Below are 71,145 nucleotides of genomic sequence, written 5' to 3'. Positions count from 1 at the left end.
GTTGGTCAGGGCCCAGGCCGCCTCGAACTGTATGGGAGGACACTCGGCCAGGCTCAGGAAGCTGACAAAGTTTGAGATCAGCCCAGCGCCGATGATACGATCAATGGGAGGGTGCCTCTCTCTGGACAGCAGCTTCCTGTGGTGGAAGAAAGCCAAGTCAAATGTTATGGTTAGGGACAGACAAAGCCAACAGTCAGAACAGAAAGTGATTACCCAAAACGGGTTTCCAATGAAACGCTTAGTGACTTACCTGGCTGCCTGGGTAGCCTGCACCTGATGATCTAGGCTTTGGCTATTTACACCAGCCACAATCTCCTCAACCGTCCAGTGCTGTGCAGGCTATGGAAACAAGGCAGGATTACACATTAATTACATGACCTGGCATGGTATCTGTGGAGCGTCTGCATGTGTGTCAATGGAACAAAGTGACAGATTATAGACGCTAGCTAACAGCCTTCTGATAGACCAGAGTACAGGACAGCAAGGCACCAAATCAATCTATTGGGATGAGGGACATCTTTATCTTGCTCACCCTTTGATGGCCTGTACACTGTCATAATCAAAAGCTTGCCATTGCCTGTTTGTGTTTCAAATAAGGGTAGTTACAGTATGGATACAAAATACCTGTGCATTTTGGTCCTTCTCTTGGAGTGGAGATGTAGGCTCATCTGGGCAGATACTGACGTTCCTTCTTTTGAGAAGCTGGTCATCTTTCTTTGCCTTTCGAAGTTCTACGTTGACCTCGACTCTCCTGCGCCTCAATTCCTGCAGATGAACAACGTCAAGTTGCACGGTGCTAGACAAATAGCAACACTGTAAACTAGGTGTTCATGGCTGGCTAATCAATCAAGATAAGGCAGCAAAAGCGATTTCAACTTACGTTGGTATCTTTTCCCTTGTTTTTGAATTGGGTGATGCGATCGGCGTCGTTCGCAGTTGTCGACATAGTTTTCGTTGCTTATTGAACAAGGCGATGACTTTACTGTAGTGTTGATCACTAACGTTATGGGGAGAAGTTAGATGTTAGCTATGTGCGTGCTTTATATTGAATACTAAAATAGCCAACGTTTTCCTAGCTAGCAAGACAGTTTTGCGTTCCTGCTGCCGGGCGAGCTATATTCTAACATGTGGCCGGTTGAAAACGCGCAAAATAACCATTTAGTAATAACCAATACACCCCAAAACCAGTAATAAGTGAACAATATATCAACGCATATCATTTATATCGAATGCACCCAGTAACTGCTCTATTATAACCATTAAAATCAACATTAAGTAACAAAAGCATGAGGACCGCACTCACCTTGTCCTTGTTCTTACTAGCAATGACGTCAAACATGAGTCCGCCTTTAAATTTCCGGCTTCATCGATCTGTGATTGGCCCATTCGAGTCAAAGCACCTTTTCATTGGCCCCTTTTTGAAAAAGTCGGAAAGAGTCGCTAGTGGTGATGCGCTGTTATCGCGAGACGATACTACAGCTTTTCGCTTTTCACTACATTTGATTAAATTTGCCTGCGACATGTCGCAGAGCACAGTAGTTTAGCTAAATCTGGTAGTAAGTGTGTTGGTCATGAACCCAAATATGCACACTTCTATGGAATTTTTCACGCCTTTAGCGTCATGTTTAAAATTTTATAAACTGTGGCTGCGCTCATTGGAAACGTGATGACCCAGTGGCCTAATGGATAAGGCATCAGCCTCCGGAGCTGGGGATTGTGGGTTCGAGTCCCATCTGGGTCGTATTTAGCTTCCGTTTTATGTGAAATGATATAAAAATGATAAATGATTGATAATAGCTACATGGATTATAAAACCGGGGGAATGCACTCCGACTCCAATTTGTCTCTTATCAATGTGATTGCATTTGTAAACGTCACAATTAAGCTATGGAGCCTCGACCCACGAAAGACCCACGAAAATGTACCCTACAAATCAATCACATAAATAGCAATAAGGTTTAATCATGACTTTAATACAAATGTTTGAAATCTGCAGTACCACAAGCATCCAAGCGTCCCCTCAAAGTTTGTGACATTGCGTCCAGAAGGGGGCAGTGGTTCTACGCGTATGACTTTTACCGGTATAGGCTACACATTCACAGTGGCAAACAGAATAAATAAGAAACAATCTGGTGATGCATTTCCATACAGTATATATTAGTTTTTCACACAAAAGGCACAGACTTTTCTGTTTCCATCTATGCGGGCTGGCACCCGTGTCTGACTGGGCCATGGATCTGGCGGACCTGCTCTCATTTCGGGCAGAGAGGAAGAGGCGAAGCGAGAGGGATAATTGGGCCCAAAATCTGTCTTCTCCAGCAGGTGGCGTTTTTCTTTTTTTTCGCTCACCAAGCGAGGAGTTTTTGTATGGAGGTCAATGAGCGTGTCGAATTTTGTTAACAAAAAAATGTAATGTCTTATTTGCTACGTCTGGATTATTTGATCGAATATAAGTTTCGTAATGATTAAGTTGTTACGATTGTACTGATATAAGTAGGACACGTAACATCTCGGCATCTTTGAGAAAAACTATTTATATCGGAGTTGTGCCTGGTTGTCTCTAGTTACTACAGCCACAAAGTCATAAACACGCCTATTTCTACAATTTATATTTTTAAAATGTTATTTTAAACCTAACCATAACCATAACCACACTGATAACCTTATACCTAACCCTAACCTTAAAGTAAGACCAAAAAGCACATTTTTGTTTTCATTAATATTTACTATATAGACATATATATTTTTGGCTGTATTAACTAGTGGAAACCGTTGTGCCTGTTTTTCACACGCGAATCTGTCCCACCTGATCTTGCCTCCTCTCGACTGCCTCCCATTTTTGAAGACATTTATCTTCACTGGAGCGGGGTAGAGCGGGCACTAGAGTATCTGGTCAATATAATTGATAATCAGATGTAATTTACATAACAATGGCTAACTGTACACTTTAACATCTTCTCACAAAGCAACTGCAGAGGTTGTTGATTCTACTCTTAACAAGTCCTCACCGTCAGCCCTAGTTATGGAAACAATTTACCTAGTATAACATAAGGGTGTAGACACTAGTGTGGCTTTACAGTCGAAAAGCAGCATGTGTGTATCATGGGAGAGGAAGAGAGAGAAATGAGGATAGCCCCCTAGACAAGTGCATCCAAAAGTGTTTTCTTTCACTTTTTTTTTTTACTGGTCAAATGCAACATTGTGAAATCCTACATGGGGCAGGCTATTGCCATTTGTATGCAATGCAATAGCCTACAAATACAAATAACACATATGATTTTAAATAGCCTATCACAATACGTAATCACTAATAATCACTATCATCAGTAATTAGTAGAATTAAAGGCTAAAGGCTGGCCCACGTTTTTTAAAAGGCCCCACACACAGTAGCCTACTAAAGACCGAAGGGTGTTTCATGTATAGAATTAGGAATTTAATAGGACCTCTATGGCTTCATGAATGAAGGTAGTCTCTGGTGTCACTCTGTTTACCTCTGCGTCGGAGTGACACGCCTTCCATTCCAAACTCGAGGCATATAAACCTCAGGAATTCAGATACACTCCAGCAGAATTCGAAGTTGGTCCAATAGCACTTTTCAGGATGACAGGGATTATTCTACTCCTGCTGGTACTTGCGTTTACTTTTTCTGAAGCGGAGGACAATGGTAAGTCGGGCAACAATTCTTGCTGCTTTCCAACAATGTCTAATTACTTTTACATTTTAAGGAGAAGAATGGTGACAGTATTATTGTAGATCAGAAGATCCATTAGGAAATAGCAATTGCTTGTAAAACCAATATAATTTGAAACGTTTTTATTTATTTATCGTAAATGTGATGACATGTCGATTTATAAAGCAGTCGAAACATTTTCTCAGAGGTGCAATAAATAAAATTGACAAATAATAATAAAAAATAGTAACTAACACAAGAGGAATAAAATAAAATACACAAGAATGGAGCTGTATACAGTGAGTACCAGTAGCCTACCAGATCAATATGCAGAGAGAGGGACGAGGTATTTGAGGTAGATACAGTATGCACATGAAGGCAGGGTAAAGTGACTAGGCATTCGGATAGATAATAAAAAATAGTGAAATAAAGAACAGAGTAGCAGCAGCAAATTATGAGTGTAAAAGTGTGTGTGCGTGTGCGTGTGTTTGTGTTGTGTTGGTATGCGTGTGTGCGTATTAAGTGTATGTGAACGTGTGAGGGTTTTCTGTGGGAGTGACAGTGTAGTGTGTGTGAGTGAGTATGTATATGGTGTGTATGTAACATCTAGTGAGTGTGCGTAGGGTCAGTCAGTGCAAGATAGAGTCAGTGCAGATAGTTTGGGTAACAGTAATTGACTATTTAGCTATCTGGCTATTTAGCAGTCTTATGGCTTTGGGGCAGAAGCTGTCTCAGAGCCTGTTGGTCGGAGAGCTGATGCTCCGGTACAGTTTGCCGGAGGGTAGCAGAATGAACAGTCTATGGCTTGGGTGGCTGGAGTCTTTGGCAATTTTTCGGCCCTTCCTCTGACACTGCCTGATATATAGTTCCTGGATGGCAGGACTTTATATATGTTTATGTATGTTTATGTAATTCAAGTTATTTTTATGATTGATATCATATTTTTTCTCATTCACAAATATAAGCCTATAATTCAATCTCAGACATATCTAATTCAATCTTTGTATAGGCTACTTTGCGAAAATCATAAAGCTGAAATTCTCATAATCTGACAACTATGGTTGTCAGTAAATTACACCTAGTTCGAATTACAAAGCATATTTCCACTAGACGCTCTAATCCAGAGTGATTTCCAGGAGCAAGGGCACATTGACAGATTCTTCACCTAGTAGGCTCGGGTATTCGAAGCAGTGACCTTTCAGTTACTAGACCAACGCGCTTAACCGTTAGGCTACCTGCCACCCCATAATTTAGATTTTCATTTTTGAGGATACAATGATTATCCTGTGAATTCTTTACTTTACTTTTAAGTGTTTGGCTTGTGTACTGACAGTAAGACTATATAGGCCTACTCATAAGATCTGGATGAAAATGTCTTTAGAAATGATTATGTAATATCAGTAGATTAGAATATATGGTGAATACATAAAAAACAAAATCACCATTGAATAGAATATGTGCACTGCATTTTGTATGCTTTAGTTCAGTGCCCACACTCATTTAATTTATTTTATTTCACCAGGTTAGTCTTATTGAGATGAAATATCTATTTTACAAGAGACCTGGTCAAATATCAGCACACAAAGTTTCAGACACATTTACAACATAATAAAACACAGAGCATCACAGTTTAAAAACATCAATTTAAAGATTGAGCAGGCAAAATACTTTGGGGAGGTGTGGTGCATCCTGGGGTCAAAACATTGACAGCCCCCAACTTCATTATCCACCATAAGTTTCACCCTAGCTTTAAACACACTCAAGGAGACAAGCTCCTGTAATTTCATGCCCTTTTGTAGTTCGTTCCAAGTGGAAGGGGCAGAGAACTGGCAATGCTTTTTTACCCAGCTCTGACAGTTAAAAAACTATTGATAGTCTCAAGCTATTGCTTATATTAAGAAGCAATCAACTGTACTCATAACCTTATATGATGGAGGTATGATATAGGGGCCATTGATATTATAAAGTTATAATATACTGCTGGGTGTAACTGGATTGTCCTTGCCTGCTTTATCCAGAGCTGTTCTCCGTGATCAGCACCCCCTCTGAGAAGGGCCAGAGTGTTTTACCCGACCCTGCCCAGAACCAGAGCACAAGGCTAGGGACCAAAGACCCCTCTCTCCCCATCAATGAGCTCCTGGAAAAGAGCAGCAAAGCCGGGGACCCCAAGTACGCCCTCCACCCCCTTCCCTCGGGGGTCTGGCCCAAGCACAGTGACCCTCGCCCCGGCCCCCACAACAAGAGCAAGAAGGGCCCTAAAAATGACCGCCTGATCGAGCACAACAGCGAGAAGAACCGCGGCGAGGCGGGTCTAGCACTTCCCAAAACGCCACTAATCGCTGCCACCAACCGCACACAGAAAGTCAACGTGGACCCTCACCGGGACCCCCACACTAACTTCAACAACCCCCCGCAGAGTGACCCGGACAGTCACCCCAACTCCAGACCCAGGGGCCACCCCCACCCTCACCCGGCCCCCTCCCCTCGCAGGGACCCCCCAACCAGAAAGCTGGACCCGGAGGAGAATCGCCCTGGGGGGAAGTCCAGTCTGTACCAGTCCGGCGGCGCCAACCGGAATAACAGCCGCTCATCTGTGCTCATCAACCGTCGCTCCTCCAGCCTGCTCTACCACTTCGACATCCTGAAACGAGGTACGGAAAGTGACACTATACCCCCACACTATGTATGGTGACAGTGAGAGACTGCTGAGATTTTGGGGATAGTTAGCTAATTACCTCTCCAGCCACAAATTGCTACCTAAATCTGGATTGAATGTGTCCCTTTGTGTGAAGTCTTAGGGAGTGAGAGGTTATGATAGCAATGCTAAATATGCCTAAGTGAGATCAGTTATGATGCAGTAATTAAGGGGTGAGACCCGGAACGGGGAGGACGGGGAACGTGGAGCCCCCTCCTGCGGAATGCGACGCCTGGGTTTTGTAATGACAACCCTGGTCCTTCTAATGACACTGGAATGAAGTCTGGCTCCACACAAGCAGGCACGGCCCGGTCGGTCACTCGCTCCTTCTTCTCATCTCTCTCGCTCTCTTCCTTTCTCTTTGACTCCCTCTCTCACAGAGTCTGACTTCACTCACGAGGCCGTCTGCATGAGTGAGTGCAGGAAGGAGAAGGAGGAGAGAGAGTACTACTGCTACAGTGAATTTGGTGAGTGTGTGTGTGTGTGTGTGTGAACAGGGTTAGACTATTGTATGAGAGTGAGATGGGTGGCCTGGCCACCATCTTCCAGTGATCTCTCCATAAAGACTGGAAGTGAAGGGATGGGAGAAGGGGACAAAATAAGGCCATGACACAATGTCTGGTGCAGTCTATTTGCAACCCGCCAATCATGCTGTAGTTTAGACTAGAGTGACAGAAAGAGGCTGCTCATCATGGTGCAGGGTGAAGTTGCACCTAAACGCTGATCTTGGGTCAGTTTTGCTGATCCTAGATCTGTACCTACGAGTGCTCTGCGCTACTATCCACTTTATAGTTACAAACAATGACCTTTACTTTCATTTGACCATTTACCGTTACATTTCAGCCATCAATGGGATCGTTCACGACATAGACATGGTGCGTAAGGGGATTAGACTCATCACACTGATGGTGAGCAGCGATGGTTTCTACAAGATGAGCCGTCTCTACGTCACTCCAGACAGCTTCTTTCTCAAAGTGCGTCTCCTAGTCCTGGACACCTACAAATGCAGCAAGCCTTGTCCTGACATCAAACTAGGTAAGTGTCAACTTAAGGAACCAATGAATGCGTCCCAAATGGCACCCTATCCCCTAAATCAGGGCTCTCTAACCCTGTTCCTGGAGAGCTACCCTCCTGTCGGTTTTCAATCCAACCCCAGTTGTAACTAACCTGATTCAGTTTATCAACCAGATAATTATTAGAATCAGGTGCGCTAGATTAGGGTTGGAGTGAAAACCTAGAGGACGGTAGCTCTCCAGGACAGGGTTGGAGAGCCCTGCCCTATACAGTGGGGGAAAAAAGTATTTAGTCAGCCACCAATTGTGCAAGTTCTCCCACTTAAAAAGATGAGAGAGGCCTGTAATTTTCATCATAGGTACACGTCAACTATGACAGACAAAATGAGAATTTTCTTTCCAGAAAATCACATTGTAGGATTTTTAATGCATTTATTTGCAAATTATGGTGGAAAATAAGTATTTGATCAATAACAAAAGTTTCTCAATACTTTGTTATATACCCTTTGTTGGCAATGACACAGGTCAAACGTTTTCTGTAAGTCTTCACAAGGTTTTCACACACTGTTGCTGGTATTTTGGCCCATTCCTCCATGCAGATCTCCTCTAGAGCAGTGATGTTTTGGGGCTGTCGCTGGGCAACACGGACTTTCAACTCCCTCCAAAGATTTTCTATGGGGTTGAGATCTGGAGACTGGCTAGGCCACTCCAGGACCTTGAAATGCTTCTTACGAAGCCACTCCTTCGTTGCCCGGGCGGTGTGGTTGGGATCATTGTCATGCTGAAAGACCCAGCCACGTTTCATCTTCAATGCCCTTGCTGATGGAAGGAGGTTTTCACTCAAAATCTCACGATACATAGCCCCATTCATTCTTTCCTTTACACGGATCAGTCGTCCTGGTCCCTTTGCAGAAAAACAGCCCCAAAGCATGATGTTTCCACACCCATGCTTCACAGTAGGTATGGTATTCTTTGGATGCAACTCAGCATTCTTTGTCCTCCAAACACGACGAGTTGAGTTTTTACCAAAAAGTTATATTTTGGTTTCATCTGACCATATGACATTCTCCCAATCCTCTTCTGGATCATCCAAATGCACTCTAGCAAACTTCAGACGGGCCTGGACATGTACTGGCTTAAGCAGGGGGACACGTCTGGCACTGCAGGATTTGAGTCCCTGGCGGCGTAGTGTGTTACTGATGGTAGGCTTTGTTACTTTGGTCCCAGCTCTCTGCAGGTCATTCACTAGGTCCCCCCGTGTGGTTCTGGGATTTATGCTCACCGTTTTTGTGATAATTTTGACCCCACTGGGTGAGATCTTGCGTGGAGCCCCAGATCGAGGGAGATTATCAGTGGTCTTGTATGTCTTCCATTTCCTAATAATTGCTCCCACAGTTGATTTCTTCAAACCAAGCTGCTTACCTATTGCAGATTCAGTCTTCCCAGCCTGGTGCAGGTCTACAATTATGTTTCTGGTGTCCTTTGACAGCTCTTTGGTCTTGGCCATAGTGGAGTTTGGAGTGTGACTGTTTGAGGTTGTGGACAGGTGTCTTTTATACTGATAACAAGTTCAAACAGGTGCCATTAATACAGGTAACGAGTGGAGGACAGAGGAGCCTCTTAAAGAAGAAGTTACAGGTCTGTGAGAGCCAGAAATCTTGCTTGTTTGTAGGTGACCAAATACTTATTTTCCACCATAATTTGCAAATAAATTCATAAAAAAATCCTACAATGTGATTTTAATTTTGTCTGTCATAGTTGACGTGTACCTATGATGAAAATTACAGGCCTCTCTCATCTTTTTAAGTGGGAGAACTTGCACAATTGGTGGCTGACTAATTAAAAAATTTCCCCCACTGTATGGTGCACTCTGGACAAAAGTAGTGCACTATATAGGGCAGGGGTATTCAAATCCTATGCTGGAGGTCTGAAGTACGGCTGGTTTTCTGTTCTACCTGATAATTGATTGCACCCACCTGGTGTCCCAGGTCTAAATCAGTCCCTGATTAGAGGGGAAGAATGAAAAAAGCAGTGGAACTGGCTTCGAGGTCCAGATTTGAATTTGAGGGATATAGGGAATAGGGTGTCACCATGGCTACATTCCGATAGCAACACTAGCATATTACTTATAACGGATTCCCAATACATTTCTCCATGCTATGTGGTATGCTAGTATAGTCAATGGGACTGAACTCATGTCTACCAGTTGAGCAGAGAGACCAAATACTGCTAATGAATTCACTGACACCCTCTCTTCCCCCCATGCTATTCTATAGGTAGCCGATACATTGTAATGGGCCAGATCTACCACCGGAGGCGCCACCTCCCCAACGACCTCCTGGCCCTGCTGGGGGGCAAACTGAAGCCAGGGGACGGCCTCCTGCGCAGCAACAACTACGTCAAGCGCTTCAACAAGAGGAGACACCAGAAAGCCCTGGAGGCCACCCGCTCCAAGTGTAGGTGAACCCAAAACAGACTATCGCCCCCTGCAGCGGCGGAAAAGACATTGCAGCTGTCAACATGAAGTGACTGTGACCTATAACCCCTTCAGCATTTCAGCAGAGACGTAGAAGGACGAGGCCAAGATGTTGTTGTTTTTTCTGGCATGGACCTCCTGCACTTGTTTGTATCATAATCAAGGTTGAGTGGTAATGTTTTTGCTTGTCTGTCTGTACAGTCTTTACCTTGTAGCTTTGCGTCCTCTTTGATAGAAGACACAAGTGGCGTCTATATCAAAGGTTCTCGTCTTTAAACCTCTGCTTGAAGTGTCCCATCAGATTTCCTCATACTGTTGCTCTCTATTATTGTGCATGAGCATAGAGTTGGATAGAGGGCACACTTTACAAAGATAAAAGATGAGCTCTCTAGTATATCTCTATGTTCATAAGTCTTCTTTACTCATTTATTAAGATGTCGTAGGACTTAAAATGATAATTTCTTCATGTCTGGTACATGAATCGGTCAGATCAGTGCCTCCCTCAAATTGGTTTAATTTACGATTGAAATATTCTGCCAGTGAACCCAGAGTTATGGTTGAATGGAATAATTCAGGTAGAGGACATTTTCATTGGCTCATCCGATGTAACACAACTTTTCATCAGAATGTTTTGGTTGTCCCGTGGCCACGTTTGAAGATGGTGTCCGAGCATGTGAATGAAGCTCATATTTGCCCTGAGGGAGGAAGACTGCCAACTCCAGCCCCACTATTCATGCGAACACACACACACACATCTCCAATTGGCTTGTCCCAAGTTATCCCAATCATCCATGGGAAAGACTATCTGTTCAGATCTAGTTGCACACTGGTGCTTCTCCAATGGCAAGAGTCCAATCACATTACCCATTTTGAACGTGGTCAGAAACTCTAAAGGATTTCCTATTGACAGACTATACAATATCAGCAAACTCCTATTTATGCCTGTAAGAACAGCTGTTGCATCTTTATACTGTTGTTTTGTGCCTGTCATTAGATTACAGGAAATGCACTATTACTGTATGTGAAAGAGAAGAGGGGGGTGGGATGAAAGACTGGAAAAGCATCAACAAGAACAAACCCCAGAGGAGGAGGGAAAAGGTGAGAAAAGACACAAAAGAGGCTAAAATAAACGTATTTTTCTAATGTTAATGATGTGCACAAGTGGAAATATCAGACGGAGAAAACAGACTTCATAAGGGAACCTGGTGGTATTAGTGAGTGTTTTTGTAAATCTAATCGTGGAAATCTGATCCCCAGCGCACCTGGACACACGGCTTCAGAAAAGTGCGGCTCCCCTCTCCGGCTCTCTTTGGAGATGGTGGGGTGAAAGCTAATGCCACCTCTGGCCCTTATTTGCTCATGCACACACACAAATGCAAACACACAAACGCAAACACACACACAAAATCACGCACACACATCCGGTGGGGCCAAAGCTCAAAGGAGGCATTTGAGAGTGGCAAAGGGAAGGAGAGAGGGAGGAGGAGGGAAGGTGAAAAAGAAAGAAGAGAAAGAAGGTTACAGTGCCTTCAGAAAGTATTCACACCCGTTGGGATTAAAATGGATTTAATTGTAATTTCTGGTCAACGATATACACAAAATACTCTGTAATGTGAAAGAGGAAGAAAAATTAGAACATTTATAAAAAAATCAATGAAAAATCTAATACTAATATTTCTTGATTAGATAAGTATTCATCCCCCCAGAGACAATACGTGTTAGAAACACCTTTCACAGCGATTACAGCTGTGACTGTTTCTAGGTAAGTCTCTAAGAGCTTTGCACACCTGGATTGTACAATATTTGCCCATTATTCTTTGTAAAATTCTTCAAACTCTGTCAAGTTGGTTGTTGATCATTGCTAGAAAGACATTTTAAAGCCGATTTAAGTCAAAACTGTAACTAGGCCACTCAGGAACATTCAATGTCGTCTTGATAAGCAACTCCAGTGTAGATTTGGCCTTGTGTTTTAGGTTATTGTCCTGCTGAAACATGAATTTGTCTCCCAGTGTCTGTTGGAAAGAAGACTGAATCAGGTTTTCCTCTAGTATTTTGCCTGTGCTTAGCTGTACTCAGTTTCTTTTTATCCTTAAAAACTCCTGAGTCCTTGCCGATGACAAACATACCCATAATATGATGCAGCCACCACCATGCTTGAAAATATGAAGAGTGGTACTCAGCGATGTATTGTGTTGGATTTGCCCCAAACATAACGCTTTGTATTCAGGACAAAAAGTTGTTGATCCATCCTCAGTTTCCTCATATCACAACCATTAAACTCTGTAACCACTGGCCTCATGGTGAAATCCCTGAGCAGTTATCTTCCTCTCTTGCAACTGAGTTAGGAAGGACGCCTGTATCTTTGTAGTGACTGGGTGTATTGATACACCATCCAAAGCCTAATGAATAACTTCACCATGCTCAAAGGGATAATCAGCATCTGCTTTATTTTATTTTAATCTACCAATTGGTGCCCTACTTTGAGAGACATTGAAAAACCTCCCTGGTCTTTGTGGTTGAATCTGTGCTTGAAATTCACTACTTGATTGAGGGAACTTACAGATAATTTTATGCGTGGGGTACAGAGATTGGGTAGTCATTCAAAAAGCATGTTAACCATTATTATTGAACACTGAATGAGTCCATGCAACTTATGTGATTTGTTAAGCACATTTTTACTCCTGAACTTATTTAGGCTTGCCATAACAAAGGGGTTGAATACTTATTGACTCAAGACATTTCAGCTTTTCATTTCTTATTAATTAAAAAAAAAATTCTACAAACAAAATTCCACTTTTACATTATGGGGTATTGTGTGTAGATCAGTGACACAAAATCTCAAATTAATCCATTTTTAAATTCAGGCTGTAACACAACAAAATGTTAAAAAGTCAAGGGATGTGAATATATTCTGATGGCACTGTATGTACATACATCAAGACAGAGAGAGACCCTGGGAGAGAGAGAGAGACCCTGGGAGAGAAAGAGAGACCCTGGGCTCTCTCCATTCCTGAGGGAAAACGTTGAATGGAAGATAAGATAGACATCCATGCCACATACCTTTGGTCTGGCCTGTCATCTTTGACAATCCTCATACTTAAAATGAGAGAAAAGGTTTGCACTGTGTGCGCATATCTCATCTCATACTACATGGAACTAATAAAGATGTATTCGTTTTTTACTCATTGGGTGTTGGTGTGGTCTGTGGGTCTATTCATGTTTTATCGGTTGGGGCTATCACTCAGCCGAAGCCTTGCAAACACACATTCTTGAATGGCACCACAGAATTACATATATAATCACTTTTGGATTCATTCCTGACCAAGATGGCTGCCATAATGAACACATTCTGGAATTATGAGGGTCTATGACATCAGCCTCTCTAGTGAATTATAGGAGCTCTATGTATGGTGCACACAGATTTTAACTGGAGTGTATAGTGAAAAATACTGTTTAAATCCTGGTGATAACCCCTGGCGATTAAGTGCCCAAAAACAGGGTCATAATTGGGGTGTAATAGCTTCTCCGTCTGGCCTCAGGAATGATTTTTGATCCGAGCCGTTCCCATGCTCTGAAGTCCATCTGGGAACAGTGCTGGAAGGAACAGATGCAGGCGGGCAGGAAACGGGAGCTCGTCGCATCTCGGCTACCATCACAGCGGGACAACATTCCTTATGGAGAGGAATAGGGATAAGGGGTTGGGATGGGGGAAGAGGTGGGAATGTGTCCTAGTTCCTTCCTGTGTGACAGCGAGAGAGACAGTTCCAGCCCCCCAAGCCACAGTGAGAGGGGAGAGAGGAATTGCTGGGACTTGTGGTCATCTGTAGTCCATTTGGTGTCCATGCAAAGCTCTGGATTTAATTAGGGGTTTGGAGTGGAGGGGGAGCGTGAAGAAGGGAGAGAGGGAGGGGTGAGTGTCTTTGGTGAGAGGGGAAGGTTAAAGGAAAACTCCACCCAAAAACGATATTTTGGTATTTGTTCCATTAGTCCACTGTTGATACAGTCCCAAAATGTTTTGCATGTCAGCAATCAAGATTTCAAGATAAGTAACTTTGAAAATACAGAAATATGGCCTGTATGAAGCATTTTGCGTCATATGATGAAAAACGCAGATTCATATGATGCAAAATGCATAATTCGGGACTATATCAACAATGAACTAATGAAACAAATACACCCCCAAAAAAAATTGGGGGTGGAGTTTTCCTTTGATGACAGAGGTGAATTGTGTTCAACACTCCTTTGTACAGGGGAAATACAATGTGTGTGTGTGGGTGGGAGATACCCAAAGCATAAGTGCTGCCCTCAGACATCATCCCCTGCTCTGGTCTGGGTAGAAGTTGTCTCTAGGCACAGATCTAGGATCAGCTAACCCTCCCCGAATGTCGTACCTTTTGTGGACCCCAGGAAGAGTAGATGCTGCTTTCGCGGCGGCTAATGGGGATCCTAATAAATACCAAAATACCTTAAACATTACAGGGGGAAATGCAGGGAAGCTGACTCTAGATCAGTGTCTGAGGCAACTTAATCCAACTCCACTGTGGAAATAGATGAAAAAGGTACAAACAACTTAGTATTCATTACATTATACATTCCAGACCATGTGACTTGACAGGATAAACATGTCCGGACAAAACTCCTGGCCCTTAAACATAAATTAAATACAACATAAGTACACAAAAACAAAGATGACAGCACATTGGACAATTGATGTCAAAAACATGACTTTATTATCTAGGATGAAATGTCCTATCAAGTACAAAAAAGGATCTCTTAAGAGTTGCCACAATCTGTTAAAAACATATAGTATTTTTCCCCAATTATGTTTCCTCTTACATTTACAAAAAAAACGAAATATTTTCAGCGATATGAATAAATAAAATCAGATAGTGATGAAGTTATTAAGAGATGTATAGAACTGGTTGGTTCTTCTTTTTTTTTACTCTTCAAAAAGAGTCAACATTCCTCACCCCGTTTTAAATCAATATGCACACAATATGCAGCACTTTTAATATAAAGGGCAATTTTACCTAAATGTAGAGTTCACTTTGACAAAAGATAGAGAATATCTATTGAATGTACAGGTAGGCTTAGTTGCTGGTTAAAATGGTCAAAAATAAAAGTACTAATGCTAAAAAAATCTCTAACATCTCTTTGTATATTGACAGCCATATTATACAATATGAAATAGAAATGGTGGACGATGCATGTAAGAATAGAAACTGGAGTGCATCGTTTGAAATGCAAACAGGTCAGTGAATAGGACTGACAAACAGGCTTCGGTCACCTCATCTCTCAACTCAGTCCACCTCCGAAAAAGTTGTTGCCACTTCAAACCAGGTTTTCGGTTATTGCCATTTAAATTCAGGAAGTAAACTAAAATTCCAATGAAAATGGGAATTTAAGTTCACTTCCAAAATTGAAACGAAATTGACCCCAACCCCTCTTCAAACCGAAGGCTTTCCCCCCCTACTCTTAAGTCGATCTTTAAGAGATATTAACTAAGAGCACCAGTGACAACTCCAAAAATGTTCTCCCCTCAACAAACAGTACTGCCACGACACAATTATTACAGATTAGAAAAGAGTTCCAAATATGATAAAAATGCCCAAGAGTTCCTAAAAAAATCTTCATACAAACCCCAACTTAGTATAAAGATTCCTCAACGAAGGTTGACTTTCTGATTTACTGTTCTAGACCACAACATGGTTTACTTGATGCAGTGGAAAACTCAAAATGATTTGACTTAATCCTTCATAGGGGGCCTATGAATTGAGAGATGCATGTGATCAAACCTTCTTCACAAAACATTGGGGGAGAGAGGGGCGATTGCGGTGTGGATGGTCAGTACACTTAGGTTAAATATGCCCTTTAACGGTTTTCACATTCTCCAAGTCCATCCTCAGCTATTATCCTGTGGAAGGACTTGGAGAGCATTTCTTGTTTTCATCGGATTAATGTCTTCAATTAAAAATGTTAGAGAAGCCTCTACATGGTGAGAAACAGAGCTTGTTTTCTCAATGTCGGTTGTTGTTTCATATACACCAATATTCCCGTCTTAGGTGGTAACATAAAGAGAAAGGTAAACGGAGGTTCAACGTCTGAAAAAACAAGGTTTTACAAACAGGATAGCATTTCCACAGTGAGACATTACATAGAAATGGTAACTTGGACTCTCTATGGCCTGTTTGGAGGTCTGGGCACATTCATCTTCAAGGTGACACCAAGTGGGTTCACGATGCTCTAGGATCAGCTCCTTCCGAACACAAGCAGCCAGACAGGTGTGTGTGTGCTATTTAGACCCATTTCGAATGAGGAATCATGAGATGAGGAAGCAGAGACAGCTAGAAAGTGTCAGTGGTTGTCATCCCAAATGGCACCCTATTCCCTTTATAGTGCACTACTTTTGAACCAGGGCCCATCTGGCTCTGGTCAAAGGTAGTGCACTACATAGGGAATAGGTTAACATTTGGGACATACACAGTACGAAATGGGAGTTGACCCCAGGGAAGGAAGAATAGCTTATACAAAAGAGATGTGAGATTAGTTACAGAATAAACAACTTGAAAATAGTCTACTGCTGCCTTGTTTCGTACTGCCCTCGAACGGCCAATTAGCTTATTGACTTCAGGGAGGTTCTCGCCCTCCATCCCTCCATTTCATCCACCAGATCGGAAGTGCTTTGAAAGGTAAGGAACCAGGATGTGACCTGAAAGTCTGAGCCTCCCTCCCCCCGTTTGTTGGGGATGTGGTATCTCCCATCATGAACACTAAGGGTTTGGATAATGGAACCTTCCACTGCCAGGCTCTTCTCTTTCCACAGCCATAGAGGTGGTTGAGGAGCGGTGAGGGCTCATCCGGTTTGGCACGAATGCCATTCGGCCTGAAGCACGCGTCGGCTACGATCTTCGAGGAGTGTGTGCTGCTTTTAAAAAGGGGGTGTGACTCCCACTCCCAAGTCCGACAGGTGTGGTGTGTGTGTGGACAGGTAAGAAGCAGCCTGGCTTCCCCATTGGAGTATGAGTGTTCAGGGGGAACCACATTGGCAGCCATTTTGACAGTTAGCTTTAGAAGGGGTGCTGACTGTGTATTCTAAGAGGCTGTAGACTGCAGTTTGTTGTTATGAGACCTACAGAATGTAGAGAGAAGGGGAAACAGTTGATGTGATCGATTGATATGTTTTTGTTTTTTTTATTAAAAGCTTGACAAATGACAAAATATGCACAAGGGAATACAACAACACTTATTGGATGCCAGTGGGGTCAGACGTCTGAGCAGAGAGAGCAGCCATGTTGGTGTAATGTTAGTTTAATGTTCTATATGGCTTGTATATACAGTGAGAACATACCATGTAAACCGTGGGACAGTCGAGTTCACCAGAAATGAACTGAAAAGCTACACAAAAAACTCTGACCTATATCTTACCATTATATTTATTTTGAACATATAATACTCCTTCACAAAAGGATATAATATGCACATAAAACAATAACATTATAGATTTATAAACCAGATAAAAGACTAATTGATAAATGTTGTTAATCTTTTTAAAATGGCAAGCTAAGAGGTACAATCGTTGCACGTCATCAATACAATAAACTTACTCTGTAAATTAAATGATAGGTTATCTGCACATGTGGAACTGAGTTGAATACAACATTACATGAGTGAGAAAAGTTTCAACATTTTAGAAAAATCGAATCACAACGATGAGGTTGCCGACTAACCTTTCCGATACTTGATATTGTGCCACACATGTCACCAGAATGAGATAAACAGAAATGAACTCGACTCCCATCGAATATCTGTCGTCTGTGAAATGAATGTAAAAAAAAAACTAACAAATGCTTTCCCTTGATTGCTGTTTGTGACCAACATGGCTGCCATTATCAAATGGAGAAATGTTTTTAAAGTGTCTTTCCTTCTAAAAATACCAAAAAAACACACCTACGGTGTGGTTTATACTGTAAATGTACTTTCTTACAAATAGTTTGATGCTGTTTTAAATAAATAAAAACAGCAAGGTCCAGGATAGGCTAATGTATTTTTTTAGAGTGACCCCGGCACCCAGCTCAGAATCCAGCTATAAAGGCCAGACTTATGACATCACAATCTGTAAGAGAGGGAGAGAGAATGGATGGCATAAACACATGCAGGTGGAAGCACATGACCATAAGCACACAAACACGCAATGCAGGGGAGGGGGAGGAGGTATAGATGCAAAACGACGTGCAAAAGACAGGAGCATGGATTGGGACATTGCTACTACACAGCTCTAAAGTGAATGCCAATAGAAAGTTGGCGCCACACGCATACACAGACTCCACACAACAGACCACAGACAGATCTGTGTGGAAGGTCTGGTGTCTGATGGTTCGGTGGCATCTAAGGCCCTTCAAGTTTGCCCCCAATGGCAGCTGCGACAGAGACTAAAGCACTGCAAACGCAGCACAAACTCAAAACATCAAACTTCACAGAATCATCCTAAAGTTGGGGAATGTCTAGAAGGGGTGGAGAGAGTGACAAAAAAAAGCGGGAGGGATAAGAGAACAGCACAAAGATGAGGCGAGGACGGAGGAGGAGTGCAGGCGGATATGATGAAGACGAAGATGGGGAAAGAAGAGAGAAAAGGTGGGATGAGCGCAGAGTCCAAAGGTCGGAAGTTGACTGACAAGGCCAAGGGAGAGAGGTCGGCGGTCTTACCTGCTGGCTTTGAACCCTTTGAGCTTCTGGACGAAGAAGTTCTCGAGGACCTCGGCGCACTGGTAGAACGGCGAGTCGCTGGGGTTGTAGTAGCGGCAGTTGTCGAAGACTTTGGTCATGTCCGCCACAAACTCCGTCAGCTTGATGTAGTAGCGCTTCTGCAACCGGTCCTCCATCGTAGAAAGGTCTAGAAAGAAGGGAGGAAGACAAGAACAACAGAACATGAATCACTCGGAATCAGCAAGTTGATTCTTCTCCAACATCTCGCATAGTTGCTTCAAAAGTAATTGCAGTTTATGTGGTGTAAATGTTTTGATAGATATTCAAGTATGCGTCTAAAAGCGCAATACATCACTTGTACATCTACTTGACAGTCAAAGATCCTAGCTCAATGCCAGATTCAAACCTCAATCTCTGGCTTGGCCCATTCAAATTGAATCACGCGGGATGTGACCGAGAGGCCGACCCATCGATTCTGGCAACATGCGGTCAACTGTTATGAAAGTTGCCTTTGAAAGAAGTTGAAAGTTGTCTCTCAATTATCACGATACTTAGCGAGGTAAGCTAGCAACAAACCTGTTCCTTCATACTTCCCTCACAGGATAGCGGTGGTTTTCTCCCGTGTCGCTCCCCGGGGCTCCAATTTAAACAAACATATCCGATTCTTAACCTTCCCTCACCCCCACCCAGTAGGCAGGCCGACCACGTGCACATATCAAAGAGGCCCTTCTTCTCCGTCATCAGACTTCATCTACAAACCCCAAACTTACGCCGTCTGGACCGCCGTGGCCAGACGTGGCTTTTTTTTCTGCAGGGCGAAAAGGCTTCTTTTTTGCGGCCGGTGGACTACAGTTTCCAGGCCCAGGTCGAATGCACCGTCGTTTAGAAGGGGGCTACTGTAATGTCCAAGTGTAGAAGTCTCTGGGGTTTTTCCGCCAGCTCATTAACGGTTTGTTTGTGTGGAAGTTCAAAAAGGCAATGTTGACGCAAGTTCGCCTTTTACATGGGCAGTTTGATCTGAGTTGGAGGCCTTTCCTCTCGAGCAGGGCGATGGGGATGGGCTGTGTGTTTGGGTGTGTAACAACTTAGAGGAGTCCCTTGTGATGACTATTCCATTAATGACAACAGCACCTCTTTTTACAGTGTTGAATCAGTGCACACAGGAATGAAGGTGAATACGGAACGAATGCAAACAGACAGAACTCTCTCCCAACTCACCCATTGGTTCCTTAATGACGCCGTAGTAGTCTGGGGCGTCGTTCGGGTCCACCGGCTCCAGGAACGGCCACGCCATTTTGTGAGCCTGAGAGAGGCAGGGAGAGAGAGGGAGAAAGAGAGAGGAGACACTTGAGAGATGTGGAGAAATAAAACAAAGGATAACAAAGAGAGGTTGAAAATGGCATTGGGAGCAGCTGGCTCAACACAGATGTGCTCCGGCTACGTCCATGCCATGCGGACACAGAGGAGGAGGGGAAGAAGAGAGAAAAAAACGGAGAAGAGAAGGAAGAGGAGGGTGGAAAAACCCCTGTAGCCAGGGCAGTTGTCCAAGTGCTGCCCAGGGGACCAGCGTACAGATCAGATAAGAGATGAGAACAGAGGAGGGCTTTGTTTCGTACCGTCCCGACGTTCCGCTAGGTAGAGAGGGAACGAGGGTGAAGGGAGGGGTGAAGGGAGGGGTGACATACCTGTAAGGAGCGCAGGATTCTCCTTAACCCCTCGTTATCCTTGTCGGTGAGCGGCGTGAGCACGGTCATGGCGTCCTCCGTGGACTGGCACTGCGGACACACGTACTGGTCGATGTGGTTGGCCTCGCTCTGCAGGATGCCCACGCAGCGGCCGTGGTACCAGTTCTGGCAGCGGTCGCAGCCGATGTAGAACCTGAGTGGGGCCGAGGAGGAGGGTGGCAGAGGTGAGAAGGGTTAAGGTGGTATGGTTAACTGGGTCATGTTCATTGTGCCTGATGAACACGACCCTGGTTTCTGTTCTAAGTCTGATTGGAGAAATAGATTCTGGCGTGTCCGAATACCCATAGTTGCGTTTCTAAATAGTAGTCATTTTGGCTATGCGAAAATAATATGTTTTATAGTAAGGAACATTTCAGAAAATGTGTATGCTTTAAAAGCCAGGATGTCATACTAATTTCTGGTTTTCATCTAGTTAAAATCGCTCCACACTATAGAGGGAGAGAATAGTCTTTCGAGACCCACGTGTTTGACAAGAGCTGCTAATCAGAATAGGGGATGTGCGCTACCAAAATGAACGAATGACGAGAATCAACGCAATTGTGCATTAGATGATGCATTCTCAGTATGGATGAGCCTAGTATGCTGATATTTGTTGCTTACTGAACATGTTTTTAGTAAACAGTACATTCTAAATAGCATGTAGTACGATTAGTACCCAGTATGTCGTTTTAGTAAGTAGTAGGCAAGACAGATTTCGGACACGGCCAATGTCTTTACATAAGGAATTCAAGCTCTGTTACATAGAACAACCTTCAACCCTAGACATCAAAGGAAATAGAAAACAACACAAAGTATAACTGAAACGAAATATCAAAAGCTCAACAGATATCACCATCTTATAGATAATATTGTACGTTTTCGCCACTGAGAACCCAAACACAAAACAAATTTTTCCATTTCCATTTTAGTCATTTAGCAGACGCTCTTATCCAGAGCGACTTACAGGAGCAATTAGGGTTAAGTGCCTTGCTCAAGGGCACAGACAGATTTTTCACCTAGTCGGCTCGGGGATTAGAACCAGCGACCTTTCGGTTACTGGCACAACGCTCTTAACCACTAAGCTACCTGCCGCCCCACACTCAAACACACACACTCATTCTCCTATGCACTTACTGTGCTTCGTCGTAGGGTGTTCGGCAGATGCAGTAGAGTTCCTCGGTCTTGCCCTCCTGGGCCCGCTTGCACTCGCTGCAGATGTAGTCGTCCATCTTCTTGGCCTCCTTCTCTGTGATGCCCACACACTCGCCGTGGTACCAGTTGCTGCACAGGTCACAGCCAATGTAGAACCTGGGAGAACACAGGATGTGAAAGAATGCCAAATCACTATGGGGTCTAATGAGGTCATTGTAACCACCATGGTTTCAGGTAGGTTTGTAAGGAAAGACATTGATTGCTAAATTTGTCATAGTGTTTCAACTTCCTGGATGACAGCATGATAGTCAGGAAGCTAAACAATGCAGAGTCCTCTACGGAGTCAAAACAAAAACAGGCCACCATACGACCATGGTTTCAGGTGCGTTTGTTAGGAATGTACCGATTGCCATTTGTGTGTTGCCATAGTGTTTCAACTTCCTGGTTGATGGCATTTCAGGAAGTAAAAAAATGGAGAGTCACACCGCAATAGTTTCAGGTGAAAGTGTGTGAAATTTCAATTTCAGGTGAAATTGATCTTCAATTCTGTTAATGTTTTAGCTTCCTCGTAAATGGTTAACAGTATACATTTTGACTCTCTCTTCAGAGAGGCATTGGAGGTAGCTTAGTACACTGCTCAAAAAAATAAAGGGAACACTTAAACAACACAATGTAACTCCAAGTCAATCACACTTCTGTGAAATCAAACTGTCCACGTAGGAAGCAACACTGATTGACAATAAATGTCACATGCTGTTGTGCAAATGGAATAGACAACAGGTGGAAATTATAGGCAATTAGCAAGACACCCCCAATAAAGAAGTGGTTCTGCAGGTGGTGACCACAGACCACTTCTCAGTTCCTATGCTTCCTGGCTGATGTTTTGGTCACTTTTGAATGCTGGCAGTGCTTTCACTCTAGTGGTAGCATGAGACGGAGTCTACAACCCACACAAGTGGCTCAGGTAGTGCAGCTCATCCAGGATGGCACATCAATGCGAGCTGTGGCAAGAAGGTTTGCTGTGTCTGTCAGCGTAGTGTCCAGAGCATGGAGGCGCTACCAGGAGACAGGCCAGTACATCAGGAGACGTGGAGGAGGCCGTAGGAGGGCAAAAAACCAGCAGCAGGACCGCTACCTCTGCCTTTGTGCAAGGAGGAGCAGGAGGAGCACTGCCAGAGCCCTGCAAAATGACCTCCAGCAGGCCACAAATGTGCATGTGTCTGCTCAAACGGTCAGAAACAGACTCCATGAGGGTGGTATGAGGGCCCGACGTCCACAGGTGGGGGTTGTGCTTACAGCCCAACACCGTGCAGGACGTTTGGCATTTGCCAGAGAACACCAAGATTGGCAAATTCGCCACTGGGGCCCTGTGCTCTTTACAGATGAAAGCAGGTTCACACTGAGCACATGTGACAGACATGACAGAGTCTGGAGACGCCGTGGAGAACGTTCTGCTGCCTGCAACATCCTCCAGCATGACCGGTTTGGCGGTGGGTCAGTCATGGTGTGGGGTGGCATTTCTTTGGGGGGCTGCACAGCCCTCCATGTGCTCGCCAGAGGTAGCCTGACTGCCATTAGGTACCGAGATGAGATCCTCAGAACCCTTGTGAGACCATATGCTGGTGTGGTTGGCCCTGGGTTCCTCCTAATGCAAGACAATGCTAGACCTCATGTGGCTGGAGTGTGTCAGCAGTTCCTGCAAGAGGAAGGCATTGATGCTATGGACTGGCCCGCCCGTTCCCCAGACCTGAATCCAATTGAGTACATCTGGGACATCATGTCTCGCTCCATCCACCAACGCCACGTTGCACCACAGACTGTCCAGGAGTTGGCGGATGCTTTAGTCCAGGTCTGGGAGGAGATCCCTCAGGAGACCATCCGCCACCTCATCAGGAGCATGCCCAGGCGTTGTAGGGAGGTCATACAGGCACGTGGAGGCCACACACACTACTGAGCCTCATTTTGACTTGTTTTAAGGACATTACATCAAAGTTGGATCAGCCTGTAGTGTGGTTTTCCACTTTCATTTTGAGGGTGACTCCAAATCCAGACCTCCATGGGTTGATAAATTTGATTTCCATTGATAATTTTTGTGTGATTTTGTTGTCAGCAGATTCAACTATGTAAAGAAAAAAGTATTTAATAAGATTATTTCATTCATTCAGATCTAGGATGTGTTATTTTAGTGTTCCCTTTATTTTTTTGAGCAGTGTATAATGAAAAAAAGAACACAATAAAATAACAGTAGCGAGGCTATATACAGGGGGTACCGGTACCGAGTCAATGTGCTGGTGTACAGGTTAGTCGAGGTTGTCACATGAAGACTCTGAAGAATACTCTATTCCTGGTTTTTCTACTAACCCAGCACTGGTGGTTAGACCGTAGCACCATATCCGTTAGTTACCGTAAGCGTACCTTGGAATCCTGGGATTCTAGGATGTGTTTAAGTGTTCCCTTAATTTTTTTGAGCAGTGTATATATTTAACGTGTTTGGACTACATTAAGGCTCTTCAGAAGGACTTCAGACAAGGGTCATGTTTGCGGTAGATAAACGTGGGTTACGTCCCAAATGGCACCATATTCCCTAGTGCACTACCTTTGACTAGAGCCCAATGGGCACCCTAATTTCTGTATAGTGTACTGCTTTTGACCAGGGCCCTGGTTCAAAAGTAGCCCACTACATAGGGAATAGGGTACCATTTAAAACACAGCTCGTCTCTTACTTGGACTCGTCGTAGGGCGTTTTGCAGACACAGTAGAGCCTGATTTCCTTCTTGCTGTCTCTTGAGGTAGTGGTGGAGATCATCTTCTTCTTGGCATTAGCTGTCGACGCTGCGTCCCTCTCCTCCTCCCGCTTCCGCTTGTGGGCGGAGGCCGCCGAGGTGAGTTGGGAGGTGTGTGTGAGGGCGTGCTGGGCGTGATGCGTGTGTGCGGCGGCGGCCGCCTGGTGGGAGGCGGCCTGGGCCCTTTCCTTGTCCCGTCGCAGCTTGGCGAGGTCCCTCCTCAGCTCGTCCTGTGGAAGGAGATAAGGGTAGAGAGTGAGATAGAAAGTGTGTGTTTGTTGGACATCTGTGTGCAGCTCTGCTACCATGTGTCCATGGTGAGTACAGTATGTTCATGGGAGAATGTCGCGTGTGTGTCTGACCTGCGTCTCCAGCTGCAGCTCCTTGTCCAGCAGGGCTCTCTTCTTGAGGATCTCGGCCTTGAGCGTCTCCTTGTGCCGGCAGAGCAGCGACGACAGCTTGGTGGCGTTGGCCTTGGTCCTCTTCTGCTCGCCCGCTTCCTCCTTCTTCCTCTTCTTGACCGCCTGCTTCTCGTCCTTGTCCATCTTGTCCAGGATGAACTTCATCACCTGGTTGCACACAATCATCCTGGGTGGAGGGGATAGAGACAACATGATATAGGCCTTATAAAACATTAGGAAGGTTTATATATGCTTATAACAAGTTTAGCATTATACTGCCAGCCACACAACATCCTGAGGGGAGGGGGAGAGATGTACCATATTATATAAAGGCTCATACATGCTTATAGCCATTTATAAAGATGAATACCACCAGGAACACAATCATCCTGAGGGGAGGGGTGGATGGGATTTTAAAACATGTTGTATTTAGATGACAATGTTCAGTCTTCATTTCAGTTTTCCCATCAACGTAACAGGAGAGTTAGCTATGAAGCTCATTTTCATCCATAGTCCAGTGAAGGAATTTTAAAGTGAATAGATTTATGGGAGTAATTCTAATAATCAAATATGAATTGACTTGAAGGAAATTGAATGAATAATGTTTCCATACATCATAAACATCATTAACCTTTCCATCACCCGTTCGTTACCTCAAACTACGAGACAAAACACTGTAAGCCAATCGGTAGCCATGTCAGAAGGTCACGTGTGACAGCTGTCAAGAGTGTTTTTGTTCCCCGTGTTTATTTAGAGGTGGGGCCGGAGAAAGATGGAAAGATAGACTAGCAATAGGAAGCCACTGCGCTCTCACACACACACAAGCTGGGGAGATCAAGGTCAACCATGGTTCCCAGACTGTGCACACTGACGTGACTGACCACAAAAGAGAGAGATGGAGGGAGACAAGACCCCCCCCCCCCCCCCCCCCCAAAAAAAAGAGAACGACACTCACGGTTGTGTCCCAAATGGCACCGTATTCCCTATGTAGTGCACTACTTTTGACCTGAGCCCTATGGGCCCTGGTCAAAAGTGGTGCACTACATAGGGAATAGGGTGCCAGTTGGGACACAACCACAGTGCCCTGGCTTGCCCTGCTCCAGTACTGTAGGTTTGGTTTAAACCCAGTGAGGAGGACACAACACATGGTCTGTCTGTGGTAACCTTTCCCATGACCCAGACACGTTAAATATAACCCCTGGCTTTCTCCACAGGGAGGGAAAGGATGACACCTCCACACACACACGGCGGGTCAACACAAGGTCTGATCGTCATGGCAACAGCGTTAGCTAGGTCCTAGTCCCTCACCTCTGGTTCTCCTCTCTCTCGGCGGGGGAGATGGGCTTCTTCTGCTTGAGGTGCTCGATCACCGCGTTCTGCTTCATCACCACCTGTCACAGAGGAGACAGAGGGGTCAGAGGTCAACTCAGGCCTCACACCGGTTACGTTCCAAATGGCACCCTAGCCCCTATATAGTGCACTACTTTTGACCCGGGCCCATAGGGCTCTGGTCAAAAGTAGTGCACTATATAGGGAATAGGGTGCCATTTCAGAAGTACCCATTGTGTGCATGCACTACAGTAGGGGCGCACGCAATCCACAAACGTGCTCGCACACATGCACATCATATACCATACACACAGAGGTAGCATCTAAAATAGACAAAGACAGTGGGACAGCTTGGAAAATAAACCACAGTCGTGGGAGCAGGCTGTTTATGTACTGATGTCAGAGAGAGACGGGACCTACTATACTGTTACACTAACTGTGTCTGGCTGGCTGCCTGAACACACAACCCACACCTCCCCATCATCCAAACTTACAGACAGGCGAACACATACATGTAAGTCCACGTTTCTGATATTGACCACCACCCGCACCTGTTTCTGGATGATGTCGCTCTGGCTGGCTGCCGTCAGTGCCTGCTCCCGCTTGGCCTCGGCCACCAGCCTCTTCTTCTGCTGCTGCTGCTCCCTCAGCTGCTGGATCCTCTGGAGCTGCTCCTGCACGCTGGCCGTCTGGATGGTCACCACGTTCTGGATCGGACCTCCAGGCTGGGCTCCACCGACCCCGGGTTGCTGGATCTGGATAGGCAGCTGGAGCTTGATCTGCTGGGGGAGAGAGCCTCCGGAGGTCCCCTGTTGGGCCTGGAGCTGAGCCAGGACCTGGACCTGTTGCTGGAGGCCCGGGACGGTGATGAGCTGGTGGGGAGAGCCCTGGAGCTGGAGGGTCTGCTGGGGCCGGCCCGTGGGGGTGCCGGGGGGGTGTTTGATGGACTTGACCTGGAGAGGGGTGGGGGATTGGATAGGCATGTGGGCCTGAGTCTGGGAGGGGAGTTGGCCCTGGGGGGTGGCGGATGGGGGGATGCTGGTGGCCAGGGCGGCGCCGGCCTGGATGGGCGCTACCGCCTGCTGTGCGGGCTGGGCAGGGGTCTTGGTGGTCTGGCCCTGGATGGTGGGGGCTGAAGGGAGGAGAGGAGAGAAAGAGGATGGGCAGACCTTTAGAAGACACAGAGGCTACGGATAATGTAATGAGTGTTTGTGACAATCCAGTGTCGTATTGTAATAGCAAAACAATGATCTGCGAGTGTGTGTGTGACTGCTGGTAGGCTACATAACCTTTGGGTACTGGGTCCTGTTCAGTGGGCACAAAACCGGACCAAACACTTTTGACATACTACCGTAACCTCTCACTGTCTGTTACAAAACATTTCCCCCTTTTGTGTCTACTGAACACAGCCCTGAAGTGGATGATGGCGACTGTGTGTGTAAGTAGCTGTGTCAATAATACAGACTATTATTAGCTCTTTTGACTACCTGTGGAGGTGGGGGTAGCGGCGGGGGCCACAGGGGTGAAGAGGAAGCGTTGGACCTGGCCGTTGGGCATGGCCGCCTGCATGAGCTGCTGACCGGGCCCGGGGATGACCGTGACCCCATGGGGGATGACCTGCAGCTGGCCTGTGGCCTTGCCCTGGCCCTGGATCATCACCGTCAGGCCCTGGGCCCCGCCGCCCGGCCGCTCTACTGCCTGGCTCTGCTGCTTCTGATTGGGGGAGAGAGAGAGGAGGGATGATGCTTTTGGAGGTAGTTTAGAAGTACAACTGTAGCCTGGTCCCAGATATGTTTGTCATGCCATATAGCAACAACTTAGGAGTTGGCTAGATAAACTGATCTGCGACCAGGCAAGAGTGCACTACTCTTTAAAAAAACAAACAGACCATGTCGAAACTAGCACATCTAGATATACTAACAGGGACATGAAACTGAGTTATTCCGATATTTCCAGTTGAGTAGGACTAAAATCAAAACATAATTGTTTTAAAAGGAGCAGAATTACGGTGCACTAGGTGGACACAGCAGAAGCCTATTGTCCCACTGTTGCCTGACATCAGTAGAAGGGTTATTATGGGGTAACTGATGTTACCTGGGTGAGCTGGGTGAGTTGTGCCAGGGTGAGTTTGACCTGGCCCTGGCCCTGCTGTGCCCTCTGCTGGGGCGTCTGGGACGTGTTGGGCTGGCCCGGGGTGTTGGGGGCACTGCCCACCCTCTGCCCGGCTACAGTGGTGACGGGGCTGGCACCCGAGATGGCCGTGGACACTGCCTGCCCGCGGATGATCTGGGTCACCACCTGCTGGCCCGCCTGACCTGGAGGAGGAGAACACACACACGTAAGTGGACGCACACACAAGTACAGACACACACAGGCAGGCAGACAGACAGGCAGACAGACAGAGTCAGAACTTGCATGAACACAGAAGTTAGTGAAAGTCAAGCTAAAATGAAGTAGGCAAATACAAATAGCCTACCTTGCTGCACCATGAGGGGGGTTCGGAGGATGGTCTTACCCATGGCGCCTGTCTGATGGATGGGGGTGCGGATCACGGTCATCCCCGGACGGATCTGGCCTCCAGCGGTGAGCACCTAGAAACACAGCCAAGATCAGCAACACAGGGACTTTCCCTTATACCATAGGGACTACAGTGACTCCAGTGAAGGGTTGCTGTTAACAGTTCATGGGAAAAAATTTTCAATAACGTGTCGATCACGTGTTACTGCTTATGACCTGTTTTAGAGGGCTGTGGGGAGAAGACGTGACAAGGGGGCAGGGTGGATGTTGGTAAGGAAGGGAAGGATTAGGGTGAGATAGGGGGAATTTGAAGATCTAGGCGGGTTCATGTAAAGCAATTTGTGACAACAGATGACGTAAATAGGGCTTTATAAATAGATGTGATTGATTGACTGATAGATAGGGAAAGATGGTGGGGTTACCTGCTGTGGTGAGCCAGGCATGCCCGGCCTGATGTTGATGGTTGTGGTGCGAGGCTGGAACGAGGCGAAGGTCTGGGCGCCGCCAGCTTGGCTTGAGGGAATGATGCCCAGCACCTGCTTCTGAATCATACCTGGGGAGAGGAGAGGACCTATTGCTGTGAACCACACATACAGGATTGATATTTATCTAATACTCTGCATTGTTAAAAAAGGACCTGTAAGTAAGCATTTCACTGTTAGTCTACACCTGTTGTTTACAAAGCATGTGACAAATACCATTTTATTCCATTTTTGATTTGATTTATATCACCATAACATTAGCATTATGGAGATGATCAATATTCTGAATATTCAATATTCAGAATACCTGTGTGTTATTCTGACTTTTGATGATCAAATGCTTCACATTTAAAGACAGAAATGAATCCACCAACATCTGTTAAAAACGATAATGCTACTCTAGTTATTCACTTTTATCTTTTGGAAATGAAGAAAGCTGAAATGTCCCCTCAAGGCTACCAGTTTCACTTTATCAGGTATAGAAACAAACTATTCATTGTGCACAGTTCATGATGTATCAATACGTCACTCAATAAATTACTTGTGGATTTTGTTCCTTTCAAGTTGCAACCCTCTCTGATCTTGACCACAGTAAATATTAACCCAGCAAGTAAACAACATCAAAACAATCTTCAAACGGGGTATGTTGGTTTGAATCCATCACGTATGACCTGCTCATAAATTATGTATGACTTTTCCTTGAATTCATACGTTTTTATTTACCTCCGACAAAGCGAGTGTTTCATATTTGTTACTTTGGCTGTGTGCCAATACTTTTGAGCTCACGTGGCAACCAAAACGAAAACTCGTTTCCTCAAAAGATCTGAAATTGTTGTCCTCTTTTACATCACCCTCTCCTCACTCTCTGTGTTTTTTGGGTGCCTTTTTTCTGACCACAAAACCGATCAGGTAAAGCTATAAATCAATGGTTTCCCTCTTCAAATAGTGGAGGTTAAACCAGCTACAGTAGAAGACTGGGGAGTTTCAGTTCTGGCACCGACATCAAACGGCCACTTCATAAGAGTAGCTGTTTGGAGAGTTGGTGAGCTAGCGAGTAAGCGACACAGAAAGAAGGAGGGGGGTAGAAATCCCTCCATCCTCCACCTCTCTATAGCGGGTTACCTGTCTGATGAACCAGACCTCAACATAAACTTGTTATCCTGCTCCGCTTCCTTAGCATGCTCCAAAACAAACAGGCACTGAAACAGTCACGCTGGAAAAATACACTACTGTTCCTTAATACCAGCTCTCTCTCTCTCCCTCCCTGGTCATGGGTGTCACTAGACAGGAGCGCTGTTTGTTTGTGGAGTAATTTAGCCTATCCGTGGATATGTCTTCTGTGTGTGTGTGTGTGAGTGAGAGAGCGTGTGTGTTGGTGTGTGTGTGTATATATATATATTCAAAGAGTGTAGCCAAGGGCATGACCATCCTTTTACATGGATAATTAGAAACAGGAAAGATATTGTGAAATATGGGAGGCAAAAACGGGTTCAGGATAAGGTCATGTTTTTGCATTGTTTGAGTTTTAGTATTGGTCAGTAATAATGATGAAAAAGCTAAGCCTTATTGTAGTAAGACAAGGTTTCGGCACAAATACGTCTACAAGCATATCTTCGATATCTGACCTTTTTAGACACTAGAAAACTACCTCACCTACAATCACTCACACACTAACAACCAAGTATTAGTCCAAGTCAGTCATCGTGAAGCATCAATTGGAATTTCAATAAATTGCCGTTTGGCTGAATAAACAAATGAAGGACTGTGCCTTTAACAGTGTTGTACACTCGTCATCAACCCACTGTTAAAGGTGAACTCAAACGGGACAGCGGTGCTAAAAATATGAACCATTACCTCATCGGATGGGTCAATATTGACATCTAAATTAGCTACTTCAAAAGACGGTCTGGCTAAGTTCTTAGACTACACAGTCTACCGTTCTGTCCCACCTAAAATAACAACGTTCTATTAGACTACCATGCCGACAGGGCACAACTAGACATGATGTGCATGTGCCACTCCAGACTGAGCCACTGACTCACAAGTTGGCGCGTGGCAGGGCACCACAATGGGGTTGGCATTGAGTGGGCACCGCACCACTAGCCTGGTCAAGAGGACAGACCTTACCACAGTGTTGTGCCACAACAGGTGTGTGAGACAGTGCTTCTGTCAATAGTGGTAAGTTAAGTTAGTGGTTGGAGAAGATGGCAGTTGGTAGAGAAACCATCCATCCTTGTCATCATGGAAAAAAGGGAGGAATGAAGGATGCATTTGTAAAGCATTTAAAACAGGACCTCTCTCTTTCTTGTTTAATTTAACCTTATTTTACCAGGTTGTCCCATTGAAGTCAAAATATCTATTTTTCAAGCGAAACCGGTCTCTCACAGTGCCTCAGGTGTGGGCACAGGGGAGTTACTGTACCTCCTTGAGTGGTTGGCACGTTGACAGTGACAATCTTGCTGTTGGCAGGTAGCGGCAGCTTGGCGGTGAGCACCTTGCCCCCCATGGACGTGCCCGTGATCTGGAAAGTCTGTCCGGCCGACGTGGCCACTGTACCCGGCGAGGCTACAGGGAAATATGCAAATGAGGCTCCATCCGAGAGTCAAAGATGAACCGCTGCTAAACAAGCACAGCTGCTAACGGTGACTCAAACAGATTTAGTTTGTTAGGGGTTGATTCATACACAAACACTATTACTTTCTATTTGCAAGGATTCCCTACTAAGTCAAAAATAACATCACTTGAGCATAAATAAAATCGGAACACATCTGAAAGAGATTCAATGAGGTTATTCTCTTTACCAATCTACTGGCTTGTGAACAAAGAAAAGGACCTATGACATACCTCCACTGGGCTGCCCCTGCTTGACCCAGGAAGCAAACGACTGCTGGAAGTTCTTGTTCTGCTGGAAGGTCACGGGGGTGCCCATCTTGGTGGCCAGTACCACTTTGGTTCCGGGGGTGGCCTGGCCCGACAGGGTCACTACCTTGGGGGTGGAGGCGGGGGTGGCTGGGCTCCCCGTGGTGGTGACTGTGGTAGAGCCAGCGCCCGTTTTCTGGTCCAGACGCTTCTAGAACAAGAGAAACAGTGAAATAATCCGGAAAACACAACAAAACATGCCTATTTTTCACACGGCTAGTGGTCCTACTCACCTTGGCCTGTTCCGCCGCCTGGGCTTTCTCCTTCTCAACCCTGTGAAGACAGAAAGAGATGTATCATACACAAACCACTGAAAGAGTTGGAACATAACTATTTTTTCCCAAAATGAATGCAATTAGCTATACAAAACTATAGTTAATCAAATTTAGGGAAATTAAGCAACATGTTTTTTTTAAAATTAGTCTAAGAGAGTTGAAGTGCGTTCATAACAGAAGATAATGACAGTTGAATTTACAGTTCACTGAAGAGAATAGCATGGAGTATGCAGTTACTATGCCCCCTAGATCTCGTGCCCCCCGTGCCCTTTGCCCTCTGACCTCTCAGAGAAGGCCCTGATCTCCCAGAGGTCCAGCTCCTCCTCGGCCACCCAGGACTCAATCACCATCGGCCCAGTTTCCTTTTTGGGCTCCGGCTTCTTGGGCCGCAGGTTGCTGGAGCGCAGGCCTTTCCTCTGTGGCGTGTGGGTCTCTGTATGGATGCGAATGGACGTGAGAGTGAGAGAGAGTGAGAGTGAGAGTGAGTGAGAGTGAGAGTGAGAGTGAGAGTGAGAGTGAGAGTGAGAGTGAGAGTGAGAGTGAGAGTGAGAGTGAGAGTGAGAGTGAGAGTGAGAGTGAGAGAGAGAGAGAGAGAGAGAGAGAGAGAGAGAGAGAGAGAGAGAGTAAGGGTGGAGCAAGAAAACAAAAGTAGAGGGGGAAGCAGTGAGAGAAGAATAAGAGAGTAAGAGAGATCGTGTCAACAACGACATTTTACATTCTATGTGGAGTTTTATTCTAGCCGGCTGCTTCTCCCTCACCTTTTGGGGTCTCGGGAGCGCCGAGGGGGCAGATGATCTTGCGGATGCAGTATTCAGAGCGGATGCCATAGGGCCCCACGTCGCGGCGCTTGATAATCTCTGTGGTGGTGATCTCCGTCTCGGAGGTCTCTGTGGCAATGAGTGGGGATAGGGCTGGGTTGGTGTAGGATGAAGGAGGAGGAAGATGCAGAGAACAACTCCCAAGACATCACAGAGTAACGACATAATACGCTGCCATTCAATACAATACACAGGAATGACATTCCATGGGAAGAGCCTCTGATATTTGAGTAAAAAGTAAATAGGAGTAGCAGAGGAAATAGGGTTCATGGTGGATATATTAGGATATACACTCCCCTACGTATTTATTTGGCCAGCGAAGCTGGATTTGAGGTAAAATGTTTCATATAAGGCGAAAGCACAGAATGTCACCTTTTATTTGAGGGTATTTTTAAAAATACAGTGCCTTCAGAAATACTTCAGATAGTATTCATACCCCTGGACTTATTCCATTTTGTTGTGTTACAGTCTGAATTCAAAATTGATTAAATATATATTTTTTCCTCACCCATCTACACACAATAACCCATAACAACAAAGTGAAAACCTGTTTTTTGATTTTATTGAAATGTATTGGAAATTAAATACAGAAATATCTCATTTACATAAGTATGCACACCCTTGAGTCAATCCCTTGTAGAAGCACCTTTGTCTTTGGACTCCCACGTTTTGCTCTACGAACCCCACAAGTGTCACGAGACTCGTATGAAATCGGTACCGTAGATGTGCCAAATTCTGTTTGGTAGCGTCCGAACCGTTTGAGCTACAAATGAATGGCCAGCACATTTTCACTCCTGAACTTATTTAGACTTGCCATAACAAAGGGGGTGAATCCTTATTGACTCAAAACATTTCAGCTATTTTTATATTTTATTTGTAAAAATGTTGAAAGACATAATTTCACTTTGATATTATGGAGTATTGTGTGTAGGCCAGTGACAACCAAAATCTCAATTTAACCCATTTTAAATTCAGGCTGTAACACAACAAAATGTGGAAAAAGTCAAGGGGTGTGAATACTTTCTGAAGGCACTGTATCTGTTTTACAGTTTAGAAATTAAAGCACTTTATGTATATAGTCCCCCCATTTGAAGGTCTCATAAGTAGTTGGACAAATGCACTCATAGGTGTATTCAAGTTATAAAAAGTTAAGTATTTGCTCCCATATTCTTAGCACGCAATGACTACATCAAACTGGTACACCTCCCCTACAATGTACAGTTGAAGTCGGAAGTTTACATACACCTCAGCCAAATACATTTAAACTCAGTTCTTCACAATTCCTGACATTTAATCCTAGTAAGAATTCCCTGTCTTAGGTCAGTTAGGATCACCACTTTATTTTAAGAATGTGAAATGTCAGAATAATAGTAGAGAGAATGATTTATTTCAGCTTTTATTTATTTCATCACATTCCCAGTGGGTCAGAAGTTTACATACACTCAATTAGTATTTGTTAGATTGCCTTTAAATTGTTTAACTTGGGTCAAACTTGTCGGGTAGCCTTCCACAAGCTTCCCTGACAGAGCTGGTGTAACTGAGTCAGGTTTGTAGGCCTCCTTGCTCGCACACGCCTTTTCAGTTCTGCCCACACATTTTCTATAGGATTGAGGTCAGGGCTTTGTGATGGCCACTCCAATACCTTGACTTTATTGTCCTTAAGCCATTTTGCCACAACTTTGAAAGTATGCTTGGGGTCATTGTCCATTTGGAAGACCCATTTGCGACCAAGCTTTAACTTCCTGACTAATGTCTTGAGATGTTGCTTCAATATATCCACATAATTTTCCTTCCTCATGATGCCATTTATTTTGAAGTGCACCAGTCCCTCCTGCAGCAAAGCACCCCCAAAGCATGATGCTGCCCCCCCCCCCTGTGCTTCACGGTTGGGATGTTCCTCTGCTTGCAAATCCCCCCTTTTTCCTCCAAACATTACGATGGTCATTATGGCCAAACAGTTCTATTTTTGTTTCATCAGACCAGAGGACATTTCTCCAAAAAGTAAGATCTTTGTCCCCATGTGCAGTTGCAAACCGTAGTTTGGCTTTATTATGGCGGTTTTGGAGCAGTGGCTTCTTCCTTGCTGAGCGGCCTTTCAGGTTATGTCGATATAGGACTCGTTTTACTGTGGATATAGATACTTTTGTACCCGTTTCCTCCAGCATCTTCACAGGGTCCTTTGCTGTTGTTCTGGGATTGATTTGCACTTTTCGCACCAAAGTACGTTCATCTCTAGGAGACAGAATGCGTCTCCTTCCTGAGCGGTATGACGGCTGCGTGGTCCCATGGTGTTTATACTTGCAGACTATTGTTTGCATACTATTGTTTGTACAGATGAACGTGGTACCTTCAGGTGTTTGGAAATTGCTCCCAAGGATGAACCAGACTTGTGGAGGTCTACAATTATTTTTCTGAGGTCTTGGCTGATTTCTTTTGATTTTCCCATGATGTCAAGCAAAGAGGCACTGAGTTTGAAGGTAGGCTTTGAAATGCATCCACAGGTACACCTCCAATTGACTCAAATGATGTCAATTAGCCTATCAGAAGCTTCTAAAGCCATGACATCATTTTCTGGAATCCAAGCTGTTTAAAGGCACAGTCAACTTAGTGTATGTAAACTTATGACCCACTGGAATTGTGATTCAGTGAATTATAAGTGAAATAATCTGTCTGTAAACAATTGTTGGAAAAATTACTTGTGTCATGCACAAAGTAGATGTCCTAACCGACTTGCCAAAGCTATAGTTTGTTAACAAGACATTTGTGGAGTTGTTGAAAAAACGAGATTTAATGACTCCAACCTAAGTGTATGTAAACTTCCGACTTCAACTGTATATGGGTGGGTGGGTGTTGAGATACATGCAGAGAAAGGATGGTCTACCTGTGCGCGTGGTGCCTACAGCGGCGGAGGGCTTGACGGCCATGTCGTCCCACCTCAGACAGGCCCACAGCAGCCTCAGCATCAGACTGACCCCTGCCAGGGACTTCACTGTCTGGAGACGGTACCTGCAGAGACAGACTAATAGGTTACCACACATACACAAACACACAGGCACATACGCACACGTAAACACACAACTGTCTGGGGTCACCAACACACACAGCCTTTGTCTGCTACCATACAGGTACATAAAAAAGAGACAGCACGTGCACACACTCACATGCACACAGAGTTCATAAAGTTCATAAGTCAACCCTGGCAGCCAGGTAAAATGACCGTGTTACTTCCTTGTTTCCGAGGTTGGCTATGAACCTGACTCTTTGGTATGCTTCCTCTGTTGGCTATTTAAAAAGGTTGAACAAATGTTTCTAAAAAAACAAACATATTGGGACAGTCAAGGTGTGCGTCCCAAATGGCACTCTAATCCCTATAGAGTGCACTCCTATACCATAGTATACTATAGGGCCCTGGTCAAAAGCAGTGCACTATATAGGGAATAGGGTGCCATTTGGGACACAGCCAGGGAAAGACATTCCTCCTTTTCCAGTGTGACTGACTGACCACAGGCAGGGAAAACATCCTCGGAGCGGTTAACACGCAGCGCGAACATCCTGACACTTGCAGACCGCCAGTATGATTCACGTCTAGCAGTAAAAAACGGTGGTCAAAATAACCTGAGGTCTCTCTGTGAGAGCCACAACAGAGTCATAGGGGCCAAACCCACTAACAGCAAACAGAAGGACGAGAAGACATTACCAACAAATCAACAGGACAAGTCGTTCGCCGGAGCATTCATGCTCAAGAGGTTCTAGTTATTGTGGTATGACTGTATCACAGCTAAGAGTTGATGGAGCGCAAGGCTGAAACTAACGCTAATCATAAATCACATGGAGCATTAGAAAACCCATATATTTAAAGCCCTGAGTTTTCTCTAGCTAGGTAGTCTGGCAAAACTCAGGGCCCTAATCATTTCAAATAATGCAGTTAGCTAAGGCGCTAGCCCGTTGAAAGCTGTGTTCTCACCTCCATGTGATGCCATAGGTGGGCCTGGGCGAGGGGTAGGGCCAGATGTCCTGGGCCGGCTTGGCGTTGTAGCTGAAGATGGACACCTCACGGATGCCCCCCCGCCTTGCCAGCTTCTTCAGGTCGTCGTTGGGCAGGACAAAGATGCTCTTACGTTGGCTCTTGGTAACAAACTTGCGGTAGGATGGCAAGGCGGTGCCTGAGCGCGTCTTCTTGGTGCGCGAGAACTTGAGGAGGCGAACGCGGCCCTTGGTGGAGGTCGACGAGGTCACGAACCCCGAAACGGAGGAGGTTGAACGAGAGGACTCGTTGTGGGCGGCGAGGAGCGTAGTCTTGTACTCGGTCACCGTTTCGCTCTGGCTCTCGTCTGATTGGCTGTCGGGCGTGGGTGACAGCATTTTGGTCACGGTGGTTTTGGTCATGGTGGTGAGCGTGGACACCGCGCTGCTCTCGGTGGTTGAGACTACAGGCGCGGCTGTCGTCCCCGAAGAGCTTGAGACCCCCGCCGTTAGCCGAGACTCCGTGGATACCGTGGTGGTGGTGGTTGTTGTGGTTACCTGGGTGAGGATGGTCTTACCGAAGGATCCCACCCCACTGTTGCTGCTCTCCTCCGCAAAGTCATTGCTGAGGCTGGAGTCCTCGGCAGAGCGCACCGACGAGGGGGCCATTTTGTTGGGCGTAGTAGCATCGTGCTTAACCTCCATGGGCTGGGTGTTGTTGAGCTGCTGGGTGCTCTGGGTGGTCGTAGACCCCAGCGCCTCCACGTTGTTTTCCAGCCTGGCCACCTTCACCGGGGGCTGGTAGTCCTGCTCCGACACCGTGACCTTGCTCTCCACCTCTAACCTTGGAGCCGGCCTTGGTTCCGTGCTGTCCGGCCCGGTCCTCTCGGCTACAGGGGCCACATTGCCGTTGAGCAGGGGCTTTAGGGGCGAGACCACTTGACCCTCTCCCTCCACCTTGCCTAGGCTGTTCACCTCAGAGCTGTTAGTGAGAGCGTTGGAGGGCTCGTTTAGAGTTGGTAAAGAGTTGGTCAAGGCTTTAGCCTCCACGCTGTCATTTCCATTGATCTGAGGTAGAGAGAAGGGCTGGGACCCAGTGGCGATGGCCTCGGTGCTGCTCTGTCCATTGCCCTGCCTCTCCTCGGGCCCCTTCCCATTCTCCTCTGTGCTCTGCTGGGGGGGTTTAGGAACGGTAGCTGCAATCTGGCTGCCCTGCTGGGTCATAGTGCTTGGGAGTATCGTTGTGGAGTGAGGTTTCAAAATGGCCACTTCAGGTCCTGCACCCTCGGTGAAAGCGGGCTTGGAGCTGGTAGACTCTGATGGTCCACCAGTGTAGTGGATCCCACCTGAACTCTGAGTTTCCATCGGTTCCGCTGTGCTGCTGGGCGTTTTAAGGCCCTCCTGCCCTGAACCGGCCCCTGTGGGCCCTATAGTCCTCTCAGGGAGGTCTCCCTCCTGTTTATGGGGGGTCATTTGGTTTTGTGTTGGTGGGGATGCTTCAGCTGCAGGCTCTTTGGGTGTGGTCGCTGTGGCTAGGTGAGGGACCCCCTCAGCGGTCTTTGAAGGGTCCGCCTGCACCTCCCCTTTGACTGACAATGGAGCAAGCGCAGGTGGCACCGAAGGGGTGCTGAACTCCAATTTCACTGTGGGACTCTGGGCCTGGGTCGGAGTTTGGGGCTGGAGTGGGGTCTGCGGCAGGGCCGGGGTGGTCTTCGCTGGGGTAGGCTTGGCCAGGGCGACCTGAACCCTCTGCTTCTCCTCCAGGGCGTGCTGCTTGACGCGGCGCTCCAGCAGACCGTCCAGCTTGGAGGCCTTGACCTTCTTTTTGTAGGCCACGCGTGTCAGGAAGCCCTGGGCCACGTCCACCACGTCGTAGTTAAAGGGCCTTGCTTTCCCCTCGCCAGGCTCCTGCTTCACGGACGTCGTCTCCGTCTCGGTCCCTGGGCTGCTGCTGGTCTCTGACAGAAAAACAAAATGGACACGTAAGTTACTGGATCATTCTTCTTATCCTCTCGTCTGAACAATGGTGAAGATCTGGTGGATTCAATAATATGTGTGACTGATATTGCATGTGTTAGTTAGCTAAGTCAATGACAGTCTATAAAAGCGCTAACCTTTTTCATCATCTTGTCCTGAGTCTGAGAGGCTAGGGTCCACCTCCATCTTGTCTGCAGCGGAGTCTTGCATCTTCACTTTCGCTGGCTCGTCACTCTCTTCTTTCTTTCCCTCCTCTGGCATTTCCTTCGTCTTCTCTCCCAACAGGCGGTCTGCTGAGGGCTCTGGGGTGGTAGTGGTGGTGGGCGTAGTACCCCCATCTTTCTCCACGGGTCTTCTGCTTCCCTGGGGTTCTGAAGCTACAGTTGTTTTGAACAACCTTGGCCTTGGACCCAAGTCCAGCAAGTTGCATTTCTCGCCACGTCTGGCAGCTGCGAAGGAAGAAAAAATACTTGTTTGAGTTATCATAGCCACATTTATATTAGTAGAGTCAATTTTACAGGGGAGTGTTATCCCATGTGAAATGTAATCGTACATTTCTCACAACTTTTGGCAATTAAGAAGGAAGAGGAGGAGTTTGACAGCTATGTGTACATTTGTCCACTGAATTCCTTGACTTCTTTCAAACCAAACCATAGAGATGGATGACGATCTCTAGTTGGATATAATTTGTTTTTGCATGGACATTGCCATTGCCAGTGCTGTCACAGATGCCATAAAGGCACAGATACAAAGATGAGAGCTCTATCTATCTCTATGAAGAGGAGACAAACTAGAACGCTCCTGCTGACCTTCCAGCTCAGCGCGGTAGTTGGCGTTGGTGTTGCCGGGCAGTTTGGTCAGGAAGCGGTGCACATGTGTCTTGCTGATCCAGCTCCAGCCGCCCCAGCCCGTCACGCGATACTCCTCTCCCTTCTGCTTCCACACCTTCACACGGAAGAGAGAGAAAGAGAGACGGAAAGCGGAATGACGGAAGTGGAAAGGAGAGAGAGGGGGGAGGGGGGAGAGAGAGAAATGAGAGGGCCAGAGGGTATTCACACCCACCATTAAGTAAACCTATCTAGCAGGGCCACTATGTGAAAGATGACACTCCCACCGGAGCTCGGACACTCGCCTCATCAAAGGGCTTTTAACACCGCTCTGCATTCTGGGAGGCAGGAAGTGGCAATTAAACACGTCCTGGCGATTAGGGGTGATGGTGAACGGCCCGGTCGTAAATAGAGTGGTAGAGCTTCGACTTAAAAGGGCCTGGGCTCGGTCGGTAAACAAGGGCCAAATGAAAGGGGTGTATGTGTCTGTGTGTGTGTATGTGTAGCAGCCCTTAAGTGTGTGTGTGGGTGTCTGTGTGTGTGTATGTGTAGCAGCCCTTAAGTGTGTGTGTGGGTGTCTGTGAGTGTGTAATACCTGGTGCTTGATGGGGAAGGTGTACTTGACCCAGGTGGCCTGCTGCATGGTCTCCTCGTCCTCCAGCTTCTTCTCCCTCTTCTTCACCTTCTCCTTCTCCTCCCGCTCCATGGACGTCATACGGTGTAGCCTGCATGGTGGCACAGAAAGGGGAAGAGAGAGAAAGTCAAACACACACAGTCAGTTCAAAAGCAGATTCCTTCAATGCACTCTGGTGTGAGTGCAAGGTCTGGGCTAGCCCGGATCAAAAGGTAGAGGAGGGTAACACCCTCGTTGCTCTTGGCAAGGCTCCATGCAACACATACACACACAAATGACGCGAGCCCCTTGACTGACTTTGCACACCCACATACCCACCGTTACTATAACACAATCAAGGCAGTTAAGAGGAGGAGAGTTGCGGTCTTTACACATCAGTAGAACAGGTAGCAGCGTTTCCCCCCAGTATATAAATATTGTGCTACACACCAGGGGCGGGCCATTTGATCTGCTGCTGATCACCTCTGGGTATGCTGGTCTTCCCTATGTAGTGCACACTATTCCCTATGTAGTGCACTACTTTTGACCAGGTCCTGGTCAGAAGTAGTGCACTATATAGGGAATAGGGTTCCATTTGGAAGGCAGTGTGTTTCAATGTTTATACAAGCATATCAATTTGAATGCATGCCGAATGCATTGCTTCATACTAGGGATGTAACGATTCACCGATAAACGGTTCAAATGTCTCGCGCCAGACAGCTTACTTCCACACGTGAGATTAGATCTGCTCTATCAGGTACAGAAGGCGCTAAAGCAAAAAGCTAATTGTAATTAACTTGTAAATAAATATTCTTAACAGTCATGGGAGCCTGGGACCTGATAAACTGGACAACTACATCCAACAAGAGTCGAAGGCCAGAGGGATACACTAACTAGAACCTTCTCATCGCAGATCTGGTAGGACAAAAAAGCACGACGGTGGCTGGCCAATGTTATTGTTTCCCCCCACGGTGTTCATCAGCTTCTACTGTATGGGACAGAAACACTGAGAAATAGTTTGGTCGATTTTTTGGTCAAATTAATTTTGGGGGGTCAATTTCAAGTCTTTCAAAACGAATATCTGACTAACTCGGAAATATGAAGTTATTTCAGAATGAAAGTTAACTGCCTAGCACACCATGCTTTGTGACATTATGTTAGCTAGCTATCCCCAGTTAGATAGTGTTTTCACTTACTGCATCTGCATGCTTGTTGCGTTCGCCCTGGAGCACTTGTTTGTTTGTGAGCTGGCTACTCGTTCAATAGTATAATCTAATCTGTTCAAAACAGTGGCAGCATGTTCAGCAGTGGTCATTCAGTTTTTTTCATGCAGAAGTGAAATAGGTGTATTTATGCTGTAGTTCAAATGCACAGATCACTTTATATATCTTCTCAAAGAAGAAACGATAGTTCGAAAAGTTGGCATCATATTTCTGTCATGCTGCTTTGTTGACAACTCCAACCACCCCGCGCCCCGGGTATTCAGCCATTCAGCAGCTGCCACTGGTCTAGGGTTTGCGCTCATTCTGAGGTCACACTTGGAAGTGGCTGCTTAAATGGTATTAAGGCGTTATTTGAAGTGGTAATGACATTCTAAGGATGCCATAACACGGTAAAATAGGTTCTCTTGATGACTTGATGCCAGTTTAAAGTGAAAGACGTGACTGTGTGTGCTCTGAGTCTACTCGCCTGGTGTGTCCCAGCGCGTCCTTCCAGACAGGGAGCAGGGCCACAGGTTTGATGGCACACTCCAAGATGGCCATGGCCAGGGCAAACTCCCTGGCCTTACTGCACATCTGCACCGCCTTAATCCAGTTGTTCCTGATGAAAACCAAAACAAAGCCAAAGGGAGTCAGACAATGGTGTTATCCGTCATATGGAATCACGGTGACATCAAATCATGACAGTGTGACTTTATCGGTCATCTGGGACTGCTGGAGTCAGAACTGAACAAGAGCAGCGCACGCTAACTTCGATGAACATGTAAAAACAAATATGTTATCACCAAATATGATATCACAAACTAGTATCTAAATAATAGCCAGTGCCCCCCTCCCCAAAACAGGAAGAGCACACAATGGTTAAATGAACACTTAACAACCCCTTGCTTGGGCCAAAAAACATGAGCAATGGACATTAGACCGATGGAAATATGTTCTTTGGTCTGGAGTCCAAATTTGAGATTTTTTGGTTCCAACCGCCGTGTCTTTGAGAGACGCGGTGTGGGTGAATGGATGATCTCTGCATGTGCATTTCCCACCGTAAAGCATGGAGGAGGTGGTGTTATGGTGTGGGGGTGCTTTGCTGTTGACACTGTCTATGATTTATTTAGAATTCAAGGCACACTTAACCAGCATGGCTACCACAGCATTCTGCAGTGATACACCATCCCATCTGGTTTGGGTTTAGTGGGACTATCATTTGTTTTTCAACAGGACAATGACCCAACACACCTCCAGGCTGTGTAAGAGCTATTTTATCAAGAAGGAGAGTGATGGAGTCCTGCATCAGATGACCCTGGCCTTCACAATCCCCCGACCTCAACACAATTGAGATGGTTTGGGATGAGTCGGACCGCAGAGTGAAGGAAAAGCAGCCAACAAGTGCTCAGCATATGTGGGAGCTCCTTCAAGACTGTTGGAAAAGCATTCCAGGTGAAGCTGGTTGAGAGAATGCCAAGAGTGTGCAAAGCTGTCATCAAGGCAAAGCGTGGCTATTTGAAGAATCTCAAATATAAAATATATTTTGATTTGTTTAACACTTTTTTGGTTACTACATGATTCAATATGTGTTATTTCATAGTTTTTATGTCTTCACTATTATTCTACAATGTAAAACCCTGCAATGAGTAGGTGTGTCCAAACTTTTGACTGGTACTGTACATGTTGGTTGTTTTGCTCTAGGACGCCCACAGGCCTCACAAGACTCGTCTGAAGGTCCCCCGGTACCAATTGAAAAATGTATGGAAGTACACGTATATGGAGACTGTTTAATGCCAGAAATAAGGGGTTAAATACATGTCCCAAAATGTTTTATAATCCTGATCTTTCTTATATCTCTCATACATAGGACAGACACTTCAGAAGAAACTTCCCTTGGATTTATGGTGGGGACTGTTGTTCCATGTAGTGAATCTGTTATTCAACACATTTTTATGGACTAATAGCAGTAAGGCCAAAAATAATTTTTCATCAAATATGTTTTTATATACATTTGTTTTGATACTTCAAACGGTCTTAAAATTCCAAATCAAATAGCTAAATGATCCTTGGTATGACCTTCTTAAAACAATTCCATATAGCTTAGTAGAACCCCCCCTCCACCCTCCCCTGACTTAGACACAGCTTAGACTCTTATGGGTTAAAAACATTTTGATCATATTCTTTCATAAATTGTAAATCAACCAACTAGGCTCTCAAAAACACCCAGAGCCCACATTCCAGCCGTACCTGTGTGAAGCCCAGTTAGGGTGCATGAAGGGTGCGGGCACGTTGGTCTCCAGCTGGATGATGGTGAGGCGCAGCGTGGAGATGGTCAGCACTTTGGAGCCGTGGATGGAGCCGTTCCACTTGAAGTCGCCTGCCGGCGTCATGCAAAACTGAATAATAAAATAACAGCTTTATATGTAGAGAGCTTTTCATTACATGGGGGAATCACAAAGCACTGTACATCTAAAACAAACTTAAACATGCATTAAGAAGGAGCAACAATTAGAGAAATTGAAGCGAAAAAAAACAGCTCAAATCAAACAAGGATAGAGGGCCAGTACTGTACAAGATACAAAGACGACTGAAAGGAGGAAACAAAGACTTAAAGGGATACTTCAGAGTTTTTGGTAATGAAGCCCTTTATCTACTTCCCCACAGTCAGACGAACTCATGGATACCATTCTTATGTCTCAGCGTGCGGTTTGAAGAAAGTTGCTAATTAGCGCTGGCGCAATTGCTATCCTGTAGACTTCCAGTCATTGCGCTAACGCTAGTTAGTATTGGCTCTGGAAACTACCTCTAGCTTCCTTCATACTGGACGCAGAGACATAAAAGGTATCCACGAGTTCATGGGACTCTAGGGAAGTAGATAAAGGGCTTCATTGCCAAAATCTCAAAGTATCCCTTTAAACAGTTGAATCTAAAAAATAGAGCAAGTGTTTATCTGTTCAAGTTTATGTTGACTCCTTCAGTTGTGTGCAAGCTAAAGTTATCTTAAAATAAGTTTACCTTGTGCGAGAGGTGTCGCCGCTTGTCCAGGTCCTCACGGTGCTGGGGCTTGTTGAGGGCCAGCGTATTTCCGCTGTACTGGTTGTGGTAGACACGGTACTTGCCCTCCTGGCCCAGCTTGAAGAAGTGGCTGAGTGTGCCCTTCATCACCACCTCCTTGCTTGTTAGACTGCGCGTGCTGAGGCGCGACACGTCGCCCGCCGGGGTCACCACCAGCACCTGGAGTGAGGAGAGGGGGGGTCAAATCAAAGGTAAATCAAATACATGATAGGTTAATAACAGACGAGCGACACTCAAATTGAAATAAATGCATGATATTTTTAGATGTAAATATTAGGCCCACGATTACGAAAAATACAAAGTAATCTCAAACAAAGTTTAGTACACCTAAGGATAGCTATGAATGCAATGGCTAAAAAGTATTTTTTGTAGATTAATAGTGATCACCTCTTTGCCCTCCTTGTAGCCCTTGTTGGCCTCGTGGACGGCTTCCTCAACCTTCTTGCTCTTCAGCTGGCTCAGCTTGCTCTCCGGGTTACGCAGGCGGGTCACCATGCGGCCGCCCGGAGTGACTGCCGACCGCTTACCACCGGCCTCGCCGTTCACCCCCTGGTCGTCCTGGCTGTTGACAGAGGACTGAGAGGACCGGTCGGCCAGGTCGGGCTCCTCCGGGCCCCTGGGGGACTCCCTGGCAATGGTGCTGCTGTTGCTGTTCTCCTCACCACCGGGCTGAGTTGGCTGGCTTAGGCTTGAGACCCCCTCTCCACTAGGAGAGCTAGAATCAGATCCTGCCTTCTCTAAAACACAACGTAAGTCACTATTTAAAATCATGCTTTAAAGGGATGGTATAATACTGCAAAATCAAAGTTTGACAGATACTTTCAGACGTCAAAATTAGTAATATGTCAAGAGTCCACATCCCACGCAATCATGTATGTAGATCCAGCTATATGCCTCGACCCAAATGAATGGATAAGCACCAGGGAATCCGGAGATTATATGGTGCCTATCTTTTTAATTCATTTTGGATTGTGGCATGTAATACAATCTATATTTTTGTTTGCCTGGGATGTGGACTTCTCAAGAGAAGACCCAACAGACAGCCCCTTGTCAAGAGCAAGTTCAAAGTTAAAATGACATGCAATAGCTCCCTCTAGTGTCATGAAGCTGCATGCGTGTCATTCCTGTAGTGCCCACACGCAACCTTTTACACAGCCAATAGGGTTATGATGATTCATAGTAATAATGATCGGGACCCATGCATTAAAGGCATGACTAATCACCCCTTTAGGGGACGAGCATGGGGGAGTAGGATGACGTTGCCCCTAGACATTGATCCAAGGTCAGTTCTGAATGGTGAGGGATGGGTAAGGCTGATCCTAGATCTGAGCCTAAGGTCAACGTCCACCCAGAGGTGAATATGGATGTCAACAGATAAGACACCAATCCAATGAAAGATTAAGGGTACAGCGTCAACATGACAGGAATGTGACATATGGCCAAACCCAACACACTTGGTTTTACACCACTAGCACAATAAAGGTGAAGCTCTTTTTAGAAATGCAACACATGAAGATGGATATTGAATCATGGCAGCCATGATGGTTCTTCACAATGAGCCATGTTCTCTGAGGCAAGCATCCAACAGTGGGCACACTGATGATAATGATAACAAGCAGGCAAGCCAGAAGCAATGCACTTGTGCTGATTGGATAATAGCGCCCACAAGGTTCAAACTGAAATGCTTTGTCTGAAAGTCATTGTGGTTCATGCCAGGCTATTCAACCTGATTGCACATCAAAGCAATTAGCTTTAAACTTTCTTTTGGAATGAAATAACAGCAGGTATTCAGCACAGTTGTGACAAGCGTTCAATACCGAAGCTGAAATTCAGGTGTTTGCAAGTGTTGAAAAATCCTGTTGATTGCAAGATCAATTATTGAGGTGCTTGACAGCGAATTAAATGAGGGATGCAAGAGGGACAGCGACCAAGGGTAGAGCGGTGCAAAAAGGGGAAGGCGGGATGTTAGGAGAGGAACAACCCAAGCACGGCAAGTGAATGGAGGGGGTTGATGAATGGGGTTCAAAGTTCACAGTGACACCACCCCCTTGGTACCTTCAGCCTCCTGCACGCCCTCCATGTTGCTTTGGGCCTCGTCCCCAGGCTCTCGGGCCCCGGTAGGGAGGTCTTGCCCCCCCTCGGCAGGGCTGGGGGCCTCTGTTGCGGGGAGGGTGGGTTGTGGAGCCGGGAGATCAGGCTTACTCCCCTCTGGGATGGAGCCCTCACCAGTAGAGGGAGCCAGCTCTGCTACAATCAGAGTCGCAGATATTCAGAGTTTGGCAAACTATCCTACATGTTGACACCATTTTAACTCCATTCAAATTTGCATTCTCACTAGAATGTAATTATCTTGGAACTTTTGATGCCAAGATGGCGGCCAATAAAATTACACAGTATGAAAATGTATGCACTCACTTACTGTTAGTCGCTCTGGATAAGAGCGTCTACTAAATGACTAAAATGTCAACGTAAATCTCAAACAGAGTTGGTCAAAGTGTATGTACCAGACCTTGTATGGAATATGCACAACAAGCACTTCCAGCGTGGGTATATAGAAGATGTTGTATTGTAATAAGACTAGTAGGCATTGTGTAAAACTTGGTGTGAGGACGCTTATTACCGAGGGGTTATCAGCAGTATTGCTGAAGGCATAGTTTTAAGTTGACAAAGTGGTCTCCGATGTGTTGACAAGCAACACAAGGGATTTCTAATAGGCACAGAAAGAGAAGAGAGCTGTGGGAAACGGATCAATAATTAATTAGGCCTACATCGCTCTATATCCTGACACAGAAATATCAAACTGCCCGTAGAGCCTGTTGGACCATGGTGTTGCAGTAGCTTTAGTTAGATGGAGTGTGTGTGTCTCTTACCTGTAATGGTGGTCCCCTCCTTGGTCACCTGGTCATTGTCCTTCTCAGCCTTGCCCTCCACTGCTACCACCTCCTCTCCCTTCTTCTCTAGGTCATCAGTCTTCTCCTTGGGTTCTCCCCCCTCCGTCTCCTCCTCCTTCCAGAGAGTTTTCTGCGCCTCCGCCTTCTCCCTCTCCTCAGCCGCCCGGCGCTTCACCTCCTCCAGCTCCTCCACCTGCTTGGCTCTCAGCCGGTCCAGGATCTCCTCTGGAGAAAGGAGATGTCACAGATTGATTGATTCATTTAATTGATTAGATAATTAAAATACATATTATGTACAGTGGGGGAAAAAAGTATTTAGTCAGCCACCAATTGTGCAAGTTCTCCCACTTAAAAAGATGAGAGAGGCCTGTAATTTTCATCATAGGTACACGTCAACTATGACAGACAAAATGAGAAAAAATTATCCAGAAAATCACATTGTAGGATTTTTAATGAATTTATTTGCAAATTATGGTGGAAAATAAGTATTTGGTCAATAACAAAAGTTTCTCAATACTTTGTTATATACCCTTTGTTGGCAATTACACAGGTCAAACGTTTTCTGTAAGTCTTCACAAGGTTTTCACACACTGTTGCTGGTATTTTGGCCCATTCCTCCATGCAGATCTCCTCTAGAGCAGTGATGTTTTGGGGCAGTCGCTGGGCAACACGGACTTTCAACTCCCTCCAAAGATTTTCTGTGCGGTTGAGATCTGGAGACTGGCTAGGCCACTCCAGGACCTTGAAATGCTTCTTACGAAGCCACTCCTTCGTTGCCCGGGCGGTGTGTTTGGGATCATTGTCATGCTGAAAGACCCAGCCACGTTTCATCTTCAATGCCCTTGCTGATGGAAGGAGGCTTTCACTCAAAATCTCACGATACATGGCCCCATTCATTCTTTCCTTTACATGGATCAGTCGCCCTGGTCCCTTTGCAGAAAAACAGCCCCAAAGCATGATGTTTCCACCCCCATGCTTCACAGTAGGTATGGTGTTCTTTGGATGCAACTCAGCATTCTTTGTCCTCCAAACACGACGAGTTGAGTTTTTACCAAAAAGTTATATTTTGGTTTCATCTGACCATATGACATTCTCCCAATCCTCTTCTGGATCATCCAAATGCACTCTAGCAAACTTCAGACGGGCCTGGACATGTACTGGCTTAAGCAGGGAGACACGTCTGGCACTGCAGGATTTGAGTCCCTGGCGGCGTAGTGTGTTTCTGATGGTAGGCTTTGTTACTTTGGTCCCAGCTCTCTGCAGGTCATTCACTAGGTCCCCCCGTGTGGTTCTGGGATTTTTGCTCACCGTTCTTGTGATCATTTTGACCCCACGGGGTGAGATCTTGCGTGGAGCCCCAGATCGAGGGAGATTATCAGTGGTCTTGTATGTCTTCCATTTCCTAATAATTGCTCCCACAGTTGATTTCTTAAAACCAAGCTGCTTACCTATTGCAGATTCAGTCTTCCCAGCCTGGTGCAGGTCTACAATTTTGTTTCTGGTGTCCTTTGACAGCTCTTTGGTCTTGGCCATAGTGGAGTTTGGAGTGTGACTGTTTGAGGTTGTGGACAGGTGTCTTTTATACTGATAACAAGTTCAAACAGGTTCCATTAATACAGGTAACGAGTGGAGGACAGAGGAGCCTCTTAAAGTAGAAGTTACAGGTCTGTGAGAGCCAGAAATCTTGCTTGTTTGTAGGTGACCAAATACTTATTTTCCACCATAATTTGCAAATAAATTCATTAAAAATCCTACAATGTGGTGTTCTGGATTTTTTGCAGGCCTCTCTCATCTTTTTAAGTGGGAGAACTTGCACAATTGGTGGCTGACTAAATACTTTTTTCCCCCACTGTATGTCTAAAATGTTTAATTGTGGGAAAACTATACACACACACACACGCACACACACACACACACACACACACACATATATATATATATATAAAAACAAATAAACATTCAGCCAAAAATACCAAATAACTAGCAGTATATAGACTAAACACTATCAAGGACAACACAATAAAGTCTGAGTTATTAGAGAATGGTGATTAGTCAGCTAGAAATTGAAACCAGCAGGACTGCAGAAATCAAGGCGCTGAGTTATGCACCCGAGCTACACCTTGACTGTCTCATACTGCCTGAGCATAAACTCCTGTTTTATTGACTAGCCTATAAAACAGCTATAACTCACAGAGCATTCTTCGTATTCTAGCCAGCAAGCAACGGTGTGTAGAGAGTCAGTCAGCCTACGCATTAGCTTTAACAGAGTACGCTTAATCAATACATTTTCTTATTTGACCATGGCGCAATTATGCCAGATGAATCAAACATTCAAACCTATGTTTGAAAGCTTGCTACTAACTGTGCTTTTCTCTGGGATATACTATAGGAATGGCCATGTAGTCTGTCTGGTAATGAGCACATTAGCACCCAGCTGTGCTTGGAATTGAACACCGCCTCAAAATGACACTTAACTGAAATGATAGCCGCATAATGAGAAATCGTCGCGGCTTATACAACTGCTCAATGCGTTAAAACAAAGAAATGAGCCTGTATGAATGTGTGAATTCCACTCTCTCGCAGGACCACATGCTGAGAGATTTAAGTCGTACTCTGTGATGAAGCAGGTTATTTAATATTTCAGGCATCAATGACAGCCTACTTCCTCTGTCATTTGTCGCTGGAGAGCATGTGTGTGTGTGTGTGTGTGTGTGTGTGGTGGAGAAGCCTTGACAGCAGCCTAAAGAGTCTTCCTAGGGGGCCCAATCTGGGATCTGTCATCGTTCTGCCAATGCCAGTGTCTTATGTTGTGTGTGTGTGTGTGTGGTGTGTTTGTCTACGTGCGTGTGAAAGAGGAAGTGTGTAAAAGGCTCTTTCAGACATAATGTGATTTCCACAGTGTGTGTGCAGGAGTGTGTCGTAAGTAGACTCACTGGTGAGATTTCAAACCATTAATTCTCAATGGGAGGAACAACAACAGAGAACATGATCTCAGTCTGTATCCGTGTCCATCACCATGGCACAGTTACAGTAGCCTGGTCCCAGATCTGTTTATACTGTATAACAAAGTCCTACGGTCATTGCCATGTCAAACATAACACAGATCTAGGACCAGGCTACAGATACGAGTCCCAATCTAAAAAGCCTCAGCAATAGCACACATAGACTAATAGCTGTTACAACAGCTTCCTATTCTTGTCGTCACCTCGAGACCACTGATAGGCAAAAGGATTGGATAGCCTTAACACCCTATCACATTCAACCATCCCATTTGTTCTTTAATCAGATCAGTTGTCATGAAGGAGAGGAGGAAACTGTTTGGAGCCCAGCCAAACTGGGACTGGATAGTAAAGTTGTCATGGAATGGCTGTACTGGTTCCTATGGCCCTTCGACATGCCTGGGTAGTATTCATGTAACTGGGGGAGGGCGAGAGGAAGGGTACAGACAGAGGGAGCAGAGAGAGGGAGAGAGAGAGATCAAGGGAGGGGGAGACAGAGGGGGCAGAGGAGGAGTCATTGGCAGGCTCTCTGGTGTTAGACAATTGAGCCCCTCACACCCAGGGACCTTTGGTTCAGATGGGCTGGCTTGGCTAACTTGGCTATGTATAGAAGACAGGAGGACACCCAGCACAGCCATGTCCCTCCTCGTCTTTCAAATCCCTCTCTCCTCTCTCTCTCTCTCTTTCTTTCTTACCTTCCTCTCTCCTCCTCTATGTTCGCCATTCTTTCTCCATCTCTCTCCTCCCCCTGTTTCTTGACCTTTTGCCTCCATATTCTTCCACTGTCCCTTAACCGTGAACCCACCCCACCAATGACCATTGACTCTCTCTATCCGACCATCTCTCTCTGCCTCAGAGACATTCAGTCCTGCCATCTTGGACCTCCTCCCAGTGAAGCCTGCTGGAGCAATGCCAGAGCCCCCAGAGCTCAGAGCCTACAGCCAGGCCAGCACAGGAGGAGATAGAGGCACTCAAACACAACCAGCCAGCCAACCTGCCACTGCCCCACTGATCAGGACCTACTTACCCAAATACGAGGGGTTTGGAAATATTTCGGATATTGCTTTGGGAAGGAAGGGTAAATCCACTATGATAATCTGACAGAGGCAGGGGGAGAAGGATAGCGGTATGCTAGTGCCATACATTAGTGCTGAGCGATTAGTACTTTTTGAGGTCAGTTCGGTTAGATTATAAAAAAATAAAGATTTTCTATTTCGTTTTATTATTATATAATTTTTTACATTAAATGCACTATGCATTATGTGGGTTGAATGCTGAAACAACACAGAATAAAACAATTAATAAAAGTCCCATGACGGTAGTGACTGCCCATCACTTATCAACCATCAGTTGTTCACATTACTTTAATAAAATATTTCAGTTGTTGTGTATATTACATTTGTTTTATTTGACTACTTTATTATTTAATTCCAAGTCATCATCTCATCTCTATAAAGCTGCTACCTATGCTGTCTGACAAAATCATTATTTTAGTAGTTCTTCAAAGTAAATAAGGCTTATGACTGCTGAATACCAACTATCAATCACTTAGATCATGTATTTTCAGGTAGAGATACCGCGAAGAAACTGCTCTCTATGTATCCCCTCTTGACCGCGCATTCTTCTGTCTCTTCCGTAGCACAGCACGCGGCGTAAAAGAAACAGACCAGACAAGTAGCTGTGCAATGGATTATGGTCATTGTAGTTAATTATCATGTTTTCTGCGCTAAACTATGTAGAACATCAGCCTGTTGGAAACTACAACTCCCTACTACATCGCACAGTTCGGGCATGATGTGATTTATCTCTAGAGAAACTGCAGCGCAATGTGAACATTGAGCTCTGAGAAAAAAACACAACGAAATGGAATTCAAATAATTGAACTGAGATGGTCAATTAGTTGTTTAAAAAACAAAAAATAACTGACAGCACTACCATATATGGACTACTCTATCTAAAGGCTTACATGATGTGCATATCCTTTCACACATATGCAAACGTGCAGACACACACGCACACACACAAAATGCTAATGTGCACAACTTGCATGAGTCATAACTGCAAAACCCATACACACACCCAATACCATGGATCTGAAATAAGTTTGTGTGTGTGTGTGTGTGTGTGTGTGTGTGTTGCCGCGCTGATCAGCACCTTCACGTTACCAATTCAGAGGCCGACAACATTGAGAGGTGCAGCCATGGGCAGGATGCAAATCAGCAACCTCGTTAGAATCAACCGAACAGAGAAAATTATACCGATGATGAATATCACACACACCAAGAGACAGAGAGTAGTTGCGTCCCAAAAGGCACCCTATGGGCCCTGGTCAGAAGTAGTGCACTACATATGGAATAGGGTGCCATTTTTGGACAAAACCAGAGTAAGTGTTTGCTCATCCCTTAACACCATTCATTCATCATAGGGGAGGAACTGAAGGGGAAATAGAGTAGTAGGCTAGTAGCTCTCTCCAAACCACTGAGCATTGTCAAGAGGCAAAATCAATGACTGATGGAAATGACAGCGTATCACAAATTGTTACAAATCAAAATCATCTCTTTGAATTGGGACAATCTATTCCATTGAGGCTGGCATTGCAGTAATTGCGCTCCTTTCCCTCATAGACAGGCAACAGCCAAACAACCAATCATTGACTTGAAGTACCCCCTCTTGACTAAGGGTATGTCCCAAATGGCACCCTATTCTCTTTATAGAGCACTTCTTTTGACCAGAGTCCTATGGGGCCTGGTCAAAAGTAGTGCACTACATAGGTAATAGGGTGCCATTTGGGACATGTCCAAACTGCCTTATTTGACGAAAAAGCCTAAACCTACTTTCTAATGTAAAAACAAATACATAACAGCTTTACCCTACTGAAATGTGCTCAAAATTCACCCGGGTCTCAATAGATTCAATGTAAAGCTTTCACCCTTCCAATGACGGTAACACAATGATAAACTTCAAAGGAACCAATAGGATATAAGTTAGTTATCTAACAGCGTACAGAGAGCTGCATTCAATAGGCACGTTGTCAGTGTGTAATACCGGTAGTTCAATAGTAAATAACTATGCAAACAAATGCTCAAATCTTCTTCTGAAATGACAATACCAGTCCTAGAATAAAATAAGAAAAAAGATCCTAAACCCTGTGTGTGCACCCTAGGACTTGTTCAGTAGGCAAACATTGCAGAAATGTCATGAATAGAGATGTTTATTCTACCTTATTCAACATGTCAGATAGATATAGGTTATGTAGAACAAACATGTCCTATCTGAACGTGTCCACATCTCTTACCGTTGGCGGCGGTGAGGAAGCACTTGTTGGCACCGCGGGCCTTGTTGGTGAGCTCCTCGGTGATGTCCATGTGCGTGTGCACCTCGTCCCTGAGCTCCTCCAGCGTGGCGTACAGGTGGGCCTCCCAGTAGCCCTTGTCCAGGCAGTCGATCAGCTCAGCCAGCTGTACCTTGGTGCTATAGTACCAGATGGTCTTGTCCTCCTGCTCGCCGTCCTCCTCACTGGGGTGGAGGGAAGGAGCGAGAGAGGGATGGATGGAGGTGGTGGAGAGAAAAAGAGGAGGGGAGAGAGAGGTAATAGAGAGATGGAGGGGACAGGGTAGGAGAGAATATGAGAGTAGGGAGACGGAGAGGGATAGAATAAGAGAGAAAGAGGATGGAGAAAGAGAGAGAGATCGAGGTCTTTGATTAATTGATGCCATCATCAAATGAAGAGCAGTAGAATGAAGGACATTTTACCACAGACACCTTCTACTGTACATTGTAAGGACATAGTAGTAACAACTATTTAATATAAGTCTCTTCTATCAGTGTCTTCTATGGTGCCAGTTTTCATTAAAGGGCAACTCCGCCACTTTTCAAACTCATATTCATTACCTCCAGCACCATACCGGTGTCTAGATATGTGAAAACGGCATGTTTCTATGATCTGTGGTTACAAAGATAAGAAGAAAGGTTCCAAAAAACTGCTTCTCTGTGACATCAAAGGGTAGGATTAAAAGTAAGAAAAACAGCGATTTTGAAAACCTGCAACGAGTTTCTAGCCAGAGGGAGGGTATTTTATTGCTCCAAGTCACCGTGAATGTCATAGTGTTTGAAAATCTTTTGATTATGTCATCAGGTAGAACGTAGAAATGCTCCGTTTTCACATACACTGTATGTAGACATTGGTATTGTGCTGGAGATAATGAAAATGAGGTTGAAAAATGGTGGAATTGTCCTTTAAGTTAACATTGACTTAGCTGCAATCATGGAAAACATGATTATATGGAAATTAAAGTGTGCTGCGCACACTAGGCATGCATGAGACATAGACAAAATGACAAATTTGACAGCTTTGTGCACAGCAGGGTCGAGGCCTGGGTCTCCGTAGCCTTAGGCTGTATTCCAACAGTCTAGTCAGCATCCTCTCAGGATGCAACCACCCACTCAAGACACACACACACATTCTCTCTCTCTCTCCATGGGGATGGTGAAGATCGATTACACTGCACCCGGTGAAGGCCACTTTCTTGGGTGGCAGCGGCAATGAGACAGTGAAGGCTACCTCCGATCCCTCTGTTCAGGTGTGTTTGTGTGTGCGCGTGCGCGCGTGCGTGTGTACGTGGGTGTGTGTGACACTCTCCTCACAGGTTAAAGGAGTCTGCTACCATACCATCTGTGACTAGTGCTTAATAGCTGGCTTATATGCTATCGCTTACTAATATTTGTGTGTTTACATTGTCATTATCCTTGAAACAAGTGAGGCATTGGCCTTTCTATACCTTACCAGAGAAGCTAAACAAGTAATTTAAGTCGCTCGGGATAAAATCGTCTGCTAAATGACTAAAATGTAAATGTAAACGTTTCAATAAAATCATTAAAAGAGTGCCATCTGTCATGTAAAAAAAGCTCACAGTTTGAACATGAGCATGGGACAATTGCTTGCGCTTCTGCATCAATTTTGATTCCGGGTTATCAGTGTTTCTTAGCTGGATAACGTCAGTGCCTGATTGAAATTGACACTGTACACGTGAATAAATAAGTAATGATCACTTTTAAAATATATTACTGATTGTTTGTCGAGGAAGGCTAGCTAGCTAGTGTCGGGTAACTTTAGCAACAGGTTGGAACAGCAAGAGCTAGCTGTTTATGTGTTAGCATAGCGATTGCAGCATTAGCAGCCTGTTAGCTAGTTGTGAATACTCCTGTGTAGATGGCTGCGCTTGTGCGGATGTCTCTCGGCTCACCCTTGAATCAGCTAGCTAGCATAATAAGCTGTCAGCTGGTCGACATGGCTTCTTCTCAGAGGTGTGCAGTTTTAGCTTGCTTGTATAGCTAAATGAACTAATGTAAAAGCTAGTTTTTAGCCAACGTATAAACAACTCTTTCATCTAGCTTGCTTGCTAGCTAGTTGGCTAACGAATGCTTATTTCATTAATGCAATGTTAGCTAAGCTAATAGAATGATCCTAGCTAGCTAGCCAGCTACATTTGTCAGTGGGAGATTTATTTGCTAAAATTGAGACACCTTTGAGGCTTGTAGCCAGCAAATAGCTATACCTCCTGGAGCCCTACACAAGGCAGGATGGCTGGTCAGCTAAAGATCATCTTTGCATCTACCAACTGGCAGTTCATTTAATACATATCAACATATTTTGTGGTACTAGTCCTAACATGTACTTTATGGTTATGTCAGAGCAATGTACATTATGTCATTGTCCACTGGATTAAAAACCCAAGACATCTCAAAGACCAGGCAAGAAAGTTTGATCTAAATGCTTTGTAAAGCCAGTCCTAAAATCGCTCACTCCGCCAGTCCTAAATCGCTCCATCCTCCATGGCCCTAACCCCTCGATGTTTGCAGATCTGTAGGGTCTGGGCAGGCAGGCTATAAGCAGTGCAATGACGGATCTCACACCTTACAGATCTGCAGAAACAAATGGTTAGGGCCAAGGGGAGGGGTAGGGAGCGATTTGGGACCTGACGCAAGTGTTCCTGAGACTTTCCCAATCACACTGAGTTACTGGATGCTAGCCCACCACCTCAAGCTCAACATTGGCAAGAGAAGCTGCTCTTCCTTCCTGGAAAGGCCTGCGCCAAGACCTCTGTCACAGTTAACAACTCCATTGTGTCCCTTTACCAGACTGTCTAAAACTCCTTCACACTCTCCACTGGCTCCCATCAGCAGTGTGCATCAAATTAAAGTCCCTGTTGCTTACCTATAGGGTAGCAAGGGTAATTAATCCTCCCCAATCTTTGTCAGCAATGCCACACGTAACGTGTCTCATAGAAGCTACATGTCTTCTCCCAAAAAAATGTTTTATCCTGTAGCTGACCTAAGAGCACTGTTGGAGGTGCGACAGGCTGAGATACCCAGACGGTAAACACCAATAATGTTTAGATCAGTGTTTCCCCAAAGGGGTGCACATTTTTGTTTTTGCCTTAGCACTACACACCTGATTGAAATCATCAAAGCTTGATGAATTGATCCTTTGAATTGTGTACAGATCCTTGCGACATGGGGCTGTGCATTATCATGCTGAAACATACACACTATCTGCCATTTGCCCGGTACAGTTGAAACCTGGGAAATAAATCACCCACATGTAAAATGTTGGTCTCATGCTTCATGAGCTGAAATAAAAGATCCCAGACATTTTCCATACGCACAAAAAGCGTATTTCTCTCAAATGTTGTATACAAATTTGTTTATATCCCTGTTAGTGAGCATTTCTCTTTTGCCAAGATAATCCATCCACCTGACAGGTGTGGAATATCAAGAAGCTGATTAAACAGCATGATCATTACACAGGTGCACCTTGTGCTGGGGACAATAACAGGCCACTCTAAAATGTGCAGTTGTGTCACACATCACAATGCCACAGATGTCTCCAGTTTTGAGGGAGCGTGCAATTGGCATGCTGACTGCAGGAATATCCCCCAGAGCTGTTGCCAGATAATTTAATGTTCATTTCTCTACCATAAGCCACCGCCATTTTAGAGAATTTGGCAGTACGTCCAACCGGCCTCACAACCGCAGACCACGTGTAACCACGCTAGCCCAGGACCTCCACATCTGGCATCTTCACCTGCGGGATCGTCTGAGACCAGTCACCCAGACAGCTGATGAAACTGAGGAGTATTTCTGTCTGTAATAAAGCCCTTTTGTGGGGGAAAAATCATTTTGATTGGCTGGGCCCGGCTCCCCAGTGGGTGGGCCTATGCCCTGCCAGGCCCACCCATGGCTGCGCCCCTGCCCAGTCATGTGAAATCAATAGATTAGGGCCTAATGTATTTATTTAAATTGACACATTTTCTTATATGAACTGTAAAATCGTATAAATTATTGCATGTTGCATTTATATTTTTGTTCAGTATAATTTTGGAGTTTGTTTGTTGTTGTCTACTTACACCACGATGCGGCGGTCCAGGAACCAGTACTTGCGGCGGTGGCGGTCATAGCCGATTGGCAGCTGGCGGATGTATGGCCGGCTCTTCTGCGCCTCCGTCACACAGTCCACCACGCCGGGCACCTTGTGCGCCACGCACACCTCACACTGCCACTCGTCCTCGGGTACCTCCACCAGCGGCGGCTTCACGCACTCCAGGTGGTAGACGGCCGAGCACGTCTCGCAGCAGAGGAGGTCCCCGAGCCGGTGGCACACCCTGCAGTGGTCGTCGTACGCCACCACCCCCTCCGACATCAACTCTTCTCTAGCCAGGTTGGTGGCCAGGAACTGGTCCACGAGGAATTGAAGGACCTTAATTTTGCTCTCGAGGGGCTCGTAAGGGTACTCCTCACTCTCCAGTAAAGGGAGCACCTGGCGGTACTCTGGGTCGCTCTCGCAGTAGGCGCGCACCATCTCGGGCCAGGTCATGCCGTCGATGAAGTAGAGCGTGGAGTTGACACTGTCCTTGAGGTCGGCAGGACCGAACGTGGTGTTGGACGTGTCCTCCTCGCGCAGGATGGCCTTGAGCAGGGCAGTGTGGGTCTCAGCCAGCAGGGTGCACTGCTCCTGGCCCGCCAGCGCCGCGCAGAAGTCCTCGAAGCGGAACGGCGAGAGGCGCAGGACCGAGCCGAAGTTGCGCAGCACCTCATAGACGGCTGAGATGTTGAGGAGCTGATTGGCCGGCACCAGCAGGTCCTCCGAGGACTTGGGCAGCTCCAGGGGGGGCACCTCCTTGGCCTCGAAGATGGGCGAGCGGGGCCGGTGCGGGCGTCTGCCCCTCCGGCCTGAGACAGAGAGGGATGGAGAGAGAGGGATATAAATGATGTAAAGAATTAAAATCAATCAAGAGACATAAAATGGGGTCAGGAAAAAATGGTCCTAGACTCTGAGAAACACAACAATATCAAAGTACAAAGCCAAAGCTAGAAACATACTGAATGAGCCAAAGCAGGCAGCACAATTTCCATCAACCATAATGGTTGTCGATGTTTCTGTCAAACAGGCAGGGGCTCTTATTCAACACATTTGAGTGTGCAACTATTTTGTTACTGTTTACTGATAACAGCTCTGTGAATGTGTGCATTACTTTCGTTGTATCAACTTTCAAGTATAGCCTATTGGTTATAATCGACTTGTATTTTTTACCCTTATCCAAAAGGCTTCTTAACAGCTTCTACCCCCAAGCCATAAGACTCCTGAACAGGTAATCATGGCTACCCGAACTATTTGCATTGTCCCCACCACCCCACCCCACCCCCTCTTTTACGCTGCTGCTACTCTGTTTTTTTATCTACGCATAGTCACTTTAACTCTACCCACATGTACATATTACCTCAATTACCTTAACTAACCGGTGCCCCGCACATTGACTCTGTACAGGCACCCCTGTATATAGCCTCCCTACTGTTATTTTTATTTTATTTGTTATTATTTTTTTATTTAACCTTTGCTTAACTAGGTAAGCCAGTTGAGAACAAGTTCTCATTTACAACTGCGACCTGGCCAAGATAAAGCAAAGCAGTGCGATAAAAACAACAACACAGAGTTACATATGGGGTAAACAAAACATATAGTCAAAAATACAAACAGAAAATATATACAGTGAGGGGAAAAAGTATTTGATCCCCTGCTGATTTTGTATGTTTGCCCACTGACAAAGAAATGATCAGTCTATAATTTTTATGGTAGGTTTATTTGAACAGTGAGAGACAGAATAACAACAAAAAAATCCAGAAAAACGCATGTCAAAAATGTTATAAATTGATTTGCATTTTAATGAGGGAAATAAATATTTGACCCCCTCTCAATCAGAAAGATTTCTGGCTCCCAGGTGTCTTTTATACAGGTAACGAGCTGAGACTAGGAGCACACTCTTAAAGGGAGTGCTCCTAATCTCAGCTTGTTACCTGTATAAAAGACACCTGTCCACAGAAGCAATCAATCAATCAGATTCCAAACTCTCCACCATGGCCAAGACCAAAGAGCTCTCCAAGGATGTCAGGGACAAGATTGTAGACCTACACAAGGCTGGAATGGGCTACAAGACCATCGCCAAGCAGCTTGGTGAGAAGGTGACAACAGTTGGTGCGATTATTCGCAAATGGAAGAAACACAAAATAACTGTCAATCTCCCTCGGCCTGGGGCTCCATGCAAGATCTCACCTCGTGGAGTTGCAATGATCATCAGAACGGTGAGGAATCAGCCCAGAACTACACGGGAGGATCTTGTAAATGATCTCAAGGCAGCTGGGACCATAGTCACAAAGAAAACAATTGGTAACACACTACGCCGTGAACGACTGAAATCCTGCAGTGCCCGCAAGGTCCCCCTGCTCAAGAAAGCACATATACAGGCCCGTCTGAAGTTTGCCAATGAACATCTGAATGATTCAGAGGAGAACTGGGTGAAAGTGTTGTGTTCAGATGAGACCAAAATCGAGCTCTTTGGCATCAACTCAACTCGCCGTGTTTGGAGGAGGAGGAATGTTGCCTATGACCCCAAGAACACCATCTCCACCGTCAAACATAGAGGTGAAAACATTATGCTTTGCGGGTGTTTTTCTGCTAAGGGGACAGGACAACTTCACCGCATCAAAGGGACAATGGACGGGGCCATGTACCGTGGGTGAGAACCTCCTTCCCTCAGCCAGGGCATTGAAAATGGGTCGTGGATGGGTATTCCAGCATGACAATGACCCAAAACACACGGCCAAGGCAACAAAGGGGTGGCTCAAGAAGAAGCACATTAAGGTCCTGGAGTGGCCTAGCCAGTCTCCAGACCTTAATCCCATAGAAAATCTGTGGAGGGAGCTGAAGGTTTGAGTTGCCAAATGTTAGCCTCGAAACCTTAATGACTTGGAGAAGATCTGCAAAGAGGAGTGGGACAAAATCCCTCCTGAGATGTGTGCAAACCTGGTGGCCAAGTACAAGAAACGTCTGACCTCTGTGATTGCCAACAAGGGTTTTGCCACCAAGTACTGAGTCATGTTTTGCAGAGGGGTCAAATACTTATTTCCCTCATTAAAATGCAAATCAATTTATACCATTTTTGACATGTGTTTTTCTGGATTTTTTTGTTGTTTTTCTGTCTCTCACTGTTCAAATAAACCTACCATTAAAATTATAGACTGATCATTTCTTTGTCAGTGGGCAAACGTACAAAATCAGCAGGGGATCAAATACTTTTTTCCCTCACAGTGTGTGCGAATGTAGTAAGTTATGGAGGTAAGGCAATAAATAGGCCATAGTGCAAAATAGTTACAATTTCATATTAACACTGGAATGATAGATGTGCAAAAGATGATGTGCAAATAGAGATACTGGGGTGCAAATTAGCAAAATAAATAACAATATGGGATGAGGTAGTTGGGTGGGCTAATTTCAGATGGGCTGTGTACAGGTGCAGTGATCGGTAAGGTGCTCTGACAACTGATGCTTAAAGTTAGTGAGGGAGATAAGAGTCTCCAGCTTCAGAGATTTTTGCAGTTCGTTCCAGTCATTGGCAGCAGAGAACTGGAAGGAATGGCGGCCAAAGGAGGTGTTGGCTTTGGGGATGACCAGTGAGATATACCTGCTGGAGCGCAGACTACGGGTGGGTGTTGCTATGGTGACCAGTGAGCTAAGGTAAGATGGGGATTTGCCTAGCAGTGATTTATAGATGACCTGGAGCCAGTGGGTTTGGCGACGAATATGTAGTGAGGGCCAGCCAACAAGAGCGTACAGGTCACAATTGTGGGTAGTATATGGGGCTTTGGTGACAAAACGGATGGCACTGTGATAGACTACATCCAATTTGCTGAGTAGAGTGTTGGAGGCTATTTTGTAAATGACATCGCCGAAGTCAAGGATCGGTAGGATAGTCAGTTTTACGAGGGCATGTTTGGCAGCATGAGTGAAGGAGGCTTTGTTGCGAAATAGGAAGCCGATTCTAGATCTAACTTTTGATTGGAGATGCTTAATGTGAGTCTGCTTAATACTGCTGCTCTTTAATTATTTTTTACTTATCTATTTTTTACTTAACACTTTTTTCTTAGAACCGCATTGTTGGTTAAGGGCTTGTAAGTAAGCATTTCAATAACATTTGATTTGATGGTGTATATAAAGTCTGAATCTCTTCTATAAACAGTATTTCTCCCTTTGGAAAGAGAGCTTTTGATTTACTCAGTAATTATTAATTTTTTTGTATCAAGTTTTAAAAATTTAAATAAGCCAACCTAGCACCTGGTACTCGACTATTCACTGTGCAGTGGAGAAGTCGGCCTTCCTTCACTCACTCTACCCTGGGCCAAAGTAGGGGTGTTGATCTAGGGTCAGCTCCCTCTGTCCATGTAATCTTATTCATTGTGATCTAACAGGCTAAACTGATCCTAGATCAGTACGTTTTATGAATATGGGCCCTGATCAAGTTCAGAATTTGAAACATAAAGCCAGGGATCCACACCCTCTGATATCAGCTGGAGTAGGTAGGTATAACATATTGTAGTTTTAAATTAATTTCAAACATTAGACAGGGTGTAGGCATAGATGAGGTGACATTAAAAATGACCAACAAGCACCTCTCCCCTGAGCGTGTTCCCCCAGTGAGGGCTCTGTGTACAAAAACCTCTGCCTTCATTCCGCCTGACCCTATGCACAGTCTCTTTGTATGTGTAAGCATGTATTTGTGACTCACTGTGATAAAATGAGTGTGTGTGTGATTATAGGTCATATGAAAAGGCACATAAGCCACAATTCAGCCATATTCACATGGTAAGCGGGCCTATTTGGGGTAGGAGGTTATTTGTGTAATCAGTCACTGGGGTGCAATGGAGAGATAGAATTATGATTCAAGAAATACCATGTGGTCTAGGCTGTACACTTCTGTGCTTATGAGATGTGGGGCAAGGGATAAAACACATTCACATACAGACATTTTAGGATGAATACCATATCAATAAATCTATAACTTTATGGAAGTATAATTCTGCATTGCATTATGAATCAGCAGATCCATTCCAAGTCTACAGGAACATGTGGAATTTTGATATTTTGAAGATTATAGTCACCACCATATGAGATCAGAAAATGTAGAATAATTTATACTAATCTTAGGCATAATCCTGAAAAATACAAAATGGTTCCTTATTATTCCATAAATGGCTTGAAAATTGACTACATGAAGGCCAAACTACATGAATGACATCAATGTCACTTTCACAAATGTTTTGACATTATACAACAACAAAACGACTGACTTTCCAGTTCAACAATTATACAATTCTATAATTTAAAAGAAGGTTGCCTTTGCTCTTGCTCGTTTACATAGATAGGCTTTGCTATGGTTACCGTACAATTTAGTACGTGATATTATAATGAGTTCAGGCTGCAACAGGTGAAATTAGAGCGCCTCTTTTCAAAACAAAGGCCGCGCGATGATGTACTGTCAAGCTGATTTCACCACAATCTCACGAAATATATCTCAACACTTGATATTCTGAAGGAAAAAGAATGGGGGTAAATTACAACTAGTTGATTAAACTGACTATTTATTGTTTACATCTACTACAGTAATTGTATTACAGTATATTAATGCGATGAAGGCAACGCGACAAAGTATCAAAACCGCACGCGCAGTTCTAAAACAAATGGAACAAATCGTATCGTGATATTTTGTAGCCAGATAGTGCAGCATGGCATGCTTGTTTACGCATGTATGTTAAGGGAAATCACTAAATGAATGAATGGAAAGTAGCTAAATGTTTCTCTGGAACTAACGCCTGGCCAAATAATATTTTGCATGCAAAATTGTGCAATTATGCAAATGTGAATTGCACTTGCATTACAATAATCCCCATCGTCAAATGCGTGATCATTTTTGCCGAAAGTTACTGATTTTTCATAACAGAAAACATGCGAGGCGACAGTAGTGTTCACTGTGCGGGAACTAGCAAACGATCACCAGAGCTCCTAAACAAAGGCCTGTTTATGAGTGCAATCTCCATTTTGAACAATGCAGCTTGCTTCCCAAATGTGCTAAATAAAAACTGTAGCACTTTGGCGTGTATTTGGAAAATGCTTCTAAATTGCATTTGCAAGCCGACTTACCTGGAGTGCTGTCGTGCGTGCTATCATGGCTCCGAAAGCTGCTCTCTGTACAGTAGCTACCATCATCCTCATCTGGTAATTCTTCCAGAAAATCGGACTCATTGTCCACGGCCTCCTCTTCGTAGTCTGAGGAGGGATTCTCGTGTAAAAGTTCGTCTTCCTCCGACCTCAAACTAATATTATCCTCTTCCTCGTCGCTATTGTCATCGTAGACCACCTTGCACAGTGGCCGTCTCCCCCTGCTGCCGCGACCACCTCTCGAACCCCTGCCTCTTCCTCTGCCCCGCGATGTCGTCGTTGCTCCAACTTTCCTCCGTCCCCTAGACGAATGGTAGTTTTCTCTCCGATGAATTTCTGTATCGCCGGTATCCACCACCGAACCTCGTCCGCGGCCACGTCCTCGGCCCCTTCCCCTACCACGGCTACCTCTCCCTCTCCCTCTCGAACCACGAACTGGCCCAGGGGAAACCTCCTGCATCTCCGCTGCCTGTTTGGGCGGCCTTCCTCTTCTCCCTCGCATTGTAGCAGATGTATTATTTTTAATTTCGCGACTGGTCCACGCAAACCAGAGAAAACGGGCACCCTCGGAAACACTAACCAACGTTGCAATAGGCTCAATTAGACCCACCAAGCCCCGGGCTCAATTTTTAGTAGAAAGTTCAAATAGAATGGCCGGCGTCCCGCTTTAGGTCGCCTGCAGTCGCCATTTTTCTTCGGATCTCTCCCTCCACTGAAAACAGACAGCAGGCCCTGTATGGAGGTCACGTGACTACTATTCTACAGTAGACGCATTTAGTTCATAAAATCAGTTATCCATGCAAACGTGATGCCCTCACGATTGTTTATTTACGTTCACTTGTCATGCTAATTCATACAAATCAAGAAAATATCGATTTATTACAATGTAACAGCGTTGTCAATTTGCAGCTGACGTCGTCATTCTAGCCAGAATATAAACAAGCATACGTAGTCGGACACAGGGAAGATCAGAATCATGAAACCAAATTGTTGTAAATCAGTTTCAGTTACAGCAAATATGATCACATATTAGGCAGAAGTTCACTATATGTCAACATTTAAATCATGTAGCCATTGGTAGTTGGTTTGTTGTTATTATCAAAGAGACTCCATTTGTAATTTTGCTAATGCAGAGTGAGTTATTCAATAAGCTTATTTTAATGGCAAAAAATACTCATAAAATATTGTGTATTGCATTGGATAATTGTATGCATTTATAAAAATAGGATAGGACATCATTTTTTTCTTCAAACATTGTGTTTACTTATTGATGAACACAGTGGATATTATGAAAGGCGTCATTCAACATTCTGGACCAGAACGAAGAACATCAGAACAGTTCCATCACCACGGAATGATGGTGACATATTTTGAAATTTGACATTTTAGTCATTTAGCAGACGCTCTTATCCAGAGCGACTTACAGTTACAGTTAGAGCGACTTACAGTTACAGTTAGTGAGTGCATACAGTTTTTTCATAACCTACCAATGTAGCAGACGTTTCTTTTTTTCTGTTTTTTTTGTGCGGTTGTTTACTAAATCCCTCTCTTATGATAGGGCCTAGCAACATTATGTTTAATTACAGTCTATGGTTTATGCTCTCAAATGTAGCCTATTTAGATCAGGCCTACTATGTCTAGTGTACTGGTGCATGCTCTCTGTAGTTTGGCTTTGCCAAGGCTTTTCTCTTTAAAGCAAGCACATTGCCTTATAAACTCTAGCAGGCAGCAGTCGAATTATTTCGAGGTTATAGCGACATTTTCAATAAAAGCAGCCAGCACAGTGAATGGTAGTTCAAGACATAGCTAATAGTCTTCAAACTAATAATAAATAGCAAGTTAGAAATGGAATGTGTTAAATGGGGAGTAATTTCATAGTGTTATAACAAGTTGTCGTGGCCGAGTGGTTAAGGCGATGGACTAGAAATCCATTGGGATCTTCCCGCGCAGGTTCGAATCCTGCCGACAACGACTTTTTTTGATCATGTAACAATAGGTAATGGGAAGATTCTCGCTAATGTGTAGTACTTCAAATGGCCAAATCAGTCAACTAAACATTTGTTACGTCCACTTGAATGCAGTTAATGTCTTGATATTACCTACTGTCTTTATGCAAAATGCGGTACATCACAATGGAAAAGGGCACCTCCAAGTGTTCAAAATTAAATACTTCATTTTTAGGTTGCACATTCCAAGTAGCCTTTAGCAGTTTTGCAAAACCTATTGATGTGGATATCTAAATTACGTACACTACAAGACCAAACGTATGTGGACACCTGCTCGTCGAACATCTCATTCCAAAATCATGGGCATAAATATGGAGTTTGTCGCCCCTTTGCTGCTATAACAGCCCCCACTCTTCTGGGAAGGCTTTCCACAATGTTAGAACATTGCTGCGAAGACCTGCTTCCATTCAGCCACAAGAGCATTAGTGAGGTGGGGCACTGATGTAGGGCGATTAGGCCTGGCTCGCAGTCAGCGTTCCAATTAATCCCAAAGGTGTTTGATGGGTTTGAGGTCAGGGTGCTGTGCAGGCCAGTCAAGTTCTTCCACACAGATCTCGACAAAGCATTTCTGTATGGACCTCGCTTTGTGAACGGGGGCATTGTCATGCTGAAACAGGAAAGGGCCTTCCCCAAACTGTTGCCACAAAGTTGGAAGCACAGAATCGTCTAGAATGTCATTGTATGCTGTAGCGCTAAGATTTCCCTTCACTGGGACTAAGGGGCCTAGCCCGAACCATGAAAAACAGCCCCAGACCATTATTCCTCCTCCACCAAACTTTACAGTTGGCACAATGCATTGGGGCAAGTAGCGTTCTCCTGGCATCCGCCAATTCCAGATTCATCCATGGACTGCCAGATGGTGAAGTGAAGTGAAGTGTGATTCATCACTCCAGAGAATGCGTTTCCACTGCTCCAGAGTCCAATGGCAGTGAGTTTTACACCACTCCAGCCGACGCTTGGCATTGCGCATGGTGATCTTAGGCTTGTGTGCGGCTGCTCAGCCATGGAACCCCATTTCATGAAGCTCCCGACGAACAGTTCTTGTGCTGACGTTGCTTCCAGAGGCAGTTTGGAACTCAGTAGTCAGTGTTGAAATAGAGGACAGATTATTTTTACGCGCTTCGGCACTCCTGTTCTGTGAGGTTGTGTGACCTACCACTTCGCAGCTAAGCCGTTGTTGCTCCTAGATGTTTCCACTTCACAATAACAGCACTTACAGTTAACCGGGGCAGCTCTAGCAGGGCATACATTTGACAAATTGACTTGTTGGAAAGGTGGCATCCTATGACTGTGCCACGTTGAAAGTCACAGAGCTCTTCAGTAATGCCATTCTACTGCCAATGGCGATTGCATGGCTGTGTGCTGGATCTTATAAACCTGTCAGCAGGGGCGCAACTTTCACTGGGGACGGTGGGCCCCACATTCTGGAATTGCATTCCCCCCTTAGTTTTATCATTGAAATGCGATACAAAACGAGGTTACGGTGTGCTTTAGGACCATGCGGACGCCTCCGAGCGGTCGGGTATGCTGTTTGGAGTGTTTATCCGACTAGATAAACCATTTCTAAAACCGAAATTGCGCCCCTGCATGTCAGCAATGGGTGTGACTGAAATGGCCAAATCCACTAATTTGAAGGGGTGTCTACATACTTTTGTATATATAGTGTGTATTGGTATCATGTACCATGTCATTTTACCTTAGACATGCATATGATAACCATACAACTCATCATGATGGGACATAGACAAGGGATATTTTGTGCATAGGGTATTTTTAATACAAATACTGTCACATGAATTCAGAATTTACTTTGTTAGAATGCAACACAAAATGTATCTATAGAAAACATGTGCTACACTACAATGTGATTGGGAGATGTACAGTTATTCACAGCCCAAATAGCCTTTATGAAATACAACAACATTTAACCACAAGATTGTCAACCATATGGAAGGTTGAGTCCCATTTCCTATAAGGGGCAGTATGTTCCATAGGTTAAAAGTATCTATGCCATGTTGCAATATCATGGGACTATATAGTTTTCTGCATAATTCATATTAGCAAATATTTCTACTACACGCCCTCAGGTTATACAGACAAATACAACTCACATGGCTATGGGGTCCTAGGTCTCAGCAATGCCACAGTTCAGAACTAGAGAATCATTTGCTCTACACATCTGGGAATCGACTAGACTGATCCCAGATCTGTTTGTGCGCTGCATAGCCAATTCCTATGGTCATCGTTGAAAGCACAAGCAGATCTGGGACCACAGCAGTTGAACCATGAACCTTTTGGTAGCATACCAAAAACAAAGTGGAACACAACGATGCAACTGACCAAGAGAAATGGGGAGGAGGTCAACGGCAGAGTTTTATTAGAAAGCATCTGTAAATATAGTCTAAAAGAGCTCAATGACTTCTATGGAGTACTGGCTGATGTCCTTCGACGGCTTCATTTTGTGGAGCTCTTGAAGGCTGCCCTCGATCTTCCCCAGTTCAGAGAATAGTTTCACCTGGAATGGGTAGATGGGGATAGATGTTAAATTAACCCTTACAATGAAGAACCATATACAGTATGTGCGTCAGCGAGATGACAGATGCACAAAGTAAACAGCAGTTGTGTGTCAATTTCCGCAACAACTAAAAGCGTTGAAGTGTGAGGCTAAACTTCTCCGGTGGGTTGGTCCCGTAGCTACCACGTTTTAGCAGCGTGGAGCGAACCATTGCACATACGCAGATACTCTGTGTGACTGCAAAGTCTTGCATCGTGCTCATCCTAACATCGGCGATGCTGCTCATGGCAACGTCATAACGCTGAGTCTACCTTAAAACGGCTACCATTTATAATTGCAACAACACTTGTTTTTCCAGTTTTAACCACTGAAGAGGTAAACATTCCTCCCTGGGTGCCTCAACGGGTTTTATTATCACGGCAATAAAAATATCAAACAAATTACACTAGTTGTTATCAAGGGAACCATTATGACAAAAAAGCTCAACTATCATTTGCGGTGAGGACCAAAGAGAAAGCATATACCTGGGACTTGACAAAGCTGTGGAGATTTGACAGCAATCCTTTGGCATCAGGAGCCATGACCAAGACTGTGAAATGAGCATCCAACAACAAGCACACCCAGTCAATGATCTAGAAAAGAAAAAGGACATTCAGAATCCACACATTTAGGTTAATGCTATACAATATAATTATATGCATTTACCTTTTGTATATCTTTAATGCTTCCATTTACCAACCTGTGTCATTGTGGGCGATCTCAAACTGGGCGGTTGTGTGTAGACGTCTTGGGAATATTTCAAATAGACGAACTGGAGGTACTGAAGAAAGAGCTAGGAGATGAAAGGAAACAGAAGGATGCAACAATCAGTCTTTCAATGAGGAAGATGGGAATGTACTTCCTGAATCAACTTGAATGAAATGGAATTGATCCCAACTATGGCATATTGTCAAGGAGATGAGACAGGTAGCTACTCACAATAACCTGCTGAGAGTTGAGGTCCTTCAGGTGGGGGAGCAGAAAGTTGTCACTATAAGGTGTCTGCAGGACCTCATTACTACAGCAGCACAGTTAAGTTATAACACCTCCACACAGCTTTAAGAGTCTCCTTTCTATGGACTGGTGCTGTATATTAGCGCAACGTAAACATTATGGTGCATTGCAGCCGACTGTTGACAATGAAATGTCTTATTGTATCTATCCATATTGATGAACAATTGAACGAATCAACCCATTCAAGAAACCTATAGTGAGAGGATACAGTAACACAGCTTTGTGTTGGTTCAATCCATCTGACTATTGATGATTCTATGTGTCGATGTATGTCTATCAAATACACATTTCAATCAATAATGACATAATCAGATATTACTGTAGTCTTGCAATGGAATAGTGTTTAGGGTAATGGTTGTCCAGGCTATACAAAAGGATACAGTAGCACAGCCTTGTGTAGACCCACGGGGCAGGCCTCTAGCTGCAGTGTGGGGTTCTTCTTATCCTGGTCCTGGGGAGGATTGGGCTGGTGGTGGGCATCACAGCTGTCCTCCTCATACAGAGGGGGGCTGAAGCCGTTCTGTTGGCCCCCCCGGGCGCCCGCCGCCACCAGGCCCTCCATGAATGACACGCTGTCCGGTTCCAGACTCACCATCTCCACGTCGCCGTCTGGCACACTTGAGGGAGAGAGACACGCACGGCTGTTACAACAATGATCCTGATTTCAGGCTATTTATATGAATTGACAAACAATGTATTTGCAGTAACAAGACTTGGAAGCATTGGAACTGGTTCAAACAAAACAAGTTCCAGAAATAAAGCACTTCAAAATAAACATAATTTAAAAGCACAGCCACAAAGAGACCGCTTGGTTTACAATGTGGTGGAAAGAATATGCATTGTACAAAATGAGTAGAAACTTCTACCATCAAAACAGAGCACAACAATTAGGCTAACAAATACATAACCAAGCTCCAGCACTGGCAGGAAACACTAGCCCAAGCTTCACCAGAATTAATATTTTTCACAACGTATACAGTAGGTTGTTACAAAAGGCGCCCCATACACCATCGACTTAGACTGACCTGATGAAGGTTTTGAGGCAGGCACACGTGACCACCTCAGGGATGTCTGGGAAGAGCTGCAGGCAGAGCTGACACAGGAAGTAGTCCTTGTGCTCCAGAGCCATCAGCAGGAGGTCAGGACATACACTGCAGAAAGACACATAGAACAGGTCAGAACCAAACCAAGGGGCTCAACAATGGGCTGTGTGAAAATACTATAAAAAGCTTCCTTTCCTAGTCTTCTTTCGGTCATTGTTACTGATGAGGAAAACTGGATAGGTACCCACCCACCATAATATATTCACCTATGACGTCTTGCAGTGTTGTGTTCGAGACCAGCTAAAGCGAGACCGACTCAAGACCAAGACCGGAGAAAATAGAGTCAGAGTCAAGAACAAAACCGGAGGGGGGGGGGGGCGAGACGGAGTCAAGACAGAGACCGGGAGGGTGACAAGGGGGTCAGAGACAGAATTAAGACCGAGACCAGAAAAAGTCAAATTCAAGACCATGATTGTAA

The 71,145-nt window shown here is 45.1% G+C and overlaps 4 protein-coding genes across 5 annotated transcripts in view; 1 reads left to right on the top strand and 3 right to left on the bottom strand.

Annotated features, from left to right (window-relative positions):
* Nucleotides 1–1,339, bottom strand: part of LOC311130224 (importin subunit alpha-1-like) — a 4,844-nt gene extending 3,505 nt beyond the window's left edge. Inside the window, exons 1-5 of one of the 2 annotated variants that reach the window (XM_084162922.1) lie at nt 1,304–1,339; nt 881–997; nt 625–765; nt 251–339; nt 1–136 (exon numbers count right to left, since the gene is read on the bottom strand). The exon at nt 1–136 is cut by the window's left edge and continues 133 nt beyond it. In XM_084162922.1, coding sequence (XP_084019048.1) covers nt 1–136; nt 251–339; nt 625–765; nt 881–946 — 432 coding nt within the window. In that variant the 5' untranslated portion in view covers nt 947–997; nt 1,304–1,339. Of the gene's footprint in view, nt 137–250; nt 340–624; nt 766–880; nt 1,029–1,303 lie in introns of those variants that run through there. The other variant, XM_084162921.1, reaches the window with a different exon arrangement.
* Nucleotides 1,340–3,591: 2,252 nt separating this feature from the next.
* Nucleotides 3,592–9,892, top strand: LOC311130183 (UPF0450 protein C17orf58 homolog). Its single transcript, XM_084162878.1, has 5 exons — nt 3,592–3,664; nt 5,689–6,321; nt 6,746–6,832; nt 7,209–7,404; nt 9,659–9,892. Exons 1-5 carry the CDS (start codon nt 3,601–3,603, stop codon nt 9,840–9,842), a joined length of 1,164 nt encoding a protein of 387 aa, XP_084019004.1. The 5' UTR covers nt 3,592–3,600; the 3' UTR covers nt 9,843–9,892.
* Nucleotides 9,893–14,561: 4,669 nt separating this feature from the next.
* LOC311131498 (nucleosome-remodeling factor subunit BPTF-like) lies at nt 14,562–64,726 on the bottom strand. The gene is made up of 32 exons (XM_084164524.1): nt 64,033–64,726; nt 57,911–58,733; nt 53,800–54,020; nt 47,485–47,730; nt 46,670–46,861; nt 45,002–45,351; nt 44,555–44,773; nt 43,787–43,935; nt 42,027–42,158; nt 40,320–40,449; nt 39,707–39,842; nt 39,035–39,346; nt 36,922–38,878; nt 35,839–35,963; nt 32,898–33,026; nt 32,422–32,572; nt 32,098–32,137; nt 31,790–32,015; nt 31,367–31,510; nt 28,886–29,016; nt 28,423–28,537; nt 28,041–28,261; nt 27,434–27,659; nt 26,498–27,078; nt 25,926–26,008; nt 24,579–24,804; nt 24,157–24,446; nt 21,416–21,589; nt 20,243–20,435; nt 19,776–19,860; nt 18,558–18,744; nt 14,562–16,983 (listed from the first exon to the last, which is right to left on the bottom strand). Exons 1-32 carry the CDS (start codon nt 64,550–64,552, stop codon nt 16,947–16,949), a joined length of 8,751 nt encoding a protein of 2,916 aa, XP_084020650.1. The 5' UTR covers nt 64,553–64,726; the 3' UTR covers nt 14,562–16,946.
* Nucleotides 64,727–67,814: 3,088 nt separating this feature from the next.
* The window catches only part of LOC311130538 (nucleolar protein 11-like), a 10,126-nt gene continuing 6,795 nt past the window's right edge, over nt 67,815–71,145 (bottom strand). Inside the window, exons 13-18 of the mRNA XM_084163299.1 lie at nt 70,650–70,775; nt 70,005–70,241; nt 69,550–69,628; nt 69,311–69,403; nt 69,096–69,203; nt 67,815–68,571 (exon numbers count right to left, since the gene is read on the bottom strand). Coding sequence (XP_084019425.1) covers nt 68,458–68,571; nt 69,096–69,203; nt 69,311–69,403; nt 69,550–69,628; nt 70,005–70,241; nt 70,650–70,775 — 757 coding nt within the window. The 3' untranslated portion in view covers nt 67,815–68,457. The remainder of the gene's footprint in view (nt 68,572–69,095; nt 69,204–69,310; nt 69,404–69,549; nt 69,629–70,004; nt 70,242–70,649; nt 70,776–71,145) is intronic.

Source organism: Coregonus lavaretus (genome assembly GCF_964263955.1).
Source record: "Coregonus lavaretus genome assembly, chromosome: 6".
In the NCBI taxonomy this organism is placed as follows: domain Eukaryota; kingdom Metazoa; phylum Chordata; class Actinopteri; order Salmoniformes; family Salmonidae; genus Coregonus; species Coregonus lavaretus.
This window is presented reverse-complemented; position numbering and strand designations above follow the sequence as displayed.

What these genes read in the sequence shown, in the direction of transcription:
- LOC311130183 (XM_084162878.1), top strand. Translation starts at nt 3,601, where the DNA reads ATGACAGGGATTATTCTACTCCTGCTGGTACTTGCGTTTACTTTTTCT. An exon ending in TTCTGAAGCGGAGGACAATG is followed by an intron (nt 3,665 to 5,688) that starts GTAAGTCGGGCA and finishes TGCTTTATCCAG; the next exon opens with AGCTGTTCTCCGTGATCAGC. An exon ending in CCTGACATCAAACTAGGTAA is followed by an intron (nt 7,405 to 9,658) that starts GTGTCAACTTAA and finishes TTCTATAGGTAG; the next exon opens with CCGATACATTGTAATGGGCC.
- LOC311131498 (XM_084164524.1), bottom strand. Translation starts at nt 64,552, where the DNA reads ATGCGAGGGAGAAGAGGAAGGCCGCCCAAACAGGCAGCGGAGATGCAG. An exon ending in GGAGGGGACCACCATTACAG is followed by an intron (nt 46,862 to 47,484) that starts GTAAGAGACACA and finishes CTCTGATTGTAG; the next exon opens with CAGAGCTGGCTCCCTCTACT. An exon ending in GCAGGGGCAGCCCAGTGGAG is followed by an intron (nt 31,511 to 31,789) that starts GTATGTCATAGG and finishes ATTTCCCTGTAG; the next exon opens with CCTCGCCGGGTACAGTGGCC.